The sequence below is a fragment of the Coffea eugenioides genome, chromosome 10, assembly GCF_003713205.1.
Source record: "Coffea eugenioides isolate CCC68of chromosome 10, Ceug_1.0, whole genome shotgun sequence".
NCBI lineage: Eukaryota > Viridiplantae > Streptophyta > Magnoliopsida > Gentianales > Rubiaceae > Coffea > Coffea eugenioides.
Genome location: NC_040044.1, coordinates 18,229,350 through 18,301,438, shown reverse-complemented (window position 1 = coordinate 18,301,438; position 72,089 = coordinate 18,229,350). Strand labels below are relative to the sequence as shown.

Here is a 72,089-nt window from a genome sequence, read left to right as displayed (position 1 = left end):
GTTTACGCTTAATGAGGTACCAGAAGTACAGGTAGTCAAATATACACATCAGATAAGAAAATGAACAAATACTTCAAATAGAAAGGATATAGGTGGCTTTCAAGAGCCGAATTCCCTTTTTCTTCACCAGAGCTTGATCAAATAGTAGTTGACACTCCGTCAACTTTCAAATAAAGAAACCAATCAAGTAGAGCACCACTTTAACGCTAATTCCGTCCACCAAACATACCCCTCACCAGGCCTGAACACCTCAACAGAAACAGAAGTGGTAATACTCGAGTATACCGGAAATCCAGAGTCTTCAATACTTTGAACTTTTCCTAGAAGTGGACTATCGTGGTTCGTTATCTAATCGACCAGGCCCTTGCCGACTCGACTCGAGTAACTAGCCCCCGATTTTGAGTTCAAAGGTCATAGAATGGTCGTTGGACTCAACCCTCCAAATGACATCAACAGATACAGATAACAGATACAGATAATGTGACAACCAACCTTCCCTTAAGGCGAACCAAAGGGTTCGGCGGACCGCCTGCCCAACTCTCGTCGGGGCTCACTACATTTCTCAAATAAATTACATCACTCACATCAAATAACATAGGGTACAACCTCAATGATAAATGAAATAACATTTCCCAAGCTTAGAATGTATACTTTCGAACATTCCAATGTCAAATAGTGGTACAATACCCCGAATAAGACGAAAGTTCTTAGTTCTCAAATAAATTACGATTACATTATCAGTTTCAAATATTACATCTTCCAAAGTTCCATGAATTCACATACCACAAGTGAATCGAGTTCGAATAAGTGAATCGTTCAAAGGTAACTTTGAAAACAGTTTTGGGAATCACTCACCAACCACAACTCATAAACCTCATCCATCGTAGACAGTTTCCTCGATCAAGTCCAAGCCCTACATTTCTACCAAGAGTTAACTCAACTCAAAGGAAATCAAATGCTCTCAAGGATTGGACAGCATTTCCCCTTAATTTTTTTCATTTTCCGTCCTACAATCAATCACCAAATCACATCTCAAATCATAGGCTATTAAATACACTTAGTTAGGGCCACAATACCCTTCAATTACAACCAATTAATAGCTCCAAGACCAATCACAATTAAGCCCCAATTCGAAATCCTAAACTGAAATTAAAGCACCCCAAGCTGGAATTTCTTTAGCAAAATATACTAGCCTATCAACCTTCAATATTTCACATAACAAAACTATCAAAACATGGACAATCCTCAAGCATCACAGGTGAGCAGAATTTTCATCATAAAACTAAAATTCACCATAAACTACTTCAACCCATGAAATATTCTCATAAACCACATATTTTGTAACTCTAAATCACAAATATGCTAGTATTACAAGTAGAGAAGAATTTCTAGCAAAGATTACCTTGAAACCCCAAGAAAATGGTAACTTAGAACTTGTCCCTCCAAAATCACTCCACCAACCTCTTCAACCATCCTTAGTGAGCCCTTGTATGGAGTAGTTTGCAAAACTAACGGTTAAAACTCAAGATTTGGTGAAGGAAATCAAAGGGAAAAAATGGAGTTTCTCTCTTGTTCTTTTCTCTCCAAAACAGCCGGCCAAGAAGAAGCAAAATGAAGACAAATTTTAGCCAAGAAACAAGATAAGTACGTAGGAAATCAGCTGGTCAAAGTTGGCTGCCGAAGTGCCACGTCACAATCTGGCCAAGATCTGGCCGGATTGCTAGCCGGATTCGTGGCAGTGGGTTCCAAAATTTTTCAAAATGCTCTGCCAATCCGGCCAAGAACTGGCTGGATATATGGCCGGATTCTATAAAAACCTTCTGGCCAAATTTTTTTTTTCCCAGGGCATCACAATCTCTCCCCCTTGAAACACTGTCGTCCTCGACATTCCAACTCATACTAATCATGTCAAAATATCCCTCAAAGTCAATCAAGCATTTCTAATCAAGCACTAAGAGTCACTCTAAACTCACTTGTCTGATTTTCATTCCTACAAGGAATCCCTTAACTTTCACAAAAATCACTTAACTTTCAAACTAGGCCCACAGTCCAGCATTCTAAACTTTTAGTCTAAGATACACTACAGAGATCTGAAAGCTAAGTTCTGATACCAACTGTGACAGCCCCACCTTCCCCTAAGGCGAACCAAAGGATTCGGCGGACTGCCTGCCCACCTCTCACCAGGGCTCACTACATTTCTCAAATAAATTACATCACTCACATCAAATAACATAGGGTACAACCTCAATGATAAACGAAATAACATTTCCCAAGCTTAGAACGTATATTTACGAACATTCCAATGTCAAATAGTGGTACAATACCCCGAATAAGATGAAAGTTCTCAGTTCTCAAATAAATTACAATTACAATATCAGTCTCAAATATTACATCTTCCAAAGTTCCATGAATTCACATACCACAAGTGAATCGAGTTCGAATAAGTGAATCGACTTAAAATTATACGTGAGACATTCCCGCCAATCACCAATAAGTACTATAAGTGCTTCCTTTGTCTCGAGCCCTGTGGAGGGGAAAAATATTTTGGGGTGAGCTAGAAACTCAACGAATGTCCAGTAAAAATCAGTAATCAAAATAGTTTCTCAATAGTTCATTTCAATGATGTCATGAATCAGTAATCAAATGTACGTTTATTGCTCTTGTGAGCCAGTGAAATCATTGTACTTAAACATCCAACGCTCAAATAAATCAATTAACAATCAAACAGTAATAGGGAGCCATTTGTGCTCCAAATAAACAGTGGTGGAGACGTTGGTTTTAAGCACAAGATTTTCCAAGAACTCATTGGAGTCAAATCATGTCATGAACTCACATGCAAACACACATGATATGCAATTGAGTAAACAATGCAAGAAATCGTTCAAAGGTAACTTTGGAAACAGTTTTGGGAATCACTTACCAACCACAGCTCATAAACCTCATCCATTGTAGATAGTTTTCTCGATCTAGTCCAAGCCCTTCATTTTTACCAAGAGTTAACTCAACTCAAAGGAAATCAAATGCTCTCAAAGATTGGACAGCATTTCCCCTTAATTTTTTTCATTTTCCGTCCTACAGTCAATCACCAAATCATATCTCAAATCATAGGCTATTAAATACACTTAGTTAGGGCCACAATACCCTTCAATTACAACCAATTAATAGCTCCAAGACCAATCACAATTAAGCCCCAATTCGAAACCCTAAACTGAAATTAAAGCACCCCAAGCTGGAATTTCTTTAGCAAAATATACTAGCCTATCAACCTTCAATATTTCACATAATAAAACTATCAAAACATGGACAATCCTCAAGCATCACAGGTGAGCAGAATTTTCATCATAAAACTAAAAATCACCATAAACTACTTCAACCCATGACATATTCTCATAAACCACATATTTTGCAACTCTAAATCACAAATATGCTAGTATTACAAGTAGAGAAGAATTTCTAGCAAAGATTACCTTGAAACCCCAAGAAAATGGTAGCTTAGAACTTGACCCTCCAAAATTACTTCACCAACCTCTTTAACCATCCTTAGTGAGCCCTTGTATGGAGTAGTTTGCAAAACTAACGGTTAAAACTCAAGATTTGGTGAAGGAAATCAAAGGAAAAAAATGGAGTTTCTCTCTTGTTCTTTTCTCTCCAAAACAGCCGGTCAAGAAGAAGCAAAATAAAGACAAATTTTAGCTAAGAAACAAGATAAGTATGTAGGAAATCAGTTGGTCAAAGTTGATTGCCGAAGTGCCACGTCACAATCCGCCCAAGATCTGGCCGGATTGCTGGCCGGATTCGTGGCAGTGGGTTCCAAAATTTTTTCAAAATGCTCTGCTAATCGGGCCAAGTATCTGGCCAAGAACTGGCCGGATATAAGGCTGGATTCTATAAAAACCTTCCGATAAAATTTTTTTTTTCTCAGGCATCACAGATAACAGATACAGAGAACAAATATAGGCTTATACAGTATACAGGAACCAGAATAAACAAATGAGAGAAACGAGTGTGATAAAGTACACCCTCATTTCATACAGAGTATACTGAAGTCACAGATAGCCCAAATAAGCAATAATTAAAGAAGTGATACACTCACCAGTTCAAACAAACAACTTCATATGTTTCCTCCCGAAGTACCTGGATTAACGGCACGTCCTAAACTACCAAGTTAAAACAATTGAGACTCGATTACGAGTCATATGCCTAATCAAGTAAATTACCCATGCAACACACAAGTATAGTTTTGGAGTGAAAAGATAGTAGTTGGTCCTAAAGATATGAACGATCCAAAAAACCTTCGCTTCTACCCAAAACTATACCTGCAATGATTTACTAACTCCAAACTTAAGGTGAAAAATGAAAATAAAACAATTCGAGGGAAACAGGATTTTTTCAGTTTTGCGCACCACCATTTGAAAAATCATATCTCAAGATTTTTAAGTCCAAAATTGATAAAATTTATTCCGCCGGAAAATAGACTCAAAGAAATACAATTTCTCAGAAGACACATTTATAAGATTCATATCAGAAGTCAGTCAAATTCGAGTCTCAAGTCGCTGCTTCATCCAGTAAAAGACAGAACAGGTATGTAATTTCAATCAAATTTGAAAAATTACCATAAATCACATAGACCGAACCAGGGTCTGAAATTTTGATGGTTCATAGCCCTAGGAATCTAGTTTCAAACACAATAAGTGGAACTTAATTCTGATTTTTCTACATCAAGATACAACAGATTTCCTAAAACTGCTCAAGGGTCCTGCGAAAATTTCAGCAGCACTTCCCTTGTTTTTTTCTTTACTTTCCAACCTAGCATCCACCCAATCTCATCTCAATTCAGCCACAATTTCACATACAAATCATAAACCATTTAACACACTTAATTAGGGTCACAATACCCTTCATGTATAATCAATTAGTAGCTCTAAAACTAACCACAATCAAATCCAAATTGGAAACCCTAAAGCTGAAATCTAGACATCCAAGCTGGAAATTCTTTTAGGCAAAGTAAACTAGCACATAAACACTCAATCTTTCACATATTAAAGTTAGGAAATCATGGACAACCTTTAACTTCATATATGAGCAGAAAATTCTCCACAAAAACTGAAATTCCACCTATTACCACCTCAAGTCATGAAAATTTTCACAATACTACAAATTTAACAATTCTAAACCACTATGATGCAAATTATTAGAAGTAAAGAGAGGTTTTCTTGGAAAGTTACCTTATACTCACAAGAAAGATGGTAGCTTAGGCTTCTTCCTCCCAAATTGACTCCACAAACCCCTTGGAACTACCTTAACTAGCATTTTTATGGAATGGTTTGTGATTTTATCGGTTGAAACTCAAGATTTGAGCAAAAAATGGAAGTGAAAATTGAAGAACTCTCTTGGTTTTTCCTCTTCTTATTTGCGGCCAAGGTAGAGAAGAAAGTGAAGGAATCTTGGTCAAAATTGGAGTTTAGGAAAGTTAAGAAACCTTTGGTCAAAATCCAACTCCAATCGGGTCGCGACACGTGGCACCTTTTAGGTTTTAAACTTATCTTCTTTCTCCCAATGGTTAAGCTATCTAGCTAACCTCTAATTGTCTCCTAGCACATTGTAAAATAATATCACTTAACACAAAACTCAAACTAGTGGTCAAAATTTATCGCTGTTACCGCACTAGCGGGTCCACGTCCCTAATACACTTCAAACTCTTCATGACCTAACTCATACTGAGAAAAATGATTTAAAACTATATTTACTGATAAAAATCTTTGAAAAATTAATATAATAAAGTAAAGTAAGGAAAATACATGCTGAAAAATAAAATAAAAGAATATAAACTAGAAAAATTTTACGGGTCCTCACGCAATGATCACACATCTACTACAACAACTTCATTCAATTCACTACCAGAAAAAATAATAAAAGATTAAAAAATAGATTTGTGTATATAACGGCATGACCTCTACTAAAGTTTCCAAATTCACACGTAAACTAATGACATGACAACAATCATATGTCACAACGTGGGATATAAAAATATAGAAGATGCACTCTCATAAGTACTAAAGATAATACGGATGTTGTAGACGTTTATCCTAGGGGTAGGAACTTGTGATGCCTCACAAATATAGGACGGGCCACTTCTATCTTACAGGTAAATCAAATGACCCACTCTGAAGGGTTTTTTAAAATGTCAGCAACCTTTAGATGTGCATTGATATCCAAAGAGCTCTGTTAGGACAACTTTTAGATTCTTATCAGCATTCGAATGAGGATGTGCACTCTTGGATGGTAAAAATACAGAACCACTCATGTTATTACTCTTTTTTTGACTGAAATAGATCTCAATGCTATCAAAAATATGGAAGTATTGCTGAAAATGGCCTGATGAACTGGAGAAGAATGTGTTGATCGACACGTCGCCCAATTTGCACTTTCTTTTGCCCTTCTTCACTTTCCCTTTCCCTTTCCTAGATATCAGAACCATAACATTTTCATCGGATGAACCAACATCTACAGCATCCTTTCTCCAGATACCTCTTGCAGCATTTTTCATTTTCAACTCCTTTTTCAAGTTGGAGAGTGACATTTCATAGCTAGCGTTGCAGTCCCCAGTAGCCTTCTAATTTATGAACATCTCTTTAAACATATGAAAGATGAGGCATGATCTATTTCCTGTTCACATAACAAAAAATTTAACAAAATCAACATTACGCGTGCACAAAACAAGGAAGACAGCCAATGGAAGAAAGAAATGCTATACATGTTTGTGAGTTACTAGTAGGAAAGCTATCATACAAGTAAAAGTAGGATACAAACTGATTTGTAATCGAATAAATAAGAGTTGGACCGGATTTGAAATAGATCACTCCAGTGGGCATCGTCCATCACGAAGGTATAGTTGTCAGCATTCCAACCCATACTAGCGCCTTTTTTCTTGAATGATATGTATAATTTGACGAGTTTTTGTAAGGCATAATATTTGGCCCTAATAGTCTTGCAGGAATATGAAATATCGTAAAAGTCATTAAGAATCTTAACAATCTTGAGGACAAGATGACTAGAGATGTTATGAAGGGTTATTTCCCCCATTTCTATGCATATTGACAAGATATTGGGTAAATGCAATTTCATGTTCCGTAGAGAAAGCGTTATGTTTCGAATATTTTGCTCACGTGCGACTTTTTTTTTCTTTAGGATAGCAAATCCAAAAAAAAAGAAGGGTAAAGTCCACAAATTATTACATTGCTAGTAATAGAAGAAGATCATAAGAAACTCTTGAAGAAATATAGCATTTTCATAGTAACATACCTTGAAGTAGTTAATGACGCAAAATTGCAAATTGTTTTCTTCCCAAACCGACTTGAAAGTACAAGTGTTGAGTCCACCACCTTTTTGTAAAATTATAAGTATGAGTACAAAACTATTAGCCAACGACGACCCAATATAGCAAAATAATAAATCAACAAATAATAAGCCTGTGGCGGCCCCACTTCTCCCTAAGGCGAACCAGAGGGTTGGCGGGTCGCCTGCCTAGCTCTCGCCAGGACTCACGCAAGCAAACCGACTAATTTTCCACGTATAACTTAAACCAAAACACCATACGTCTCCCGAACAAGCCAAACCTTTACAACCAGAATACTAAGAACACATTAACTTCAGAGATAACATTGCCATTGGACATCTGAACGTTCACTCTTAAACACATCTCCAACCAGCTCAACACATAACTACAAAAAATATATTATAAACCACACGGTGAATTCGTAAAGTTCAAATAAATTTATACAAGCCAAAACTTAGGGTTTGCACTTTTCCAGCTTCAAGTGGCAACCCAAAACAAAAGATACACAGACGATTCGAAACAACATTTACAAAAGCTCAAAGCAGACTTCAAATCTCTCGAATGCCAAAACCTGTTAAGGAAAACAAATATCGTGTGGTGAGCTAAAGCTCAGTGGTGCCCCAAAACATGCAATCATATAACACAAATAGTAAATCATAACTTCAAGCTTAAATTCAGCAAGTAGAAAAGCGTATAACAGCACAGGGTAGGATACAGGGCTCTCAGGAGCCATTTCCCCATTCTTGATCAAAATTAACCGCAGTTGACCCTCCGTCAACTCTCACTATCTAAAGTCCATGTAGATTCATTATTTTTTTTCTTAACACGCTCCAACCAACTTACTCCCACCGGGCCCGTTCTTCTCACGAGAGAGTTTGGTATTACTCGAGTATACCTTTTTGTAAACTAGTCGAGGGATTCTCCCAACGACATCACAATTATAAACTAGTCGAGGGATTCACCCAACGATGTCACAACACGTTTTTACCAAGTCAGGATAAGAGGCCCTCCCACCCTAAGGTGTGGTACATTCCCCTGCCTGGTAGATTAGTTGACGAGTCCACGCTCCAGTCAACAATTGCAAGATATTCGAGAAAACATTTCAAGCAAGTCACCACTCGAAAGGCTAGTGCGATAAAGTACACACTGCCACTTCGATGGTTCAGGAAAACCATTTTCCAATTATCACATAACAAGCCAAGAAAGCACTTTAACACTTTAGTCATAGAACAAGCACGGACACTCACCAAAAGTGAAGCTCAAAAGTCAAGCTGGGAATCGGAGTCCACGTCCTTGCTAAACCCTAGAAACCAAGTTTTAAAAACTATAAGTTTTACTATACAAACTCTTGATTTAAATACAGAAGATTATCTGGTATAAAACTAATTTATTTTCTCGGAATAAATCAATAAATCTCTTAGAACTAAAGCTGGTAAAGTAATAAAATATTTCGTATGATTCCTTTAACGCTACTTTTCTTTCTAGAGGTACAACTAAAACCAATTTAATTCAAGTAAGTTTTCTTGCCGAACAAGTTTTCCATGCCTTTTATTTGAAATTATTCAAATCTAGTGTTTTTAACAATTTTCCTCTAAAACAACTAGCCAGGGATAATTTTATGAAAAACTTAAAGTTTGGAAGTTAATACAATTATTTCTTAAAAATACTAGAACTAGTTTAAGCAAAGAAAAGAATTAACTAGTTAGCAAGGTTTTAAAAAAAATCCCGACATTTAAATTTTAGTTTTATCGTACTATACTCAATTTCTATAACTTGATATTAAGATAAAATATTTCAATAAAGCTTGACCAAAACTACTCGAATTCAAAAGACCAAAACAGACTTCACGATTCCAACTCATCTGCACTTTGAATTCCAAGTCACCAATATAGTAAAATCACAAACCAAACATCAATTTTACTAGGGCTTCATCAATCATTAGCCCTAGGTCTCAATAGATTCAAGTCCAAACAAAATTCAACAAGGGAAGTCCAAGGTATCAAAACAATCCCAAATCACAAACCATGGACCTTCCAAGTACATTTCAGCCAACTACTTGAACAAATTCACCAAAAATTAAACTCTTGCAAAAATTACTCAAATGGCCAAGAGCTTCATCAATCATTAGCTCTTGACAACAAACAATCATTCCTTACAACGATCAACCAGAAATTTAACTCAACATAGAAGATAAGTCACGGCTAGCTTACACACAAATAACTCTAAAAGTTCAGATTTTCTTTTCTTGCTTGAATAGTCAATAAAATTCCAGCAAATTCTTCCGCCAAGACGTCCCCATAAATCTGACATCATCTAAGATATAATCTTGCAACAATTTGACAGTTTAAATGTGAAACTTTCTCCACGAATTCTTCATTTTTCCACTCCAGCTCAACATGCAGAGTGGAGTTATCATGCTACGGTGTATCTTGTGCAACAATATGAAATTTACAGCCAAAGATTCAAAAGGAAAGCTGGATAAAATTCTGTTTCCTTCTCTCAGCCATGCTGAAAATTTTCAGCAGCAATCCATCTTTAAAGCAAGGAATTCCTCCAATAATCTCTCCATTTCACACTTAAATCTAACATGCAAAAGGTGATTAGCAAGCTACAAGCAAATCTTAAACATCCCATACGAAAATCCTAGCTACAAATTCGAAGAAAAACTAATCAAATGTTCAACCCCTTCTCTCTGTCGCAAATTTAAGATTTCATTTTTTTTTCTCTAGCCACGACTCACATCAGCTTCATGCATGATCAAAATAATTAACTATCTATCAGTTTTGATCCAAACCAAGTGCGGGCAACATAAAAAAATTATCATCAAACCGGAAATTCATTCGATCCTTCTCGACTAGCTTGCATGCAAGCAGATTTTGTGTTCCTACAACTTTCTTGCTTAATCAAGGCTAATTAACCTCATGCAGAGCTTGATCATCCAGTTTTTTGTTAGTTAAATACACATTTAAACTCAAATTATCACAAATTGGTCAACTCAAGCCGCAAATTTCCAGCTTACTCATTCGGCAACTCCAATCCCTTCACAATCAGTTTTTCTTGTGACTTAATCTATCATCCAACCACACAACCACCACATGCATGCTTATAATCAACGTCATCTACCCCTAAACAACTAGTCTAGGTCCAAAAATTACCTCAGCTTGGAGCTCAACTCACACGGCTAGCAGCTGCAAATTTTTTTCTTCTCGGACAGTCCAGAAATGCAGCCCGTCAGCTCTCCCTCTCCCTTGCTCAAGCTTGCGACTAGAATGGAGGAAGTTTGGCCTCAGACTCGGCACCAGCTCACGGATGGAAGGAGGAATGAACAGCTAGTCTCATTTTTTTTTATAGCTTGCGGACAGGAAGAAAGGAAAATGAAGAACTCGGCTCCCTCTCTCTCTTACTCCACTCTCGGCTTACGGCAGGAGGAAGGAATAGAATTGAAGTGTTGTTGTAGTGGAATGCAGTTGATATAGTGGAGTGTTTTAAGTGGATTTGAGTCGGCATTAGAGATGGTAGGTGCTGGAATGAAGAGTGGAAAATGGACCCAGCAGAAATTGGAAGTGTTTGGAATTGAAGCTCGTTCAAGATGGTTCCATGGCTGCATGGTGAATTTGAAATGGAGGAAGGCTAATTTGGTCTTTTAACATCTTGTTCGACCTTCCACTTAGGTCCCTCATTTGTAAACTAACTCCAAGATTTCACCCCAAATGAAATTTGATAGCCTACTAGCATACTAGTCTCGCAAAAATTAAATTATCGAGATTCAACGTCCTAAGTGTAATTATAAAGAGTTTTGACCTAAAACGATTTCGTCTTAATTCTAGGTTCCCGTTAACACCTAACATTATTAATACTTAAAATTAGCTATTGAAATTCAAGGAATTAATATTAAAGTAATAAAACACTCTACGTCAAGAAATATTAACTTAATTTGGCAAAAATTCAAATAATCCAATATTTTGCACAATTAACCTATTTGCAACTTTAAACTTATTTTTACATACTTATCTAAGAACCAACAATAATAAAATTTATTAAAAGTCAAAGATGCAAATGCGACAAGTATATATATATTTTTATTTTTATTTATTTATTTATTTTTAGGTTCTCACAAAGCCACACCCTTCGAAACATGCCAAGTAACAGGGCACATGTAGTTGCACTGTCCTTCCACTAAAAATTATCTAAATCGGTAAATTCAATGTCCAATTCTACTACTATTTTAGCTGGCCTAATCCTTCAACACAAGAAATAGATGTCAGGCAGACCACGCCCAATTTGAGGAACAAGAACCATCTCCGAAATGTGAAATAATATGAGAAGTGGGGTAAAACTGTCCCAAGGTAATTACAAAAATTCAAAATTATGGAGGTAAAAGTAATTACGTAGTGAGTATTTTTTCTGTACTTAGATTAAGTTTTGCAAGTGCCAACACTCTATTCCCAAATGATGTGTTGCTGTCTATAGTCAAGAGGTTGTTGTCTATTTCTTTTTGCAATTAGAAATGCATTAATACTTATTCCCACATGAAAACTACAAGCAACGATTACACTTTACCCTATTGTTCTGAGGCCAGTGGCATTAACGGATTGAATTTTTGAAAAATAGGAACCAAAAAAGGCAACTAACAGCCCATGAGCCATTATTTGAAATTGCCAGTAGAAAATTATATAAAAGCATAAGCTAGACCATGAATGCAACTGACATAAAAAATTAACGAAGAATAAAAACAAAAGGAATCGTAGAAGTGAGATAAGAAATTCAACGAAAATCCTAATTTAGACCCTTTCACGTCTAAAGGAATTTTCAGATTAAAAAGGAAACAGGGATTGTTAAGTTGCACTTGGAGTAATGAACAAGGTAGAAAACACGAAAGTGGTGGGGATCTATCCTCGTATGTTGGCCGGATGAAGCAACTGCTGTGGGTTGATTGCTGAAACTAGCTTTGTTGAGTTGAGTGAGCTAAAAAGAATGGAGGATCTGCTTTTGGGAAGTTAAGACTCGAAAATCTAGTGCACCGCAGGAGAAGTGGTCGAGTTAACTTGCCAGATGGAGTTCTTTGATGGCAGGGAATTGCAGGGGTGTTATACTTAGGCCAAAACAGTAAATGGAGAAGAGGAAAGTATGTGGAATTCAGCTGAAAATAATTGGGCGTGAAATGCAGCAAGGTTTATTTTTTCTACTCAAATGATGTTTTTCGTATATAGTAAGCACTGTGATCATATCGTATCAATATATTAATGACTCGTGCCTAGTTTTTTTACTACAAAAACATTATTTCATAAATTGGGGGAGAGGATCCAAACAGAGTATATATTTGCAAGGAATGAGAAATGGCGGTAAAGTATAGTTGAATAAGAAAAACTAGTAAAATGTGAATGATGCAAGTTTGGATGATCATCAAGAATGATTGGCATCAATTTGATGGGGTTGATACTAATATATATCATGTTCACTTTTTTCTTTGACATTGGCCCTGTTTGGAAGGTGAGTTTTTTAGAAGTTTGTTTAAAATTTTATTGTAGTTTACTGTAGAAGTTTTTTAAAAATTTTTTGAAATGTGTAGATTTTTGAATATTTTGAAGTGTATAGTTTAAAATTTTTGAGAAATTTTTTGAGGTTACTGTAGCTAAAATTTTTAAAAAACTTGTAGCAAACAAATTTGGCAAAAAACTTGGGTTCCAAACAAGGCCATTATTAAAGTATTCATGAAATCTTAGATGAAATTGGTCTAATAATATGTTATGATAATTTGATTGTTAAAAAGTTGTTATGTAGTGGTGTACAAGGCTAGATTTTAATAATTAGTTTATTTTTCACTCCTTGACATAACTATCTCATAATATTAAAACCTTTCTAGTAAAAGAAAAAATTATATAATTATTGTGATGTACACTTATGAATAGGGTATAATTGGCTTACAAATTAATGTAGTAAAAAGATTTGAATAAACTAAAGTAGATTCGATTTCGGTCAAAAGTTGAGAAGAGAAAAAATCACATAAAACTAATTTATATGTATGACTGATTAAAAACTGAGTTAAACTTTATGTTAAACTATTCTGATATCTTTGGTGGCTTTGTGGTTTTTTTTTTTAAATAAGTTTTGATTTTATTGCCTCAGAAGAGTTCTTGAGGAGGACATAAGCCTGACCTCAATGATACAACCCAACTACAAGACACATAATTAGTTAACTCGATATCTCCGAATAGATGGGTACGATAGTTTATCCAACCGATATTCGCCTCTAGTTACACCTGGTAGGTCCCTAAAATGTTTATAAAAACATACCGACTCAGCCAAGGCACACCCTACATTGGCTAGCACATCTGCAACCTTATTGGCCTCGCGATAGCAATGCTTGAACTGTATACTCCCCTGCCAGAACCCGCGACACTACTCGACCTCCCAGCTAATCGCCCACGGACATTGGTAAACGGTCCTCAGAATCTGTATTAGCACTAGCGAATCCGACTCAACAACCAACTGCTGTAAAAAATTCCTCTGGGCACACAGTCGCAACCCAAGCACTAACGCTTTGGCCTCGGCCTGCAAGTTAGTACCAACATCAAAGCAACCAGCAAAAGCGAAGATGAACTTCTCTAAGCCATCCCTAAGAATTCCCCTGCCACCACTCAACCCCGGATTTCCCTTGGAGCACCCATCTATATTAAGTTTAAACACTGCCAGCCCTGAAGGCTGCCAATGAACCAGATGAATCTTAAACACATCAGGGGCGCTGCTTCACCAATCCCAAGAATTGGGACCAAGATGCGACCTGTTGTAATTCACCAAACTTCATTCAATAAGCATCCTTCAAGTTTTGAAAAATAGCTCGACACACGAATCGGACATCCTTGATAACTCCATCAAATACTGCTGAATTCCTCGTCGTCCACAAATTCCAACACACAAAAACGGGTAGAAGCCGAAAGACAAATTTGAGCCTCGCGGACTTAGCAGGCTTGTACCACCAATTCGCCAATTGTACGTTTAAATGCTCTTGAACCAAGTTAAGACTAGAGAGAGACCCGGAATACTTTCAAATTGCCTTTGCGACATCACCTGACATGAACATATGTTGTAGCTCTACACAGCAAACGCACTTAGACGGTAAGTGCACCCAAAATCGAGTTAAAATATCATCCAAAGGCAATCGACCCCACAATAATCGCATCATAAAGAAGAAAATTTTTAGAGGGATGTGTGGATGCCAAGCCTGCCTGAACATGAAGGATGAGGGTTTAGCCTCCCGCATCTCATGGAAGGCCGAGGATAATGAGAAACTCCTAGTAGATGACACTGTCCACACCATCCTGTGCACCGAAAAAGTACAGGAGACCGGCATGCCCATCATAGCCTGGACTAAATCAGGTGGAAGGACATGAGACAACAAGCAGATATCCAACGCCCCGCCCACAATAAATTCATGGAAGGACAAATGTTCTTGCACCTCTGCTCGAAGATATAACACACCTGAACCCGTCCAGTTATCATACCAGAAGTGGCAAATGCCACTATAAGATCTACAAAGTATAAATAACTCCGCAAACCCCCTAATGTCCAACATGCGGCGCCATGTTGCTGAACTAGAATGTCTCATGGCAACCTGACAAGGATGAGTGTCATGACAATATTTGACTCGCATGAACATAGCTCACAGTGAGAGATTCTGCCTAAAGGTTCACCACAACTTGCAGGAGAAAGTCCTATAAGTGTCATCAATCGATCGAAACCCAACGCCACCCTCTTCTGGGGGGAAGCATAAGTCTCTTCACCGAACCCAATGAAATCTCTTAGACTCTTCAGTCGTCCCCCACAAGAAATTAGCACATACACGTTCAATCATACGAAAGATACTTTTTGACATTATACTTGCAGCCAAGAGATGAATGGGGATACTCGAAAGCACGTGGTTAATCAAGATGATCTTCCCACCCTATGACAAGAGCGGAGTCTTTCAGGAGAGTACTTTATCAACCATTCGCTGGCATAGATCCGCAAAATAAGATCCCTTGCACCTGCCAGTATACAATGAATGTCCCAAATATTGAATTGGGAAGCCTCTTCTAGCATAAATCCACTCTTACTTGTGTTCACCAATTGACCCGACACACTTTGATATAGTTGTAACACCTGCATAATTTTCTTTAACGAAGAGGCCAACCCATTGGCAAAGATTATAATGTCATCCACAAAGGTCAAGTGAGAGATGGCAGGGCAGTGTCTTGGCACTGTATACCCCACAAAATTTGATTGGGAATATAATAAGTTCAGCTCTCTCGACAAACCCTCAGCTCCAATAATAAATAAGGCCGGCGATAGAGGATCGCCCTGCCGAAGGCCCCGGCTAGATTTGAAGAAGCCATACGAAACTCCATTAACAAGCATCGAGAACCAGATATTTGACAACAATTGTCACACCATATCTATAAATCTTTCCCCAAATCCTAAGCGGCGCAATACCCTAATAAGAAACACTCAGAACATCCTATCATACGCCTTCACCATGTCCAATTTAAGTACTACATTCTGTCCCCTATATTTTTTTTCAATATCGGTAATCAACTCTTGAGTCAGGAGATAGTTATCCGACAAATTCTGACCCTGTACAAACCCACTTTGCTGACGAGAAATAATCCGGGGCAAAATCGGAGTTAATGGGCCAACCAAAACCCGAGAGATGACTTTATTCAAAAAATTACACACACTTATAGGACGAATGTGAGAGAAGGAATGCGAATTTAGGACATTTGGAATGAGAACAATTGAGATAGCTGTGACAAATCGAAAAATTTCAGCTCCACAAAAGAAATTGAGAATCGCTTGATAGACATCAGGACCGACCACCTCCCAAGCAAAGGTAAAGAACTTCTCAGTGAAGCCATCCGGGCCTTGTGAGAACCCAAAAAATTATATTTATATTTATATTAATCTTTGGTTAATCTAATGATTGAATCATGATTTTACTCCTATTCCTCATTCAATTTATTGCATGTTGGTTTTCTTAGGGTGATATACCAATTAGTCCAACTAGCGAGGTAGGTGCGATAAATTTTGTGAACTAGAGGGAGATTTGTGCAAAAGGGGTTATTGTGCTACAAGGTGTTAAGAGTTAATGAGATAAGAGATAGATATTAAGGTGAATTAGTGATAAAGGAATAGACTTAATTTGTAATTGTGCCATTTGTCCATTTGTCAAATAAAGGTTTGACTAAAACTCTTGTGACTAAAAAATATCTTGATCAAGACTCCAAATTTCCTAGCTTTTCCTCTTCTTATAAGACCAAGCAAATTTCACTTTCTTCTCTTCTTATTGGAACTAAGAGAGAGAACCAAAACATTTCTCTTGTTTGTCCCACTTCAACCGAGAGAAAGAGAGGGATAATTGGGTCATAGCATGACCAAGATCTCCCTAGACCAACCTTCAACCGAGAGAAAGAGAAGGATAATTGGCTCATGGCATGACCAGCCACAAATTTTGACCAGTCAAAACAGCTTCAATTCCTTCTTGTTTCCATTCAACTTAATCGAGAGACAATTTCACATTCTTCACTTCATGTTGGAGCCGAGAGAGAGAAGAGAGTTGAGAGCAAGAAAACTTCATCCTCTCCTTCTTATCATCAGCGAAGAATCAAGGCTGATTCAGCCATAGTAATTCCACAAAATCCCCCTATTTCTTCAAGCCTAAATCATGAGTGAGAGAGAGCCAAGAAAGCTATGTTGGGAGAGGAAGAAAATACAGGAAACCTGGTGTATTTCACCCTTGGGAGACTGAAGGAGAAGGAAGTGGACAGCTGCATTTTTTTCCAGCTTGCTTGAACCATGGAAGAATAAGGAAGGTGAGCCAACTTCTAGTTTGATTTGTGGCAGAAAAATAAGGTAATATGGCTAAACAACTTCAGTCGCTCCTTATACTTTAGAGAGATGTGAATACATGTTTGATTTGAAGTTTGATAGAGGTAAAAACCAGTGGAAGGAAACTTGTTTGTGGCTGGAAGGTTTCTAGTTTGAACCAAACCAATGAAGGCAGCAATTTCTTTTAGCTTTGGTTTATATTGCTACAAGTTTGCTAGGGAATACTTGAATAATACCTTACCCTATGTTATAAACATGTTCTTGTGTGATTATGGATGAAACTAAGTAAGAAAGGTGTTGTTTTGATGAGAAACAAATGAAAAGAGCTTGAGGAAAAATTGGAGGAACTTTGCTCCATCCTTGTCACAGCCTGCTGTCTCATCCCTTTGAGGAGTTTCCACTAGGAAGTCATGCTCTAAATGTTATATTTCTTGTTTAGAATAATATATAGCATGTTGGCTTTGAATTTGGTAGCAAATTGTTGGCTTAGATGTGAGTTATTGGCAGCAATAAAATTGGAATAACTCAAGTGAAAGGTTGAATTTCGGGTGACAGTCACGTCTGGGCAGTCTTAGTTAAATGACCATAACTTAATGTAAAAAATTTGGAATTGAGTGCCGTCAATTGTGTTTAAAACTAGACTCATAGATCTTTCCAATAGTATAAAATTGGAGCTGTGGTTAATTTTATATACATGCCAGAAAATCAGCAAAATTGACTGAAAAACCTAACCTGCATAAGAAAAAAACTAGAATGTTATAGTAAATTGAGGCTCAATTTGGACTAACTTATGTACTGAATCTCTTTGAGGTATCTTCTAAGGATTGTTAGTGTTTTGAGTCTAGTTTTCAGCGGGCCAAGTTTTATGATATGTTGACATTTATAACTCAAGTTATGATTTTTTCAAAAGAGTGATGCTTGCTGAGATTTTTCCAACTTGGGCCAAGAGAGAAAGATGATGAGTTTTTCTTTCAACTTTTCTATAACTTCAGTTGTAAAACTACATGAATGATGTTAATCTTCCTTTATAATACAATAATAGTGACATGTATGTGGGCTCTAAGGAGAAACTTGAGTTTGAAGGCTGTGATTCTTGTTAGAATTTCTCTAGCATTGTCGAGAGAGTAAATTGTGTAAGTGCAGCTCTTATTTTCAAATTTTGGTTGAGACATGTATTAGTTCTGTTTGTATGATACTTATGGTATGTTCACCGTTGAATCTAATGGAAACTTGTTAACTTGACTGGAGAGCAACTTGAAAAAAAAAAAAACTGCTGGAAATCTACTTGAATGGACAAGTGAGGAAGGAGGGAACATTTCTAGTTTGTACACGACTTTTGGGGCTGCAAAACTTTTAGGTTATTGTTTAATAACCCTTATAACATATTATTTTCATAGGCATGTTGAGTTACGTGATAAACAAAGAGTTTTATTGAAGAAAAGCTCCCTCAGCAAACTATTTTCTTACTAGAAAATTTTCCAGCATTGATCGTGATTCTGTCCTGTTTTTGGAATGCACTTAAACTGCATATTCGTCCATGATAAAGGCCAAATCAGTTCTTGCTCAAAACATGAAAGTTGTAGGAAATGGAGTTAACTATCTTCCTATAAAATACCAGCTCAATCCAAGCACTGTAACATGTGAAATGATAAAATTACCCCTGACTGCCAAATATACTATTTCGCGGACAGTTTTCTGTTTTCTCTGAGATTACACATTTTGATCTTGAAAATGAACGAATTGGATGTCAATGTCTTCATAAGACTTGTAGTTCTCTATCTTAGCTTTGAAACGGTATAAAGTGTACCCCAAACCGATAAGCGTAGCTTCAGTTGTGACCGAAACGCCAAGAGACGTCAAACCTGTTATTTTGTTATTTATCTCGAACATTAGTTCCGGTCGCATTGTTAGCATTGTTTTGTAATTGAATGACATTGAGCCTAGTGAAAGGCTATTGTGGTAAGATTATTTGTGTTGATTTTGGGGCTGAATTAATAAAAATAATGAAGTCATAAATGGCTGAAAAATAGGTAAATACAAAGGGCGTGCTGCCCAAATTTTCACTCGAGATCTAGGTAGATGTACTCGTGACTTGAGTAAGGATTTGAGGATGAATCTAACTTGAATTATCTAGGGTATTCAAGTCTTTTTTCAAAGAGGTATATGAGTTAGAATTCGACCGAAACTTGTACCCTTGAAAAAATGAAAGTAACGACTAATAGAAATATATATTCCACGTCACTTCGATTCAAATGGAGATTTCAAAGTTTAATCGCTTCAAAGTTTCAAAGTTTTAAGAGCGAACATGAGTTTTATGAATATTCTCCAAATGAGTTTCAATTACTTGATTCTCGTTAAATGAAACGTTTAAGTTTCGAACCTTAGTTGATTTTCAAAGCTCTTAAACGATGTTTTATCGCAGATTTGGACTCCAAACAAGGAGTAATACCTGAACGTGATCCGTAAAGGCACTACATCTTTGGTGAGTGCTTTCAAATACCTGATTAAACTTGACACTTGTGTTTAATACTTGACCAATGTGATTACATGATATATGAGTGGATTGATAGGGCAAGAGTGTAGTTTATCGCACTTGCCCTAATGTGATTTATTCTTGTTCATTGATTTCAAGTGAATTGATATACATGCATATGAGTTGCATCTTGTCTAGAATTCCAAAAATCCTGTGGCTTGTTAATCGAGTCGAGTCGGCAAGGCCTTGGTCGATTCGATAACGAACCCTGAGTCATTAGTTTTGTCGAGTGAAGTGTTATCTCCTCGATTAATTGGTATACTCGAGTATTACCACCAGTGTTTATCTTGGAGTTCGAACCCTGTAAGGGGTTTGGTTGGTGGACGGAAATTGGAGTTAAGTGGTGTACTACTGGACTAGTTACCTTACTTGAAAATTGATGGAATGTCAACTACTATTTGATCAAGCTATGGTGGAGTTGGTTTACAAAGGCAACTGTATCCTTTTACGTGAAATGCTGAATATTTAATGTTTGGCCATATGAAGTGTTATTGCTTATTTTCTTGACTTGTTATACTCGCTATTTTACTATTCGGATGCTTTCACTTTTACTTAATGGTCAATTTGCTATTTGGAACATCACTGAATTTTAGCTCACTCTATTAGTTTTGTTTTCCTTACAGGGGATACGAGCGAGGCGTGAGACTTGTACAGAGTAGTCTAGTTTTAAAATTTTAAATTGTACTTGTGCTAGCACCCGACTAGGGTTGATTGTACTTGGATTGTAAACACGTTAATGTATTTGGGTGTGTATAAGCCTTGTAGTTTTATCTGAGCATCAATATATATATTAAGTTTGAACTTGTTGTGTTACTTATTTTCTATGAATGTAAGTTACTTTCTTGAGTTTTGAGTGAGTGAGTCTTGGCGAGAGTTGGGCATGCGACTCGTTAAAACGTAGGGTGCGCCCTAGAGGGAGGTGGGGTCGTCACAAGCCTGCTGCACTATCCCCATCCATAGAGAATACCACTTTCATAATCTCCTTGAAAGAAGGAGCCTCTTCCAGACAGTTATTATCAATTTTGGAACTCAAGTCAGGAATAACATGGAGCAGTCGAAAATCCGAAGAAGACTCCACCGAAAACAAATCATCAAAGAACTTCACGGCTTCCATTCCGATTGTGTCATCATCAGTAACCCAAGCACCGTAGGAGTCTCGAACCCTGTGAATTGCTGCCCGATATCTCCGCTGCTTCACCGCTGAATGGAAGAATTTCAAATTATTATCCCCACGCCGTAGCCACTTAACCCTGGCTTTTTGTTTCCAGAATTGTTCCTCTACAGTTAGAACCCTCCGCAATTCAGCTTGCACCCGTTGCAACTAAACAAAATTCTCATCCGAGCTATCTGCCTGCAACTGAAGCTCTGCCCGAACCACCACTGCCTACGCCTTCTTTACGCTGAAAAACATCTCCAAACATCTCCTTATTCCATTGCTGAATAACATGAGAGACTCTCTTCAATTTGGTCCATACACGATAAAACGGAGAGCCACTAACATCAGCTTGCCAAGCCACCTTCACCACATCCAGCAGACTAGATGTCCACACATTAAGGAACCTAAAAGTGCGAGACTTATTGTGCAGTCTGGTAGAGAAGGAAAGGAGAAGCGGGGCATGGTCAGAGGGCTCCCGCACCAAGTGGGATACAGTTAACAAGGCCGAATCGTTTAAATAGGTCATGTTAAGTAATAACCGATCTAGACGTTTCCAGATTCTTGCTCGCCTATGTCTATTATTACACCAAGTGAAGTTGGACCCAAAAAATCCTGCATCAAGCACATCAGCCTCTCCCATAAATTGGGAAAGCTCTAAGCCCTGACACGGCTAAAACGGTCGACCACCCTTCTTCTCATTCACAGACAAAATAAGGTTAAAGTTCCCCATAATATACCATGGCCTGTGACATGGCTTGTCATGAAGCAAAGCAAGCCATAGTCTCCTCCTTTTCGCAACAGTACACTTAATATGAACAAAGGACACAATAAAAGGACAGGATCGGTGGGGATGACCAAGTGAGATGGACAAGTGTTAGTCAGACTCCCCAACAACCATAGAAGTAAAAGGAAATCTAAAGAAAACCAATAGGTCCCCTGACGGGTTAGAGATCACATGATCAAAATTCAACCGCACACGAATTGATTCCATGTCTTTTGTCAAAAGTTTAGGCTCACAGATCCCAACCACTGACAACTTGTGTACCAAAATTAATTTTTTCAGCCTTCGTAAATGTGGAGACTTAGAAATCCCTCGAATGTTCCAAAAAAGTGCACTAATCATTAGATAAAGCGTGAGAAGAATTTTGAGGTTTGTGTCATTGACCTGAGCTCTCTGTCCGAAGGAAACTTGGCACGGATGCCACGGCCTTGAGTTGGACGACACCCCTGCTCTAGTGCTGCTAACTAGTCTACATTTAGGTGATCGCTCAAAGACTGCGAGCACTGGGGTACAGCAGCCCGTGGTCTTGGCAACCGAGGAGACAAGCAGCCCGCGCTAATGGGCTCTTCAGACATAGTGTCGTTTACTCATTTCGAGTCGTCATCTCTATTCTCCATCGCTTGAGAGTCTTCCTTCACTACCCGAGCAGCCATGTCATGGATGATACCAGTAGCCGCCGCCTTCAGTGCATCATCAATCATAGAGGGTAGGGAAGCTAAAAATGGAAGGACAACCTCCTAGCTAGCGACCCGTTCAAAAGCAAGAACGGGCGCTGCAGCAGGGACTGATGGCAGCGGCAGCTCTACCTCCTTGCGCAAGAGGATGCCACCTGCAGCTGAGGTAGGAGATGCAGCAGCTCGCGCCTCAGATGTGCCCAACTGAGGATACACCAAGCCCTGCATTGGTTTTAGACCCTCCGCGACAGGCAGCTTCACAACCTCTGAAGCAGTAGCACCTGGCGATTCCTCCAGCAGCTCCTCGTCTTCTCGTATCTGGCCAGCAAGCGCCGTCATCATCATGGGAGACAGCAAGACCACCCCGCACTAATCCTCCAAAGGAGAGGCCAGCACGGGGTCTGCAGAAAGAGGTGCCATCTCCTTAGTAGCAAGAGCAGAACCAGTCCGCTTGTCTATCTCCTTCTATTGTACGCGTGGTTTAGATTTTGATAGCCCCTTGGCCCGGAGCTTTGGTTTCTTAACGTGGCATTCCTCCTCCCCATGCCCTTGGCGATAGCAGTGCGAGCAATACCTCGGCATGTGCCCATGTAACAAAGGTTGCCAAAAACCTAGCCCCTCACCTAGTTGTAACCATATACGGAATGGTAATTCTTTTAGCAAATCAACCTCAACACACACTCTCGCTACGCTAGGGTGAGTGAGATTAGCTGTCGTAGAATCGACGAAGAAAGGTCGCCCCAAAAATGAAACAACTTGAAACAAACATTGTTTATCAAACAGGTGAACTGGAAGCTTGGGTAGATTGAACCAAACTGGAGCGAGTGAAGATTCCCTGTCAACGTGAAAACTTATAGACTATTTGAAGACACGCATTGGGCACCCAATCACATACCAGATACTCCTTGTCCAAACCTGTAAGAAACCAGCCTCATTCTGCAACCTAATCAGGACGTGGCGTGTGTCAAGCAGCCCAATGGAAAACGAGTCATGAAAGTCGAGGGACGTAAAGAATTTGCGCACAACATCCATTGCTGGCCTCTGTCTGGAGAACTTTCCGACCAGCGAGAATCGAAAGGGGGCCGCAATGGACTCCATAGCTTATGCAGAAAAAGTTATAGCTAGCTCTCCACGATGGGTCATAGACGTTGCCTTAACCTGAAGGCTGGGGAAGGGCGCTATAACGGATTAGAATAATTCAGAGAACGATTTCTTTCGAAACCTAGGTGACGTCGAAGGAGGTTGCCCGCCATCCGGAGGTGGCTGGCCAACTGCGACAACCATAGAGGCTGCAGCGGTGGACTAGGGTTTTCTGACTACCTAGGCAGCAACGGCGGCTTTGTGGTTAAACTTCTATGTCAAATATATGTGAATTTACTAAACATAATTAAATATTTACTGAAAATAATGGTTTTAATTTAGTAATTTTGTGATAAGTACCACTTACCAATCACTTTGTAATAAGTATTAAAATTTGATCATTGTATTATTTGTGATCTCTAGTTTAACTACTAGATTTTGTGATACAAATTTAATTTTAGTATTATGCAATTAAAATATCACTTCTGTGGAAGTTTTAATTGCTTTAATTGCAAAAGAGTATGTGCTCTATTAATATTTACTTTTTGATATAGGTTGCTTCACATACTTTTCTATTTTTTTGTTTAACTTTTCTATTTATTTGATACAGAGCTATTACCTATCGGATGGTTGGTCCAATACTATTTTTTGATTTAGCATGATAAATGAATATCATGGATCTGGATTATTACGTACAGACCAAATGTTAGCTTATATCGTGGACTTTGGCCCATTGTTTATATACAAACCAATTCACTGCCTAATCTTTTTAATTATAATTAAGTGTATTTCTTTTATTACAAGGTATGTATTTCATTTATAATTATATAATGTTACTCATACTAAAATTCAAATTGTAAATCAAATAATTTGATGCAACAACTTACTGATTTTATGTTGATATTGAGATTCAAATATAAAACCCTAATAATATGACGAGTTTATATTTATTACTATTTGTTCGGACGAAGTTATTATACTTTAAAAAGATTATATACACTTTTAACCTTGGATATATGCCATTTAATCGTAATTTGAATTTGAATATTATTTTTTGCACATGTTGCATATATCCAAAAGTGATAATACGCTGTCAATGTACACAAGATAAACTCATTTAAAATTATGATAAAAAAAGGAAGGAATATGAACAGTTTCAAATAAGAGTGGAAGCAAGATATGAATTTGAAAAGAGAAAAAGAACAATCAAATAGAGTACAAACTAATTTACATCATAAAATTTAAGCTACAAACTTCAATAATACTCCCTCTGTCCTAATTATTTGGTCCTGCTTCGGAAATCTAACCTTTTAAAAATAGTGATTTGATTGTGATGTTTATATTTTTCTTTCCAATTTTATTCCTAGAAATTCAAAATTTGAATTTGAATGGTAACATGCATATGATTAGAGAGAAGAATTATATTGAAAAGAGAGACTAAAAAGTGTTTTAACTTTCTCAACAAAACAAATATTTTGACACATCTCAAAATGAAAAGTAGAATACTTTCAATGGAATAGAAGAAGTAATATTTATTTGAATAATGAAAAAACTAAGGTTTAAAATATAAGTAAGTAAATTTTAAAGCAACAAAAAAGTTGTCTTCAAAAATGAAGTTTGGCAAATAATCAATGCTTAAAATAGGTCTTGATCTTATTCGTGTCATTCTCCCTCTCTTGATCTTTTGGTTTATTTGGAAGGGCCGTAACAAGGCCCGCTTCGAGGGGATGAGTATGTCGTCAGATCAGGTAATCAACCAGGTGTGCGCATTTGTCGAGCAGTTGGGCAGGGGGGGCCTGCTCAAGTTGGAGTTTTTCAAAGGGGACACAGATTGTGATTGGGTGAAATTCGGTAAGGTCAAGGAAAAATTGGTACAGCTTCGAGCCGTTTCTTGGGCAAAACCTACAGGGCAAGCGGTGAAACTCAACACTGATGCAAGTGTTGTAAGCGGGCGTTCAAGTGGTGGAGGGGTGGTGCGCTCGGCTGAGGGTAATTTAGTGTTTGCTTTTTATAAAGAGTTTGGAGAGCAGGACGTTCTCTCCTCAGAGGCGTTGGCTTTGTTAGAGGGTCTTCGTTATTGCCAGGACAACAATCTCTCTGGAGTCATAGCGGAAGTGGATTCTAGTACTTTAGTGCATCTCGTGTCCTCTAAGATGACGTCTTGCTGGCCGTTATGTAACACAATTAGGCATATTCGGTGCTTGGTGGCAAAATTGGGAGTGTCTTTGGTTCACACGTTCAGAGAAGCAAATGCGGTTGCTGACGCTTTGGCCTCCTCGGACCTACGAGCGGATGCCCACTTCTTGAGTGAAATAACTCTCCCTTATAAAGTTCGGGCACTTTTGCAGTTAGATAGGTTGTCAACTCCGTATGTGAGAGTATGTACGATCTCAGGCTAGGTTAGTCACACGGTCTGTGTAATTTCCCCTTTTCTTTGCCAATAAAGATCATATTTTTGTTAAAAAAAAAATGCTTAAAATAGGTTCATTGGAGTTAGGGAAGATCAATGCTTCATAAAAAATCAAAAGTCAAAACTTTTGGCATTCATTTTTTACTAGTACTTCTATTATTTTAGTTCAAATCAATTTAGTATTGAAAAATTGTATTCGTAGTTAAATTTTCTTCTGCTTGTTTTTATTTTCTTTTATTTGTCTTTTTATTTTTTAATAGTATAATATTTGTTTAATACTATCTTAAATTTCTAATAATCACATCAATGAAGAAATTATTATTTCCTTAGTTGCTATTTAAGAATTATACTAGCTAATGGTTTACTACTATTAAAGTGATATCAATCTTGTACATTAAACAAATGTTTTGAATAATCCTTCTCTGCTGTCTGTGATTTTCTGTATGGGCCACGTTTTTAAAGGGGACATGAAACTCGACATATGTTTATATGCTACATCAACTACGTCATATTTATCCATTAGTAGCATAGAAACACTGCATTGGAATTGAAAATGGAATCCAACAATACACTACAATCATGGGCACTGCCTTTCCAATCAATTTTGACATAGACAAATCTCATGTCATGATCACACGTAACTAGAATATTTGTGAGAAGGTGTCTTTGTTATGAAAGGTATCATGTACCTCTATTGGCACACTAATTGAAGTATGAATTCTATCAATTGTACCAATTCAATCATGTATTATAAGGGATATGCATAATAACGAGTGGTATTTTTGTTAGCAAATATGGCAAGTACCTTAAACGATGGATAAATTTATCTATTCTTAAACATTGTAGGATGAATGGCATCCGTGTCCCTTTGTCGGATTGCAATAGTTGCTAAATGTACTAAGACTTGACAAGCACGGTGCATGTGCCGATGGATGATCTCAATAAAATGCTGAAAATGCTAGCCTAACACCATTTATGTCAAGTTGTTGTGCTACACCGAATGTTAGGAGGTTGTTTGTAAAGAAGATACTGGAGTTTATTTCTTTGGGTTTGATTTAAAACCTTAAATTTGTTTTAAAGGGACTAGAAACCCTAAAGTCTAATAAAAAATCCTAGTTTACTTGTGACTAACCGATTTTCTTAAATCTCTCATTTTTAATCGAAACTCTAATTGTAATCAATGAAATTGTAAAATCCCTCACATTTTGCTTAAAATTCCTTTTATTTGGTATTTATTCCTTTCTAATAGCTTTACTCCTCATTCATACCCTCAATACTTGCAATCAACCATAGAATTAAGGGTTTTCCTTTCGTTTTCGCATTATTGCAATTTAGGATTTTTTTTTGCCTTTTCGTAGTGTGACCATTCGGTACGGAGTGTGTATCAAATTTGGTGATTAAGAGTGAGTTTTAGATGATATTAAGTGTGTGATTAGAAGTGATAATAATAAGTTAGTGAATTATAAGATAAAATCCTAGTATACGTGATTTAAGGAAAATCGGCTCGAACCGACGGGTACCGTTCACTATCGATTGAACACACCATTTGACCAACATTTTATCAAGTTAATCTCATTGTTATTAGAGCCTAAATATCAGCCCTAAATCTGATCATTATAGCCAAAATTTTTGACCATTTAAACCAAAGGAAAAGAAACAAAATTGAGATGGAAATTGGTGGTGACAAGTGGCGGTCATCCATGAATTGTTGACCAACTAATTTTCTCCATATTTATCACCAAAAAAATACTCAAAATGCTCTCCATTTCCTCCATAGCAGCCGTGAGAGAGAGAGGGAAAAACAAGAGAAAGAGAGCTTCAATCCATCTTGGGTTTTGCTTGATTGAGTGAGAAAACAAGAAAATTAAACCGATTAACTTGCAAATTGAGGGATTGGGAAGCTTAGGGAGCTAAATTTCACAAGGAGAGGTGAAGGATAACTCTTCAAGCCCTTTTATTGAGGTATTATGGCTGACCGTCCTTTCCTTTTCCCTTACTCTTGTTTGAGTTATGTAGTAGCTTGAATTCATGCTTGGTGATATCTAATTTAAGTGATTTTGATGATTGTAGTGATGAATTTTGAGTTAGGGTTTCGAATGGTTCACTTGTAATTCTTGTAGTTTGGATGGTATATAGTGCATGTAAGCTTGTATAGGAGGTAGTAGTAGTGGTTTTAAGCTAGAAATGTGAAGTTGCACCTTAAATTCATTGAATTCCAGATTTAAAGTTCTTCATTGTTCTGTTGTGGTCGGTTCTGTTTGACCATGATGGAGGCCGAATTAGGCTTAGGTTAAAACATGAAAGTTGTAGAAAATGATGTTTTATAACTATCTATAAAATTTTAACTCAATCTGAGTACTGTAGCACATGAAAAAACAAAACTACCCCTGACTGCCATAGGTAGAGCTCTGTGGCCAGTTTTGATATTTCACCAATCTGACTGCATCTGTTCATCCTGATCCGTACTGAATTAGCATTTGGCCAAAACATAGAACTTGTAGTGTTATGTCTTATCTTTCCAACGCCCCTGAAAATGTCTCAATCGGAGTTCGGTAGCCTGAATTATTGTCATTTATACATAGTGCGGTTAACTAGCCTGATTGTGAGATTCTGGTTCTGTAATTTGATATTTTGACCTGGATACACTGCGAACTAGACTGAGTGGCCTTCATCAAAGTTGTAGCCCTTTATCTTAGCTTCAAAACGGTATTAATTGTACCCCAATTCGATAAGCATAGTTTCAGTTGTATCCGATACGCTAAGCGATGTCAAATCTGCCTTTTGATTTATGACTTAAACTTTATTTTCGGATATTTTATTAGCTTGATTTTGTACTTGTACGACATTGAGCCTATTGAATGGCTATTGAAATGAGATTATTTTGTGTGTGAGTTTGGGACTGATTTGAGAAAAATATTGAAATCATAAATGACTGGAAAATAGGTAAACACAAAGGGCATGCCGCCAAATTTTCACTAGAGGACTAAACTAGCCTTTGGCGTTCTAGTTTCGTATTTTGTAAATTTGACTTGTATACACTGACAATTGGTTTGAGATGTCTTCATGAAAGTTGTAACTCTTTATTTAAGTTTTGAAACACCACCTAGTACATTTTGATCCGATAACCACAGCTCTAGTTATAGTCAAAATCGTGTAACCCATTTTTGTATCATTTTCATTTCCGCGCACGCGCGCATGCATTCCTTTGCCGTTTTGCCGCTTTGATCGTTTTAGTCCTTATTTCCATTTGTGATGGTCGATTCACTGATAGTTGAATATAATCATCTGTCACAGGCAGTGACTGTGAGAACCCGTAATTTGCATTTTCTAGGTTTTCGCATTTTTCATGGCTTGTTTTCTGCATTTTCGTGATTAGGAAAAAAATTCTAGATATTGTTAAGGAGCAGATATAATTTTAGATGATTTTTCTAGTATCGAATAGGTTTTGAGAAATTAAGAGCGTATACTGGATGTGGGACCCACTAGTGCGAAAAGTTCGGAAAAATTCGACCAACTAGGTTAAGTTTTGAATACTGGAATTAAATTACCGGGTGTTATGAGATATTTAGAGGTTGCCAAGTGGATAGGTGTGAGAGAGACAAAAGTTAGGCAAACCATTAATGCAAGTGACATGTGTCACTTAGAGATTAAATTCTACTTTTGACTTACTATTCATGCTTTTACCATTTTACCAAAATAACTCAAAAATTTGACCCAAAAATTCCCACAAATATCAAGCTCATAGCCGGCCCTCATTAGAGAGAAAAGAAAAGAAAAGCTCTTCCAAAATTTGATCCAAACTTGCTCAATCTTCCACTCCTACCGTTTAATTTTGGTTTTGCTCCACAAAACTCCTCCACTTGGTGATTTTAAAGTGATTGGTGAAGTTGTTTGAAAAGCTAAGGTGACCAATAGCTCTCTCTCTCTTGTTTTAAAGGTAAGTTGTGAAGAACCACCCTCCTCCTTTAATTGATGCTTAAATCATGCTTAGTGGTTGTATGAGATGCAAATTTATGGGTTATTTCTTGATTTGTGGTTGAAATGATGAAGTTTTATTATTTTTGGGGATTTTTCTGTTTTAATATAAGCATGATTGTGTGGCTATCTATGATGATTGGAAATGGTCTATATTGACTCTAGGAGGTGGGAAAAGTGATTAATTGCAACCAATTTCTGTTTTGGAAGAAAATTGAAAAACCTAGGGTTCTTAAGGGAGCATTCTGTCCGAATTTTTAGGTCCTAGATAGAGGCCGAATTGGCCTTAGCTCAAAAAATGAAAGTTGTAGGAAATGACATTTTAAAGGTGCCTACAAAATTTCAGGTCAATCGGAGTAGTTTGGAATGAGAAAAGTCGAAATTACTATTGCTGTTCTGGTTTTACCCGAATGTAAGAATTGCGCCTGTAATTGGTTGTTTTGGTCAGGATTGCTTCCGAATTGGTTGTTCAGGTCTTCTGATGAAATGTAACCCTATTTCTTAGCTTTCATCTGGTTTTGGAATTTATGGATTTGGACTTGGATAGCCTGCTTTATGATGTTTCCGCTAGAATGCGTTTTGTGAATCTGTTTTTCCGGTTCTGGTGTAGTTTCTTGCATGTTTGACCTAGTTACCCTCGAAACTGGACTGAGTGGCCTTCTTCAATATTGTAGCCTCTTATGTCCTGAATATATCTACAAAATTTCCAGTCAAACGGATCTGTGTAGCTCGAGTTATAACCAAAACACTCGCACCTATTTTGAACCCTGAAATTGTGTACGTTTTGAATTTCAGCCTCTGACCGTGCATTTTTCGGTTTTGATCCTGTACGATCTGGGTGTTGACTCCTTCATAATAAATGTAGATCTTAGTTTTACCTTCGAAACGGTATAAAGTGCATCGAATTCTGAGTTCCGTAGCTTCCGTTATGACCAAAACGAGATTGATCGTCAGAACTGCCTTTGATCTGGACAGTTCTGACGGGTACTTTGGCACTCAATTTTCGTTCTGTTCTGACTTGATTCAGGTCTTGACCAAAACATCAAAGTTTTAGCCTTATGTCTCAGCTTTCAAATGCCTTTGGAATTTCCTAATTTCTATTTGTGAGCTGGGAGTTATGGTCCAGCCAACATACCCTGTTCGTTACTCTAAAGTGCGAATTTCTTGAACGATTTTCCATACTTTCGACCTATTTCTGTTCCGATCCGGACTTAGGTGTCTTCATGAAAATAGTAGCCCTTCCTCTTAGCTTCGCAACGGTATCTCATGTACCTTGATCCGACATTCCTAGGCTAACTTTTGATCAAAACGGTTTGAGAAGGCAGATTTGACCATTTCCGTTTGCCGTTCCGCGCGGGCGCGTGCACCCGTTTTGCCGTTTCCGCACTTGCATGTGCCGATTTTGCCGTTTTGCTTGTTTTAAGTATGTTAGTAGCCGTTTGTGATATATTGTGACACAATCTTCAATTTCAGACGTTGGTGAGCTAGGTGGAGCCGGTGGGGCCTACTAGCTACTCCTCGCGGCACGAATTTCGTACTTTTGCTCTTTTGTTCGTTGTGTAAGTATTCAGGCCGCTCTTATGTGTTAGTTGCTTATGTGTTTTGATATGTATGAAAAGGGTACCTAGGCGAGGGTGTACTTTATCGCACTCGACCTAAACCCTAATTTACGCACACATTTGTATATGGCATATGTATATGAATCATTTTGGAACTAAACCCCTTGAGCTTGTGGCTCGGGGTGACTTTTGAATAATTTTGTGAAGTTTGTGAGTTTGGGGTTGATCTTCCGACCGAGATGGACTATTCGAGCCGGTCAGGGCTTGGTCGAAGCCAGTCCAACTTAGTCTGAGGTCACCAAGTTTGTAAATCCGGTTCACCGAGAATGTGGACCAAGTTTGTGACCCGAGCTTGTGACTCAAGCTCAAGTTTGTGATTTCGTTCGCCCGGGCAAGTTTGTGAGGTGACTGGCCAGTGAGGGTGATAAGGTGTTCGGTAGGTGTACAAGTGAAGTTTCTACGGACCTTATTTATGGTCGACGGAGTGTTTACAGGAGATCACGCATGGCAAATGACTTGGCTTTGGAGCCACCTGTATCCTTATTATGTGATGTTACATTTCTGCTTTTGCTTTACTCTTACTGTGCAATTTTTGTTATGTGATATTTACACTTTTGCCCCTGTTTACTTACTAAGTATATAGCTTACCCCTTTCATTTTGTTTTCCTTAACAGGGGCCGACGCGGGGATTTTTGACACATACACTAGTATAGTTAGGTTTGATTGTAACAGTCGGACAGTTAGGATGTTTGTTTTTGTTTTGGTGGTTTGTATAAGAACCCTCCATAGGGTCTACCTTCTGCTGGTTGTTATTCTAATGTATTAGAGTGGTTTGACTCGATACTTTTGAAGATTGGCGTTAGATATCTTGTGAATTGTATGCTTGTAGGTTTATTTAATTTTATTGTTTTAAAAGTTTGAGTCCCGGCGAGAGTTGGGCAGGCGGCCCGCCGAACCCTTTGGTTCGCCTTAGGGGGAGGTGGGGCCGTCACAGTGACGAACCGGACGGAGTCGGTGGACCCGTATAAAGTGCCTTGATTTACAAGCTAACTCTTTTGAGTGAGTAATTGGGTTGTTTATTGATGTGAAATTGTCAAAGTGCTTTGTATATGTTAAATGGGTACTTAGACGAGAGTTTACTTTATCTCACTCGACCTAAGTCCATCATTTGTTTTGATTTCATACGTAAGAATACATGCCTTATGTTGAGTATCACCCTTTTGCTGTGTGCTGATGGGGGTGATTACATGATTTGAGTTGAATCCCTTTTGTTGTGTACTGTTGGGGTAAGTACTTTGTTGAGAGGTATCATCTATTGAGAGATTAGATATCTCAGGGCTTGGTTCCAACCCGATTCCAAGGGTAGACGGACTATTCAAGCCAACCAGAGCTTAGTCGAAATTAGTTCCATGCTAATCTTGGGATTTCGTTCTTTGTTAAAGTTTTGATTAAAGCTAAGTGATTTTGTTTCGCTCGAACTGCTGTGTGCTGTTGATTGACCGGTGGGGGTTGATAAGGTGAACGGGAAAAGTAAGTGGAGTCTACGGACCATGAGTACTTTGATTGACGGAGTGTCAACAAGCGTTCAAGCTCGGGGAATTGAACTGGTTTTGAAACCACCCGTATCCTACCATTGTGATGTTACATTTCTGTCTATTGATGTGAAATATCTTGGTTTACATGTTTATTTGGATGTGATTTTACGTGTTGCCCCCAATTATTCACTAAGCATATAACTTACCCCATTCCATTTATTTTCCTTAGCAGGGGGTACGAGCGAGGCGTGAGACTTGTATAGAGTAGTCTAGTTTTGAATTTTGAATGGCACTCGCGCTAGCACTCGACTAGGGCTGATTGGATTTGGATTGTAAATACGTTAATGTATTTGGGCGTGTATAAGCCTTGTAGTTGGATCTGTGCATCAATGTATGTATTAAGTTTGAACTTGTTGTGTTACTTATTTGCTATGAATGTAAGTTATTTTCTCGAGTTTCGAGTGAGTGAGTCCTGGCGAGAGTTGGGCAGGCAACCCGCCGAACCCTGGGGTACGCCCTAGGCGGAGGTGGGGCCGTCACAGGTGGTATCAGAGCTTAGGCTTCAGATCTCTGTAGTGTATCCTAGGCTATAGTTTAGGATGCCGGACTGTGGGACTGGTTTGAAATTGGTAAGCGTAAGATAGGACTTGGTTGCTTCTAAGCGTACATCAATTGATTCTGGTACTAGCGTACGACCTGAGTTATACAGTTCTTTAGTTTTGGATTCTTGTACTTGAGTACTCGATATTTTTCCTGAGGAAATGCTTATGAATTTGGAAGGAACGTGATCTAGTATATGATGATGTGTGAGTTGAGATAAGTTGTAACGGCACAGGTTAGAGCACAGAGGATTTTGTATTGTACTCGAGACTTAACTGGATGAGGACATTAAAATGATAAATGTTATCTAGAACTTGTCCAATAAGATTTTGGCTATGGTTTTGATAGATTGTGTTGGTGGCCAGAATTATTGAGAAAACTTCTGGTTTTGCATCCTTCTTCTAGTCTTCCTGTTTGATTGAGGTTTGCACCACCCGATTTATAAGTGTTGAGATTTGAAATGTTTGAACTGCCTGAGACCAACTAAGCTAAGCTCATTTGAGACTTGAACTTGTTTTGGCGAGTGTGCTCTTACGTGTACTTAATGGACCTGATGAGACTGAATATATGGTATTTCATTTACGCATAAGTAAGTAGCTTGATTCATATATGACCTGTATCTGGACTTGAATTTTGTGACTACTTGAGAATGTGAATTGCTGGGCATTGACTAGCCGAGTGAGTTCTTATTCGTACTCGTGCACCATGAACCTGAAGTATTTGGTTCTGCTTTTGAACTTATATGTTTGAACCCTGCTTTGACCTTGCTTTTGAACTTATTCGTACTCGTGTGGTTGTAGACCGACTACTACTCCTTTGTAGCGGTTGAACTGAACCTCTCTGGTGAGGCATTGCCTGTTGTGTTTTCAAGCACCACTAGGAATGAAATTTTTGAATTAAGGCTCTCTGGTGAAGTATAGCCGTTGTGCTAGCTTGTTGTGTTATCAAGCACCACCAGGGACAAATTCCTGAAACTCTTTGGTGAAGTATAGCCGTCGTGCTAGTTTGTTGTGTTGTCCAGCACCACCAGAGGTAAAATTTCCGACCTGAGGCTAAGCCATGTGCTGAAGTTTTCGAATATCTAAAACTTTATTTCCAACTCTGAGCTAGTTGATTGAACCGAGCCCTTTTGCATGTTCTCTTTGGTTACTTGTTTAGCTATCTGTTGGCCCGTTACAAAGTGATAAGTGGGATTGGAGTGAATCTGAGTACTTGATTGACTTTTGAGGACTATTTTGATCTGATTAGTACAAGTTGGAATGTCGAGGACGACATTCTTTTAAGGAGGGGAGATTGTGATACACCGAATGTTAGGAGGTTGTTTGTAAATAAGATACTGGAGTTTATTTCTTTGGGTTTGATTTAAAACCTTAAATTTGTTTTAAAGGGACTAGAAACCCTAAAGTCTAATAAAAACCCTAGTTTACTTGTGATTAACCGATTTTTTTAAATCTCTCATTTTTAATCGAAACCCTAATTGTAATCAATGGAATTGTAAAATCCCACATATTTTGCTTAAAATTTCTTTTATTTGGCATTTATTCCTTTCTAATAGCTTTACTCCTCATTCACACCCTCAGTACTTGCAATTAACCATAGAATTAAGGATTTTCCCTTTTTTTTTCGAATTATCGCAAATTAGGTTTTTTTCGCCTTTTCGTAGTGTGACCATAAGGTACGGAGTGTGTATCAAATTTGGTAATTAAGAGTGAGTTTTAGATAATATTAAGTGTGTGATTAGAAGTGATAATAATAAGTTAGTGAATTATAAGATAAAACCCTAGTATACGCGATTTAAGGAAAATCGGCTCGAACCGACGGGTACCGCTTACTACCAATTGAACACACCATTTGACCAACATTTTATCAAGTTAATCTCATTGCTATTAGAGCCTAAATATCAGCCCTAAATCTGATCATTATGGCCGAAATTTTTGACCATTTAAACCAAAGGAAAAGAAACAAAATTGAGATGGAAATTGGTGGTGACAAGTGGCGGTCATCCATGAATTGTTGACCAACTAATTTTCTCCATATTTATCACCAAAAAACTACTCAAAATGCTCTCCATTTCCTCCATAGCAGCCGTGAGAGAGAGGGAAAAACAAAAGAAAGAGAGCATCAATCCATCTTGGATTTTGCTTGATTGAGTGAGAAAACAAGAAAACTAAATCGATTAACTGCAAATTGAGAGCTTGGGAAGTTTAGGGAGCTAAATTTCACAAGGAGAGGTGAAGGATAACTCTTCATGCCCTTTTATTGAGGTATTATGGCTGACCATCCTTTCCTTTTCCCTTACTCTTGTTTGAGTTATGTAGTAGCTTGAATTCATGCTTGGTGATATCTAATTTAAGTGATTTTGATGATTGTAGTGATGAATTTTGAGTTAGGGTTTTGAATGGTTCACTTGTAATTCTTGTTGTTTGGATGGTATATGGTGCATGTAGACTTGTATAGGAGGTAGTAGTAGTGGTTTTAAGTTAGAAATGTGAAGTTGCACCGTAAATTCATTGAATTCCAGATTTGAAGTTCTTCATTGTTCTGTTCTAGCCGGTTCTATTTGACCATGATGGAGGCCGAATTAGATTTAGGTTAAAACATGAAAGTTGTAAGAAATGATGTTTTATAGTTGTCTGTAAAATTTCAACTCAATCCGAGTACTGTAGCACATGAAAAGATAAAACTACCCCTGACTGCCATAGGTAGAGCTCTGTGGCTAGTTTTGACATTTCACCAAACTGACTGCATCTGTTCACCCTGATCCGTACTGAATTAGCATTTGACTAAAACAAAGAAGTTGTAGTACTATGTCTTAGCTTTCCAAGGCCACTAAAAACGTCTTTTTTGGACTTCGGTAGCCTGAGTTATTGTCATTTATGCATAGTGCGGTTAACTAGCCTGATTATGAGATTCTGGTTCTGTAATTTGACATTTTGACCTGGATACACTATGAACTGGACTGAGTAGTCTTCGTCAAAGTTGTAGCCCTTTATCTTAGCTTTGAACCGGTATAAATTGCACCCCAATCTGATAAGCATAGCTTCGGTTGTATCCGATATGCTAAGCAACGTCAAATCTGCCTTTTGTTTTATGACTTAAACTTCATTTCCGGATATTTTCCTAACTTGATTTTGTACTTGTATGACATTGAGCCTATTGAACGGCTATTGAAATGAGATTATTTTGTGTGTGACTTTGGGACTGATTTGACGAAAATATTGAAGCCATAAATGGCTGGAAAATAGGTAAACACAAGGGGCATGCCGCCAAATTTTCACTAGAGGACTAAACTAGCCTTTGGCGTTCTAGTTTCGTATTTTGCAAATTTGACTTGTATACACTGAAAATTGGTTTGAGATGTCTTCATGAAAGTTGTAACTCTTTATCTAAGTTTCGAGACACTACCTAGTACATTTTGATCCGATAACCACAGCTCCAACTATAGTCAAAATCGTGTAACCCATTTTTGTATCATTTTCATTTCCGCGCACGCACGCATGCGTTCCTTTGCCGTTTTGCCGTTTTGATCGTTTTAGTCCTTATTTTCATTTGTGATGGTCGATTCACTGATAGTTGAGTATAATCATCTGTCACAGGCAGTGACGAACCAGACGGAGTCGGTGGACCCGTATAAAGTGCCTTGATTTACAAGCTAACTCTTTTGAGTGAGCAATTGGGTTGTTTATTGATGTGAAATTGTCAAAGTACTTTGTATATGTTAAATGGGTACTTAGGCGAGGGTGTACTTTATCTCATTTGATCTAAGCTCATCCTTTGTTTTGGTTTCATACGTGAGAATACATGCCTTATGTTGAGTATCACCCTTTTGTTGTGTGCTGATGGGGGTGATTATATGATTTGAATTGAACCCCTTTTGCTGCGTGCTGTTAGGGTAAGTACTTTGTTATGTACTATGTTGAGAGATATCGTCTATTGAGAGATTGGATATCTTAGGGCTTGGTTCCAGTCCGATTTCTCGGGTAGACGGACTATTCGAGCCAGCCAAGGTTTGGTCGAAGTTAGTTCCATGCTAACCTTGGGATTTCGTTCTTTGTTAAAGCTATGATTAAAGCTAAGTGATTTTGTTTCACTCGAGCTACTGTGTGCTGTTGACTGGCCAGCAGGGGTTGATAAGGTGAATGGGAAAAGTAAGTGGAGTTTATGAACCATGAGTACTTTGGTTGACGGAGTGTCAACAGACGTTCAAACTCGAGGAATTGAACTGGTTTTGAAGCCACCTGTATCCTACCATTGTGATGTTATATTTCTGTCTATTGATGTGAAATATCTTGGTTTACATGTTTATTTGGATGTGATTTTATGTTTTACCCCCGATTATTCACTAAGCATATAGCTTACCCCATTCCATTTGTTTTCCTTAGCAGGGGGTACGAGCGAGGCGTGAGACTTGTACAGAGTAGTCTAGTTTTGAATTTTGAATGGTACTTGCGCTAGCACTCGACTAGGGTTGATTGGACTTGAATTGTGAACACGTCAATGTATTTGGGCGTGTATAAGTCTTGTAGCTGGATCTGAGCATCAATGTATGTATTAAGTTTGAACTTGTTGTGTTACTTATTTGCTATGCATGTAAGTTATTTTCTCGCGTTTCGAGTGAGTGAGTCCTGGCGAGAGTTGGGCAGGCGACTCGCCGAACCCTGGGGTACGCCCTAGGGAGAGGTGGGACCGTCACAGTTGTGGTTAAAGTTGTATAATTTAATCGCTATTCCTTCCTTCAAGGACACACTATAATAGGGTTCTTCATTGGTCTCATATTAATTCGCAAAGTTGAATAAATGTGAGCACATTCACGTGCATATTCTCCAGCATCCTAGTGCAGTGTCCATCCATCAACTCGTTTACCCATTCTTAACCTTTCAACATACTTGTTTGGACTAACTGCCTCGACCTTGGCAGCTGTTTTCTTCAAAAGTTTCATGCTAGTATCAATATAGCCATAATTGTGTTTTTCGTATCATCCGAGTCATGTAGATTCACTTCCCCCTATGTATTCTTGATATGAACACCTACTCTTGGACCTTCAAAATAGTTGACTAATAAGGATTAAATGAGGCATAAATTATGAAATAAATATGTATGATAAACAAATAAGTTTCATAATCATGTCATTAAGCAGTAGGATGGAATGAAATTCCCTTAATTATGATATGAGCACCTAATTCGAGCCTTTTGAAACAATAGCAATAAAAATACAAAAAGGTAACTTAATATGTCAACCCTTAAAGGCATAAAGTATGAAATTTCATGATAGGATTCATACATAATTTTAACCAACATTGATTATTTTCAACAATAAAGAGGCCCAGGCCCAACAAAGGCCAACACTTAAAATCTGCCGAAACATTTTATGACACAACCAAAGCATTAAAATTTTTCCTAGTACAAAAAACATAGAAGCTAGCATCAAATTAATAAAAGTCTATTACATCAACAGAAAGACATTTGCAAGCCATACAAATTAAGGACAATCCCCTTGCCATGAATGGAATTAGTTATCTAGTTGTCCCCTCCCCCCCTCTGATTCTGAGAGCATACAACTGCTAATGGATTTTAGTCTTCTATTTTCAAAACATTATCCGAAAGTTCTCAGAATCAGCTAAAATAGAGGCTGCTGTGACAGTTACTTTGTCTGACAAGTCTTCTAATTGGTTTCGAGCATCATTTGCCTTCTTCACTAAGCAGAGGTCATCCTCAATATTCATTGGGGAAGGAGAAAGAAGAGGAGGGGGGAAGGGGAGATGGGGCATTTGTAGAATGAGATGTGCTATATCTTGCAGCAAAGATGGCATCCATCCGGGCGATTGCATTGTTGTAAGAACTTCGGCTTAGGCCAAATGGGAGCTCCAGATCATGAGCGGAAGAATTCTAACATATTCTGTTTCCCTTTGCCCTTTAATTGTTTTGTATTGGGTTTTTGTATTGGTTGCACAAGTTGGACCTTATCAGCAAACACATCTAAGTGCTCTGCATTTCTCTCTTATCTGTATTCTTGATTACCTTGTTTTGCCTCATTTTTATCTCCTCATTGACGTCAAGGGAGGGTCAGTTAGAATTTCTTGAATATCTCCCTTATGCATCCATTTTGTCGAAAATCACGGATAATATGTAAAACATTTAGTAGTCATTTTCTTTGAAAGATTTGAATGATGGATTCTCCTACATAGTTCACATCGCAAAGAACACAAGATTTTAAAAGAATTAATTGGGCATAAATTTCTAACGCTAAAAAATTAGAACATAGTAAAAAAAAAACTTGCCTAAATGCAATAAAAAAGTAAACCCGAATCACAGTTTTCTATTCATCTTCATCAATGGTCACTATCATTAGGATGGGATCTCATCCGACACTAATTACCCTAAAACGTTGTATTCATGTATTTGGCTCCGCAAAGAATAATACTTTTCTTTGATTTGTTTGGGATCAAATCTACTTCCCTTTCCAACAAACTTGTCAACTATCGAGAGAAAGATCTTACTCTTAAGGTTTTCCTTGTTAATTTTATTAGCCCACTTAATTTTGATCAAGTACTCCTCAGACTCAAGCTCTCTCTCTATTGGGAATTGGCCTCGTATTAGTTTTGATATATCGAATTGACTTGCTATTGATCTTTTCTTCTTTATATGATACAAGTATAAACATATATTGTTAAATATTCTAATCATGTTATGCCAAACGAACTAGGCAAAAATAGTCACATCCATATGTAGCGGTGATATGCAACTATCTATTTATATTTATGAAAAAGATAAAACGGTTGTATAATGCATTGCAAATGTGTGTTTGACAAGCCCTTAACATCTGATTATAGCCCACAGTTATTTGCAAAGCAAGCCAGTTAGAATGCATATCTTGAACTAATTGGTAATGCAAAGTTATAAGTCATTTTCTCCATGCTCGGATCGGGTGACAACCAAAGGATCAGCAATTATGAGTTTTCAGGCTATCTCAAAAATAAATCAAATTAGGTAATTAATCACTTAAAAGGCTAACATGCATAGCATATAAGTGGTGGCAATCCTAACCTCTTGCAATGGACAATCCCAACCTCTCCTTTTCTTACATGGATTTAGAAAAATAATACCAAACTTTTGAAAAAAAAGGTTTTACTAGTAAGAAAAAGAAATTAGCTGCATAGAAGAATAAGACCCGTCTAAGCACAAAAGCTGCTATGTTTCTATTGATAGTGAAACACTTGGAGATATACAAAGGTGAAAGAGCATTTAGGTTACCATTTCTGCCCTTTTCATTTTCCCCTTTCTTGCTCTCCAACATTGTTTCAGAAGAAGTCTCGTGTTCCCAGGTTTCTGCTCTAATCGATGGTTAAAATGGCAAAGGTGAAGACTAACCAGGTTCGATACCCTGAAGGTTAGGAGTTGATCTCTTAATGACTTACAAGCCAAGATGAGGGAAGCTGAAAACGATCCAAATGATAATAAAAGAAAATGTGAGGCATTATAGCCCATTTTTAAGATAGCCCGCCAGAAGAGTCGCTACATCTTTGACCTTTATTACAGGAGGAAGGAAATTTCCGATGAATTGTATGAGTTTTGCTTGGATCGGAGCTATGCTGACCAGAACTTAATTGCAAAGTGGAAAAAGCCTAGATATGAATGTCTATGCTGTCCACGCTACATGCAATCTCGTGATCATAATTTCCAGCATGCGCTTGCAGAGTACCTAAGCATCTAAGGGAGGAGAAAGTTATAGAGTGTGTACATTGTGGCTGCAGGGGTTGTGCTAATGGAGATTGAGCAAAGCAGATAGTTTGACTTGATCTTGGCCGATATGTCATGAAAGGTGTAATCATCTCTCTTCAACTACCCATTAAGAATAGATGATGTAATTGTATTTGCCTTGTTGGCAATTCCTATACATCAAGGAGATTAGAGACTCTAAAATGTCGAGTTATGGCAGCTCTGTTTTAGTATTTGATTAGCTGTTTGTCAACGTCAAACACTTGAATTTATTAATCGTGCACTTGCTCTTTGTTCAAACATTTGAGTCTTATAGGGCTACATTTAATTGTTGCCCAGTGAAATGTGTGCCATTCTATTTAATAATTTATCCTGTTAGTGGAGGCAATGCTATAGATGGGGGCTTTGGATTACAAGGATCGGCTATTCTGTGGTATTTACCCCATTTTTACCTGAAAAAGTTTGTATTGAACCTTAAAATTATGTCTGTCGGTGATTCTGATCTAGACCCTAACAAGTCAACTATTTATCTGAAGAAGCAAACATCACTCAAGAAGCCAAGAAAGCTTCCTACTGAGTCTTTCAAAGTAGGACTCAATTGGTGATTGAGTACTATAGATAACTATTATCCTCAAGGTGCAGCAGAAGATTGGTATGGTTAAATCAATTAAATAAATAAATTGGAAGGCAATATTGTGAGATGTCATATTGTATTCTCCAGGTTTAAGAAAAACAATGCCTTCACTAGATGTTGGTATTTTGTTCAAGGTCGGAGGCACATTTTGTTATTATTTGCACTTGTATGTGATGTTAAATTAATAAGATTAGAAACTTTCATACTAAAAAAAAAAAAAAAAAAAGGTTACCATTTCTGAGCTCACTAAGTAGAAGAAATAGAAGTGAAACAATGGAACTTTTTCCACTTTGCCAACTCAAAGCAAAACTTTCCAAACAACAAATGCAGTAAGACAACTAACAATTCATATTTTTTTGAAGCGTAATGCACCTATTTCCTAAACAAGACTTTTCAAAATCAAATGCATTGCAGGACATATAACCATTAATGTTGTGGTACTGTAAAAAAGAACCAAGAGCACAAAGTCGGTTATTAATTGAAACGAATTTCCAACTTTGTAGCTTTTCGTAAAAAGTAAAGCATTTTTTCCATTAAGCCCAACTGCAAGCCACTTTTTACTATTGCTTATTAGGAAATTCTCTTTAACTTTTGATGCCTTTCATGGCTCATAGATACACACACATCAGTTTCAAACTAGCATTGGAAGTTTCTCAATGCAACTAGTAAAATAAATAATGCAATAACTATTGTCAATAAGCTAAATTAACAACTACAGATTCACAAAACTTCTATTTCTAAATTAATACATATTTACTAAATCAATGTCAGGTTTTTTGCATTGTATTAATTCACAGTCAATTGTGATCAGCAAGGTAAAAAAGAGATTTCAGAAAAGTTTCCAATGGATAACTCATAGGTAGCTCACAATAGGTTTCTTTTCACACCTTCATCATATAGTGCACATCAAGAGAAATTTACTTCATTTTAGCTATTCAAACAAGCATCCGATACTATGTCCAAATTATTTCATTTTTTATAGGGACAAAAATTTCAAATAATTGCTGTTAAGGAAGATTGACCACAAATGACTTTTTGTCGAAGCAGTCAAATTCAAGCATATAATTCAAATTTTTTAAATAAATAAAGAAGATTAAGAGAAATTATTAATCAAGAAGAATGAGGGTGGCACCTCAAATTTAGCTCGCTTGAACTAGACAGGATAATCTTGTCGAAGCTGCAACAAATTCCATGTAGCAGCTAAATAGGAGTAGGACTTTTAGATTATGCCTGAAGCACTTCATGGTTGAGGCTAAATTTTCAATGAACAAGTAGGAAGACTGTGAATGTTGTGCGAGCTTAGTGAAAACACGAAAAGAGGTGCTGCTGGGGAGGGTCATCAACCGACGACCTGATTGATGATTTCTTACCAAGGACAAGTGCCAGATGATAGGAGGTGCTGTTGGAGACTTCCAATCGACATCAATAGATCGGTCATCACTTCAATTGCTGGGATTAGGGTTAGGGGTTTCTCTAGCTTAGGAATAGCGAAAAATGGAGAGTCAATTTATTATTATGATGATCCCACCTCCTCCTAAGGCATACCTCAGAGGTCAGCGGATAGCCTGCCCAACTCTCGTCAGGACTCACTAGAAATCCAAATTAATAACACTAAAATCGTTCAATACAACATTTACATGCTACAAAACATCCCAATATTCCAACCAAAGTATAAGTCAAAAGAGAAGAGTTTAAGCAACTAGTACCATAATACAGTATTGATCAAATACAAGTTCAATATTTTCTATTACAAACTATTACTATTCGTCTCTCTCATCCCCGCACCCTATTAAGGAAAACAAATAATGGGATGAGTTAAAAGTCCAGTGAGATTCCAAGAAAACATGCAATCAAATTAACAAGATAACAATCACATATATCAACATCTTAAAGCGAAGAAAATAAACAACTACAAGCGAATCATTAATAGTTCACATATTCAAATAAATAATTTAACACAGTAAGAAAAGGATATGGGTACTGATATAGTGGCTCCAGCCAGGTTCTAGGCAGACCCGTTCAGGATTCAAGTATAGATTCAACTGATACGGTGGCTCCTACCAAATTCCAGACGTAGCACTTAGTCCTATTCATTATTTCACTTATAACTAAAAGAATACAGTAGGCTCTTGCAAGCTAGTTCAGCAGCAGTATTTTTTGAATCTATTTGACACTCTGTTAACGTTTGAAATGAAATAATAAACAATGTCCGTAAATCACCGCTTTACGCTAGTCTTCGTCCACCAATCAACCCTCTCACCGAGTCCGAACACCAAAGATAATAGTAGAGGTAATACTCGAGTATACCAGTTCCAAAGGACACATCTAGTGGAATAAATAATAAACACTACCCATGGTTCGTCAATCTTCTCGACCAAGTCTTTGTTGACTCGATTCGACTAATTAGTCAATAGGGTCTGGAATCTCAAACACTCAGTATAGTCAATGAGAAAACATTCCCAACCGACTTTCAAGTCATGCATGTGAGAACCTAGAAATTTTGTCAATTTATCAGTTTAACTACATGACATTTTATTTATTTAGTCATCTATTTGTTTATTTATTGATTTGATAATGATTTTCTTTTAATGCTTTTATTAAACTTTACATGTGGAAGTTAGTGTATGGAGTAAAATGAGATTTTTCCTTTTAGTGGGATATGAAAGGAACTTTTGAAAAAAAAGAGTGTTTAGTGCAATAAGACGGGATATTTTGGAGCTAGAACTCTAGAAGGTGACAAGTGTCACCATAGGAACCAAGTGAGAATTTTGACCAAACCTTTCTTATCATTTATCTTCCATTTCTTGCCTTAGAAATATCAAACAAACAACAAAGGGGAGAAAGAGAGAGAGGGCTGAGAGAGTGAGAGGAGAATAGGGAGTAGAGTTTCACTCCATTTAGCTTCAATATCGCTTGGATTGTGAGGGAAAAGGAAGGAGATAACTTAGGGTTTTCATCCATCTTGACTTAAGCTTGGAGAGGAGAAGATTTGGTGGTTGGAATTTCATCTTGGCTGGAAAGCAAAAGAGATAAAATGCTAGATTAACCTTCTTTCTTTGTCTTATGTTGAAAATAAGGTTGATTTCTGGATAAAGACATGATTTGGTGGTGAATCTCGGTAGTTTTTCAAGTTGATGATGCTTATACTTCATAATTGAGTTCTAGGGTTTGATTATGCATTTGATTATGGTATGATTGTGGTGGCTATATTGTTGTAATTTTGGCTACATATGTGTCTATTGTTGTGTTGGTGATGAAATCCTATGGAATTACTAGATGGTTTGGGTGGAATTTGGGACAATTAGTTGGAGAAATATTGAAAAAAATTGAGAAAAATTTCTGTTTGCTGGACGAATAAAAGGGCTAGAGTTGTGACGATTTGAAAATTAGCTTATATTTTCTTACAATTCCCTCTTATTTTGAAAAAGTTAATTTATAATTCCTTTTACTACTAAATTTACTCCCTCAATAGTTATAATAAATAATAGAATCAAGAGTTTTACTTTTACTTTTATAGTTAGAGTAAATTAGGGTTTTTGTGCGCTTTGGTCGTGTGATCACTTGGTGAGGCATGTGTACTAAATTTGGTGGATAAGAGTGAGTATTAGGTAAGAGGAAGTGTGTGATTAGAAGTGCTAATAATAAGTTAGTGAATCATAGATTAAAACAAAAGTACAAGGGAGTTAAGGAAAATAGGCTTGAATCGACATACGCTGTTTGTTACCGGTTGAGTACGCCACTTGACCAATACTTTCTTACCCTAATCTCCTTGTTTTTATTTCATTTAATCCTCCCTAATTTGACTCTAAAGTCAGCTAAAATATTTGACTGAAAAACTAGAGGAAAAGAAACCAAAAACAAGAGGAAAAATGGTAGAGCGACAAGTGTTGGCCATCAAGCCAACTTTGACCAAAGACCATTCTAGTCTTTATCTTGTAAATTCTCCTCAAAACCTATTTATTTTCTTCCTTCTTTGGCCGACTCTTAGAGAGAAAAAAAAGAGAGGAGAAAGCTTTACAAATCATCTTGATCTTGCCTTGATTTAGTAAGAAATCAACAGGAACCACAAATCTAATCCGAACAAAAGTGCAACAAGGTGACAAGGAAACTTGAGTTGGAGTGATTTTGCATAGGCAGCATTGGTTTTGTATTTTTCCTTCAGGCTTGAAGGTATTAAGCTAAGAAACTCTCTTTCCCTTTCTTATGTTGCATTTTATTGGATAGATGACTTGAATATGAAAGATATCATGAATTTGTGAAGTTGGTAGAATTTTTCCAACTTAGGGTTTCAAAATTTCACCTCGGGTATATTTGTTTATATATCAAGTATATGTTGAATTTGGTTAGTCTTTGCTATCTAGAATATGTACCAATTTCTTCTATAATTTGTGAGCTTGATTTCGGTCTGTTATACTATGAGATTGTAGCCTTGAAAATGGCTGGAAATTAGGAAAAATAAGGGGAAATGCTACTAAAAATTTTTCCGCAGGGGACCTTGAGCAGTCTTGGGAAATCTGTCATATCTTGGTGTAGAAAAATTCAAATTAAGTTCTGGTTATTGAATTTGAAACTAGATTCAGAGTTTTTTCTTTCATGAAAATTTCAAAATTTTTTTCAATTCCTATAAATATCTGTGATTTTTCAAATTTGACTAAATTTCCATTCCTGTTCTGTCTTTCTACTGGATAAAGTAGCCATTTGAGATTGGATTTTGACTAACTTGTGGACAGAATCTTGCAAGGGTGTCTTCTGAAGAATTGTAATTCTTTGAATCTATTTTTCAATGGTATAAAGTTTATAAATTTTGAACCTAAGAAACTTGAGATATGATTTTTCAAATATTATCACGCAAAACTGAAAAAAAATTCTGTTTTCCTAAAACTTTCATTTCCAACTTTAAGTTGGAGTTGCTAAACCATTTTGATCTTGGTTTATGATTGGAATGAGGAAATTCTTGGTTACTCATATCTCTTGGGTCTAAATATTTTCTTTTCACTCCAAAATCATATTTGCACCTTTGTACTAGTAGTTACTCGGATTTTCTTTGGTTCACCTAAACTTTGGATGGTTGAACCATAATATTTTCTCTTGGCTATTCTTAGGTTTTGTCGGTGATCAAGGGCATAATACGGAAGGAAACTTTTGATGTTATTTTGCTTAAACTGGTGAGTGTTCTTTGTATATTGTGCTTCCAATGACCATGTGAATTGTTGTGAATGTTTGCTTGAATGTTAAATATTTTTCAATGACTGTCAAATGAATTTTCGATAGGCGAGTGTGTACTTTATCGCACTCGATATAAGTGAACGTGAAATTTTCAATGATTAAATGATTGAATGCTACTTGTACATGAATGTAAGCCTTTTGGCTGAACTAGGCTCTTGCCCTTTGTTGCCAATCGACTCGAGCCAGAAGCGGATTCGGTCGGGCGGCTGGTGACCCTAGGACAGTGTTTTGGTATACTCGAATATTACCACGAAATCTGGTGGAGAACTGACCAGTGAATTCAATACAAAGAAATCAATGAATGAATGACATGAACGCTGAAGGAGTTTTCACTGTTAAATGTTTTTAACTATCGGAGGAATAAGGGAAAGGGTCGAAGACCGAATGACTAAATGAATGAATGGCTCCAAGTGGGCATGTATCCTTCCAATAATTGAATGTTTATTTCTTGAATGACTCGATATTATTGTGCAAAGTGTTCAAACTACTAAATGCCACATTTCCATGATTTTTCTAACTGATTGCTTGTTTAGGAACCTCACTGGACTTTTAGTTAATTCCTTTAGTTTTTTTTTTCCTTACAGGAATGGAGATCCGAAGCAATTAAGTGTGAACTAGGGTGTATAACTCTCTTGTACTTATACTTTTGGTTGATAGGATATATTTTTGGATATTTGATATTGTATCATACGTTTGGCTTTTGGGTTGTAAATAAATTTACATTTTGATTGAATTGTAGAACTTAAATGTTAATTTTGAGGCTGGAACGGCTATTTCAAGAACGTTAGTGAGTGAGTTCCGGCGAGAGTTGGACAGGCGGTCCGCCAAATCCTTGGGTACATTCTAGGGGGAGGTAGGGTCTTCACAGGAGTTGCAGCCTTGATTTCAAAATTTTTATCATGATTCTAAGCTTGATTTTGCTCAAAATACTTTATACTACTTTAACCTACATGTGTGTGCTGAAATTTGATCAAAATCATGTACTTTAAGTGGCTTAAACTTCACAATTTTGACCAAAACCATGGTTGAAATTTGCTCAAGCTGGCTGAATGAGATAGAGAGAAGTTTACTAGTTTTACACTTTTTTTTGGTGATAAAATTTTCTTATTAAGGTCTAGACACTTGAATATACTTGAACTTAGTATAAATGAGGGATTTGAGAGCAAAATGATTGGTTTTAAAGGGTGAAAAACCTCACTTTTCCAACCTATAAACCAAATGGATTTGGGCAGTTTTGAGCTTCAATTTGTGAATGAAAATGAAAAGACTTTGGCACTACCATTTGCTTAACTACTAACCTAATGTAAATAGGGATAATTCCTCTTGAATTGCACAAGAATCATGTGATTTGAGGGCTAAGATACCTAGTTGGTTTGGAAGTGATTTTCCTTTGAATATTGCAAATTAGAGTAGTGGATCTCATTGCACTTTATATATTTGATTTTAGGACGTGAAAGTAAGGCCGGAAGTGCACGCAAGGCGAATACTTGAGCATATTGCCGTGGTAAGTGTTCTAAGTACATGAAAATGTTAACGTGAAATGTCTCCTTGCTTGAATGACATGCTTGCTTGATTGAAGTACTTGCTCTTGAATTGATGACATTTGGGACAATGATGTACTTTATCATACTCGATCCTATGACCTGAAAGTTAGAACCCCTACCGGTGATCAATGTCTAATTACCAAACACCATTTATAAGAATTGCGAGATTTGTGTTGGAGAGCGTAAATTGTGGGTAGATTTGATAAGTTTGGGCATCAAAAGGTATGACGTTATACTAGGAATGGATTTGTTAGCCTAATTTCATACTCGATTAGATTGTAGGATGAAAGTGGTTGAATTTTGTATATCAGGGGAGGCCACTCTAAGGTTAGATGTAAAGGGTATTGTTGGCTTGTCAAATCAACAAAAATAAAAGCTTCTACTCTAAAATGTGAATTCGAGCATAACGGTGAGTAGGGCCGTATCCATAGGAACTGGGTGATTTATTTCTTTGTGAAGTTAATAAATAAAAAGGGGGATTATGAGAAATTAACTAAATAACTCACTTGAATAAAAATAAAGATAATAGCACAAAATTCAATAAAACTAAATCAAGAAAAAGGAATATTCTAGTCAAAGGTCTAATCTCCACTTTGGTTCATTTAACTGATCATTGATGTGAAGGTAAAATCAATTATTTATGAATAAACTGGTTATGGCTGTGAGAACCCTAACCTACCACAATTTTCTGGGCCTTTTACTTATTTTCTTTTTCCCCTTTTTAGTGAAAATTTGTTAACCCTTTGGTTTAAACAATGGAAGGTTTGTTGTTACGTGGATTGTGTGTGAGATACGTATGCATGTGTATGTGTTAGAATGACGAGTGTGCATGGCAGTCAAACTTGGAAAAGAGGAAAATTTTTGCGAAAGGTTTGCAGGGTCAAATCCGGCCGCAAATCTGGCCAGATCTTGGCCGGATTGTTGGGCCGTTTTGAAAAAAATTTTAGCTCCTCTCTGGCCAGTATCCGGCCATGAATCCGGCCGGATTCTGACGTGGCACAGCCGGTCAGCAGCTTTGACCGGCTGTTTTCTTCCATACTTATCACCTTTTGGCCTCAAAATATCTCATTTCTTCCTTTGTTCAGCCGGCTAGCTTGAGAGGAAAAGAAAGAAAACTCTTCATTCTTCATCTTTGATTTTTGCTTCAATCTTGAAATTTCACCGATAGATTTTTATTCTACTCCGTACAAGTGATAGTTGAGAGGGATTAAAGCTCTTGGTGGAGTGTTTTTGAAGGGAAAAGCTTTAAGGTGCTATCTTTCTTGGGATTAAGGTGAGATGCTAAGGAACTTTCTCTTTGGTCTTAATAATGGTATTATGGTGGTTTCTAGTGGTTAAGCTTGTTATATTGTGGATGATTTCATGGTTGTAGGTCAAGTTGGATCCTTTTCTGTTTTATTGGGGATTTTTCCGATTTTATATATTAGTCATGGATTGGCTTTAATGTGGTAGCTCTAAATGGTTTTAAAAGGGAACTTTTATGTGTTAATTACCATTGTTTGCGGAAAATTTCCGCTTATAGAGTGAATTTCCGATTCTAGGGTTTATTTTGGGGAAATTTCTAGGGTTGGCTTATACGCTTCTAAGTGGCCTTGATTGAAAGGTTTTGTAGCCTAATTGAGTATGTTTTATTGCTTGTTAATTGTGTATGTGATATTGGTTAATTGCTATGAATATGGGTTTTTGGATTGTAGGGTGAAAATGTGAAATTTAAGGGGAAATGCCGTCCGTTTATTTTCTTGTAAATTGCATGAGTTAAAGTGGTTTTGAAAATGTATTTTGTATCAAATTGGACGTATTTCCTTGAAAATGTCATCGGGTTTTTTTTATAAGAGTTCGAGGGCTAAGTTTCTACCCGAACTCGTATATTATCGTTTGGCAAATAAGGTGACCGTTTTACCCTTTTAAAACATGATACCTCTTCCGATTAAAACTTCAAATGTTCCTTATTCCTTTCCAACATATAAAGGTATGAGATAGGGTTTTAACGGCCACAAGTGAATTGCTTTTAAGCAAGGTTTTAAGGGTGGAAGTTAAAGTCTTTTGTTCCCTTTTCACATGATTTTCATCAAGGCTTTGGTCATTTATTGGCCACTTAGATATATATGCTTATGACTTTTGAATCATCTAAACAACTCCGAAAGAATATTGCCTTAGCTTATTCCTTGGAATCTTGACTTGTTTTGGTTAAGTGTTTTCCGTTAAAGATTTTATAACCCTTTTGGTTTGGGTTTGCATTAGGGTTACGAAACCCTAGTTATTTCTGTCCACGGGTCCAAATGTCTTCTTTTCACTTTAAATCCAACTTTCTACGTTTTACTCTTAATTGGTCGGGTTTCTTCGATTTGATTCTAAAGTGTTGCTAGATAAATGGTAATATTTTCTCTTGTTTAATATTAGGTTTCATTGGTGACTGAGAATAATACCCGGTGGGGTATTTTGAACGTTGTTTTGCATAACTAGGTGAGTGTTCCTTGTTGTTATATTTCCTTGACTTATTGGCTTGGCTTGATATTATTGATTGATAATGTGTTAAGTGCTTATAATGATTGTTAAAACGAGTTTTCGAGGCAAGTGTGTACTTTATCGCACTTAGCCTAAATGATTGTGGAATTTGAATGATTGAACGATTGCAATGTTACTTGCGCATGAATGTAAGCCTTTTGGGCTGAACTGGCCACTGCCCCTTGTTACCGGTCGTCTCGAGCCAGAAGCGGACTCGGTCGGGCGATTAGGGACCTGGGTGAACGTTTCGGTATACTCGAGTATTACCTTGTAGGTTGGTGGAGCCTGGCCAACGGCCAGGGACGGGGTGAATGAAATGAATGAATGAACGAGGGTTTTTACTTATCCAAAATGCATTTTCAAATGATTGAAGGTAGGGGATCTAAAGGAGAATGAACGAACGAACGAATGGCTCCTTATGAGCCCGTATCCTTTTAATGAATGTGTTTATCGCTTTATCTTATAATTGTATCTGGAATTATTGGTTGTCTGTAATGAATGCATTGAGCTTCTTGTTTGCCTATGTGTTCGGAACCTCACTGAGCTTTATAGCTCATCCCTTTAGTTTTATTTTCCTTAACAGGGGAAGGCGTGCAAGGACGAGAGCCTGTATAGACTAGCTGGGCCTAGCTCTTGGTTTTCTTTTATTATGGTTCTCGCCCTAGCTTTTGGCAAGGGTCGGATGTATGAAGAATCGAGAACTTTGTACCTTTGATTTTGTAATTCCTTTGAGATAGGAATGTTTATAAGTTCCGCTTTAAGTTTTGGATTCGTGTACTATGTATTCCTGTGGTTGAATTCTGGGTTTGATTGAGGACTGTAATGAATTGGATCCTGGTTTTCTCTTTCTTGAGGTTTTATTTCTGATATGTTTGAGTGAACGACTGAGTCCCGGCGAGAGCTGGGCAGGCAGTCCGCCGAACCTTCTGGTTCGCCTAAGGGGAAGGTGGGGCTGTCACAATGGCGGTCAACAAGTTTTGACAACCTATCTCTTCTTACTGTTTTGATAACCACAACAAGTTCTGTGACTATTTCTCTTGCCAATTAAGCAACCCTAAACAAGCTCTTAGGATTTAACCTATTGACAGCATTAATAATTAGAGAAGCTACTAATTCTAACCAATAAACGCACAAGCTCGGTTCATTTAAACTAGATTATATATTCCCTTAACATATAAGTTTTTTCTACAGTCAAATTATGTCACTAGACACAAATACTAAAATCATCAAATAATTATGGATTTGATATTTTAGATGGCAGTAGATTATTCTGACAATTAAATAGTGGCCAATTATTTAATCATAGAAAATAATCATGATCATTAATGAGCAGAAAATATATAAATACTCATAGATAAATGAAACAAATAAATCAAATTAGATCTTACAGTATTGTTGAACCAAAACTTCAATTATTTTTCAACTAGAAAAAAAGTTTAGCCACCTCTCGTAGTGGATTCGCGGCCACAAGAAATATTAGGATTTATTGGCGAGAAAAAAAGGAAAAAGGAATCCTCCCTCTAAGTGATGGCTCCCCCCTCTTTCTTATACTCCTACGAGATGAGTCTAATGCCACTGGAAGAAGGAAAACGTCTCCTAAAAGGAAAAGACTTCCTTTTCTAGTCTTATTCCTACTTAGACTAATTAACTAATAAAAATTTAGTAGGCTAATTACTTTTCAACTGGAATGCATCACTTCACAATTGATCAAAACTTCCAATTTGTGGCTAATGTAGAAATCAAGGACACGGCAAGTGCAATCCCATGGGTTCCGTCTTTCACTTGGTCATATCGCGTGCCCACGTCTTATAGAGTGTGATTTTCTGAAAATTCAGCTTTAATGCTCGTTTTACTCCCTTTTCATACCACTTTCCTAGAAGCAACACCAAAAATCAAATATCAATAGAATCTAAGAATTAAACTAATATTTTAGCACAATAAAGGGAAAAATATTTATAAATTAAATGCACAATTAGCCTTCTAAGAAATTCCCCCACACCTAAATAATGCTTGCCCTCAAGCACTCACTACTCAAAAATTACAATTAAGATGGCGAACATGCATAGCACAACATACTAGCACACAAGTATTATATCTCCTCAACAATTTTATCGAAATCACGATGCACAAAACTAAACTTTCCTTACACGGATAATAATGTATACACTCAGAACTCAAATGTTTAAGGGGATATTTAACACTCGAATCAATATCATGAAATGACATTACCATAAACTTGCTAATATATCACATTTCTACCACTTAAATGAATTTAATGCAAAAATCAAAGGGTCTTTATAAGGGTTGTAATGGGGTTTGGGTTAAGTGTTGTATAAATAGGAAAATTTTAGATGTAAGTATATCAAAGGAAATACCAATAATACTTTGCATGAATTCACGTGTACAGCTAGCTTATAGGCATGTCAATAACTTTTCCAAACTTAGCAAGTGCAATTCTCAAAAAAAAATCTTTTTCTTTTTCTTTTTTTTTTTCAATTTTTTTCAACATTTTTTTGATTTTTTTTCTTCACAAGATATAACTAATACATTTGCTAACTGTAACCATACTCTTGTAACACACTTGAAATTCTTATGCAATAATATTAAGGTATGCCTTCGATATAAGGTTCAAATAAGAGGGTATAAACAAAAGGTTTACGGTAACAATTATGAATATAAAACAAAGAAAAAGGATTGAGGTTCAAAAATGGTTAACTATTCTAAACATAATTAGGGAAGGCATTTAGAAAGTCAAAAGAGTTAAACCTAATTGCCTGTCATTTTAATACATCAAATTCAAGAGTGGTCTCAACATGTATAACAAAATAAGTTCTAGAATGTCAAATCATGTGTGATATCACTCAACAAAAGAAAATGGAGCGAATTTAATTGAAGTGCTCCTTAGGCTCAAAAACTCACAAATTAGTTAAAATTATGTCAAATCTTGCACATCCATCATTCAAATCAATTGTAAGAAAATAACATACTCATGCTAGTTGCATTACACTATTCATATTTGCATCTTGATTGCTTTTCATAAATACAATAGAAGCTCAAAAATTAGATTTCAAAATTTTTCATGCCAAAATTTTACGAAAAAATTTCACTAATTTTGACTTGAAAGATCCCCTCCCCCACACCTAAAACAAACATTATCCTCAATGGATGAAACTTAAGTGCAAAAAGAAGAAGAAGAAGAGGACTTCCCTAATAATTGAGCTAAACATTCGAGAGGTAATAAGTTGCTTAAAAATCAATGTAGGCAAAACACGTAATGAATTTCAACTCATGATCGCAGTATTGGAGGTTTTGTTGTAAGGCGTGGGCACATTGTATAAGAAATAGCCTTTTCTTCATCAATCTTTAAAAGCACCAATTTGCATTTAACATAAAGTGTGGGCACGTCTTATAACAGGAAGTCTTTTGTCCAACAATTTGCCTCTAATCCAAATAAAAACTTCACAAAACACACCCAGGACCTACAATAAAAATTTTCTGTCCATAGGAAACAAAATAAACTTATCTTTAAACAAAAATATGAAATAAAAACATAGAATGACTAAAAATTGAAACTCTTGGATTGCCTTCCAAGTAGCGCCTTTCTTTAACATTCTTGGCTGTACGATACCATGTCTGATCAATGGGGATAAAATCTTTTCGCTCGTTTCATTACTTTTTCTTCGTGCCAGTAATTCTTAAGCAAACGAGCTGCTTTGTTTCTAGGTTCAAGATGTTTGATCATTGCAACTCCTATCTTATCCAAGCCATCCACCTCAAAAACTTTTAAATCCTCACACTTAGGAGGTAATTTCTGCTACAGTACGGCTGGAGCATTTTCCTTCATACAAATTTTCTCATTGCAATTCAACTTCTCAACTTTGTTAAACATTTTAAGAAATTCTCGCTCCTCCTCCTTTTCATTGGATCTTGTAAATTGATTAGGGAATGAAGGATGTATCACCACAATTGGGGGTTGTTCACTAGACTCTTTCGTTAAAGAAGTTTGAGGTTGGGATCTCATTTCTTCTTTCTCAACTTACTCTTCGACTGAATGCTTGAATCCTACTTTTTGAAACTCTTGCAGTCCTTCATCACTTCTCAGGGTAATTGCGCTCATATTTTGTTTGGAGTTGACAATGGTCTGCAAATGCAATTCTTCTGAAATGTGAGACTCCAATCGGCTCACTGTAGATGCTAGTTGACTCAATTGATTTTCAAGGTTTTGAATACTCATTCTTGTCTCCTGTTGAAATTGTTGTATATTAGTAGCTAGTAATTTAATAATTTCTTCAAGAGATATACTTGACTTAAAAATTGGTTGTTGCTGCTGATATTGCTGTTGAAAATTTGGTGGCCTCGCTGCATAACTGAAGCTAATGGTTTTCCTCCATTTTTGAGTGTACATGTTGGAACACGAATTATACCTCATTTGAGGCGGATTTAGAAATCCTCCAACAGCATAAACTTGGGCATTCAAACCATCTTGTAGTGTGGGACACATGTTACTTGAATGATTCAAGACATAACATACTCCACAAGTTTTTATTTGTTGTACTTGCCCTACAACCAACTTTTCTACAATAAAAGTTAGAAAATGTAAACCTTGATCAATAGAAGAGATACCTAAATTATTAACCCTCCTGTGAATGAAATCCAGTCTATCACCAAACTGTTGAGTATAGTCAGTCAAAAACTAGTACCAGAATAAGGGAAAAATAAAAATAAAAATAATTCAAAGAAAATAAATTAATAAAGCACCAGTCCCCCACAACGGCGCCAAAATTTGTTGGCTTGTCATACCAGCAAAAATAAAAGTTCCGATTCTAAACATATGAATTTGAGCATAGCGGTGAGTAGGATCATATCCACAGGAATTGGGTGATTTATTTCTTTGTGAAGATAATAAATAAAAAGAGGAATTATGAGAAATTAACTAAATAACTCACTTGAATAAAAATAAAGACAATAGCACAAAATTCAATAAAACTACATCAAGAAAAAACAATATTCTAGTCAAAGGTCTAATCTCCACTTTGGTTCGTTTAATTGATCATCGATGCGAAGGTAAAATCAATTATTTATGAATAAATTGTTTATAGTGGTCAACAAGTTCTGACAACCTACCTCTTCTTACTGTTTCGATAACCACAACAAATTCTGTGACTATTTTTCTTACCAATTCAACAACCCTAAACAAGCTCTTAGGATTTAACCTATTGACAACATTAATAATTAGAGAAGCTACCAATTCTAACCAACAAACACACAAACTCGGTTCATTTAAACTAAATTATATATTCCATTGACATATATTTGAAAGTTTCTTCTACAATCAAATTATATCACTCGCCACAAATACTAAAATCATCAAACAATTATGGATTTGATATTTTAGATGGCAATAGATTATTCCGACAATTAAATAGTGATCAATTATTTAATCATAGAAAATAATCATGATCATGAATAAGCAGGAAATATATAAATACTTATAGATAAATGAAACAAATAAATCAAATAAGATCTCACAGTATTGTTGAACCAAAGGTTCAATTATCCTTCAACTAGAGAAAAAAGTTTAGCCACCCATCGCAGTGGATTCGCGGCCACAAGAAATATTAGGATTTATTGGCGAGAAAAAGAGGAAAAAGGAATCCTCCCTCTAAGTGACGGCTCCCCCCTTTTTCTTATACTTCTACGAGATGAGTCTAATGCCACTGGAAGAAGGAAAATGTCTCCTAAAAAGAAAAGACTTCCTTTTCTAGTCTTATTCCTACTTAGACTAATTAACTAATAAAAATTCAGTAGGCTAATTACTTTTCAACTGGAATGTATCACTCCACCATTGATCAGAACTTCCAATTTGTGTCTAATGTAGCAATCAAGGACACGGCAAGTGCAATCCCATGTGTTTTGTCTTTCACTTGGTCATGTCGTGTGCCCACGTCTTACAGAGTGTGGTCTTCTGAAAATTCAGTTTTACTGCCCTTTTTACTCCCCTTTTCATAGCAATTTCCTAGAAATAACACCAAAAATCAAATATCAGTAGAATCTAACAATTAAACCAGTATTTTAGCACAATAAAGGAAAAAATATTTATAAATTAAGTGCGCAATTAGCCTTGTAATAGGTATTTTAGTCTCGTCTGCTCTTATTTGGAAAATTTGGGTTAAAAAACTTTTGAGTAAGGAAACCCAATGATACCTAACTTTTCTCATCAATACCCCATAGGATAAGCTGGAGGTCAAAGATGTATCGGTAGTAGGAGAATATCCAGATGTTTTTTCTAATGAGCTAGTAACATTGCCACCAGAGTGAGGTGGAATTTAAGATCGATTTAGTATCCGAAACAACGCCCATTTCGAAAACTTCCTATTTGATGGCACCTGCTTTGTTGAAGGAATTGAAAGTGCAATTACAAGATTTGTTAGAATGAGAATTTATTTGAGAAAGTGAATCTCCGTGGGGAGCTCTAATCCTGTTTGTTAAGAAAAAATATGAGAGTTTGAGATTATTTATAGACTATCAGGGCTTGAATAATGTTATAATTAAAAATAGGGTTAAAAACATAAAAGCCCCCTGTGGTATAGCTATTACACATAAAAATCCCTTGTGATTTCAAATCATACCTATCGATACCCCATGGTTTGAAAGAAAGTGCATTTTCGACGGAAATCGTTAAAGGAAACGGAGGTCAGTGAAAAGACATAAATGCCCTAACAATATAAGCGAAAAATTGGTGAAGGAATTAGTCATTTTTTCCTTTTCCCTCCTTATCTCTGCTCAAATGAGAAGTTCGCATACGTTTTGGTCCTTTTGCCAATTTCAGCTAGGTGATGATTGGGATTTCTTTCTGTTAAGCAACTTAAATGGAAAAAGTTTGCATTTTTATTTTGCATGTAACTCTTACAGGATTAAAATTTTGAGAAGGAAATGGTTGTCAATTATTTAAAGCCCTAGATAATTTGTTTTGTTTTAATGTGAAAAATCATGGTTGAAGGAAATTCTGATGTTGTTTGGCTCAAGCTCTCGAACCCATTTTTCAAACATTTGCCATGCGGATGAAGATAACAAAACGGGGATTGCCATCATCCTCAATTTTAGGCAAAGAAGGGGGAGGAGTCCTCTGGTATTGACGAGCTGTCATTCCTTTCTTTCCTTTGGCTTCAACAATCAGCAGCCAGAGGTGCTTTTGCCTCTACCCCTTGTGGGGTCTCCTTGTTGAGACCAAAGAGTGCCTTACAAGAGAGTCTTCAACATTTCTTGAACAGTCTAATCAGTGGATTCAGAGACATGGTAGCCTCCATATTGTTCTCAAAACTATTATCTGTCACCCTTTTCTGGAACTGTTGTTGTCTTTCTTCTTCCTGAATGGAAGTGATATGAAGATCTCTAGGTCCGTTTCCCCCATTGCCTGGTTGAGAGCTTGAGGAAGATATCATCGTACGGTTTCTTAATTATTCCCTTCATTATTTATACAAAGAAAAATATAGAGTTCATTATAAGAATTTATTGATATTCCAAATGGTTAAAGGTTTTACCTTTTGAAACTTGCACTTAAGGAGGCACGAGCCTGCAGATTTTCCTCCTCGATCTTAAGGAGGCACGAGCTTGCAAATGGTCAAAGAAGCTGGGTTGCTGCAAAATGCCGAAGAAGCTTATTGGCTTGAAGTTTTAATAAGTTGTCAAGGGCACAAGAGGTATATCAGCTCAAACTTTGAGTTAAAAAACCATTTTCCGAAGCAACCACGCTCTTTTTCAGTGCGTGGTTGATAATTGCGTTTCCTTTAACGATTTCCATCGAAAATGCACTTTCTTTCAAACCATGGGGTATCGATAGGTATGATTTGAAATCACAAGGGGTTTTTATGTATAATAGCTATACCACAGGGGACTTTTATGTTTTTAACCCTTAAAAATAAATACCCTTTATCATACATCGACGAGTTATTCAATTAGTTACAAGGAGCCGAAGTGTTTTCGAAACAAGATCTTAGGCAAGGGTACTACTAATTAAGAATCAAGAAGGAAGACGTGCCTAAAATCGCTTTTAATTCGATATATGGGTATTTTGAATTTGTCGTTACGCCTTTTGGACTGATAAATGCCCCAACTGCCTTCATGGATTTGATGCATCGAGTTTTTGAACCCTATTTGGATCAATTTATCGTAGTGTTCATTGATGATATTTTGGTTTATTCCAAAACTCATGAGGAGTATGAACAACATTTGAGGATAGTTTTACAAACCTTAAGGGAACATCAGTTGTATACGAAACTCAATAAATGTGAATTTTGATTAGAGAAAGTATCATTTCTAGGGCATATAATTTCAAAAGAAGGCATCGCTATAGATCCGTCTAAGGTAGAAGCTGTTGCTAAATGAAAATGACCAGAGAACCCGGCCGAGATCCGTAGTTTCTTGGGTTTAGCTGGATATTACCGCCGATTCATCCAACACTTCTTTAAAATTGCAGGTCTTTGACCAAGTTGACTAAAAAATATAGTAAATTTATTTGGGATGCAAAGTGTGAGACTAGTTTCAAGAGCTAAAGAAGTGATTGACCACTGCACCCATCTTAACTTTGCCAAATGAGAAGAAGGGTTTCGCAGTGTATACAGATGCCTCGAGAGAAAGATTAGGATGTGTATTGATGCAAAACGGGAATGTAATTGCTTATGCCTCTAGGAAGTTAAAATCCAATGAACAGAACTATCCAACTCACGACTTAGAACTAGCTGCTATAGTTTTTGCTTTAAAAAAAATGGCGATATTATTTATATGGGGTAAATTTTGAGATGTATACCAATCATAAGAGTTTTACGTATCTCTTTTCTCAGAAAGAATTGAATTTGATCCAATGTCAGTGGATAGAATTTTTAGAGGATTACGAATGTACCATTAATTAACATCTTGAAAAGACTAATGTCGTGGTAGATACTTTATGTCGAAAAGCTCAAGTTGCCAATTTAATGGTTAAAGAATGGAATTTGTTGGAGAAAGTCATTGAGTGGACCGCTCGCCTTGAAAAATAGAAGATAATTTTTGAAAATATTACGGTGAGATCTATTTTACTGAATCGGATTAAGGAGACGTAACCAAAAGAACCTATGGTACAAAAGTGGGTTAAAAAAGTACAAAAGGGAGAGTTACCAGATTTTAAAATTAGACTCGATGGAATTTAAGGTTCCGAGATCGGCTAGTAATACCAAAAGATGAAGAGTTAAAAAGAAAAATTTTAGAGGAGGCTCACCGTTCCAAATATACCGTACATCCCGGAAGTAGTAAAATATATCAAGAGTTAAAAAAGCTATATTGGTGGGACAACATAAAAAGAGAAATCGCTTAGTTTGTCCAAACCTGTCTCACCTGTCAACAAGTGAAAGTTGAACACCAGAAACCATCTGGATTACTGCAACCCTTGGAGATACTAGAGTGGAAGTGGGAACATGTCACCATGGATTTTGTATCAGGGTTATCACGGACAGAAAAGGAGCATGATGCGATTTGGTTTATTGCGGATCGTTTGACTAATTCGGCCCATTCTTGCCAGTTAATATAAAGTATTTCTTGAAGAAACTTGCTACACTATATTTGGATGAAATTATAAGGTTACATTGGGTACTGGTGGGTCTAGTCTCTGATAGAGATCCTCGATTTGTATTTTGATTCTCATAAAAATTGCAAGAAACTCTAGGGACCAAACTAAACTTTAGTATGACTTATCATTCCTAAACAGATGGGCAATCTGAGAGGACCATCCAAACCCTTGAGGATATACTAAGGGCATGTATTATAGACTTTGGTGGAAGTTGAGGTCAGTACTTGACATTGGTTGAATTTGCATATAACAATAACTGTCATTTATCCATTCAAATGGCTCCGTATGAAACTCTCTATGGAAGGAAATGCCAATCATCGATTTATTTGAATGAAATAGGAGAAAGGAAAATTTTAAATTATTCAACAGTACCATGGGTTGAGGAAGTTTATGAGAAGGTAAAATTGATACGTCAAAGAATTCAAACAGTCCAAAATAGACAGAAAAGTTATATGGATAATCGAAGGAAAAACTTGAAATTTGAAGTTGGGGATAGAGTGTTTCTTAAGATCACCCTACTAAGAAGTGTCACGGCCGAAAAGGGCAAGAAACTGCAACCGAGATATGTGAAACCTTTTGAAATTCTCCAACGAGTGAAAAAAGTTGCTTATTGATTGGAGTTACCCATGAGTTTGTCCAAAATTCATGATGTTTTACATGTCTTATTGTTAAAGAAGTATCATCCAGATCCAACTCATGTACTCCAGCCGAAAGATATTGAAATCGACGAGATCCTAACTTACGAAGAACGACCAGTACAACTTCTAGATCAAAATGTGAAAGACCTAAGAAACAAGAAAATTCCTTTGGTCAAAGTTCTTTGAAAAAATCATAGACTGGAAGAAGCAACCTGAGAAGTAGAGGAAGAAATGCAAAAGAAATACCCTGATCTATTCATAAAGTAAGGTGAGAATTTCGAGGACGAAATTCTTTTAAGGGGAGAGGGTGTGAGAACCTAGAAATTTTGTTAATTTACCTAGTTTAACTACATGATATTTTATTTATTTAGTCATCTATTCATTTATTTATTGATTTGATAATAATTTTGTTTTAATACTTTTATTAAACTTTACATATGAAAGTTAGTATGCGGGGTAAAATGAGATTTTTCCTTTTAGTGGGATGTGAAGGAACTTTTGGAAAAAAAAGGGGTTTAGCGCAATAAGACTTGGGATATTTTGGAGCTAGAACTCTAGAAGGTGATAAGTGTCACCATAGAAACCAAGTAAGACTTTTGACCAAACTTTTCTTACCATTTATCTTCCATTTCTTGCCTTAGAAATATCAAACAAACAATAAAAGAGAGCAAAAGAGAGAGGGCCGAGAGAGTGAGAGGAGAATAAGGAGAAAAGCTTCACTCCATTTAGTTTCAATCTTACTTGGATTTTGAGGGAAAAGGAAGGAGATAATTTGTTGTTTTCATCCATCTTGACTTAAGGTTGGAGAGGAGAAGAATTAGTGGTTGGAAGTTCATCTTGGTTGGAAAGCAAAAGAGGTAAAATGCTAGATTAACCTTCTTTCTTTGTCTTATGTTAAAAATAAGGTTAATTGTTGGATAAAGACATGATTTGGTGGTGAATCTTGGTAGTTTTTCAAGTTGATGATGCTTATACTTCATACTTGAGTTCTAGGGTTTGATTATGCATTTGATTATGGTATGATTATGGTGGCTATCTTGTTGTAGTTTTGGTTACATATGTGTCTATTGTTGTGTTGGTGATGAAACCCTATGGAATTATTAGATGGTTTGTCCTAAATTTGGGACAATTAGTTGGAGGAATGTTGGAAATAATTGGAAAAATTTTCTGTTTGCTGGCCGAATGGAAGGGCTGGAGTTGCAGCTTTGATTTTGAAATTTTTATCATGATTCTAAACTTTATTTTGCTCAAAATACTTCATACTACTTTAACCTACAAGTGTGTGCTGAAATTTGACCAAAATCATGTACTTTAAGTGGCTTAAACTTCACATTTTTTACCAAAACCATGGTTGGAATTTGCTCAAGCTGGCTGAATGAGAGGGAGAGAAGTTTACTAGCTTTACAGTTGTTTTTTTTTTGTGATAAAATTTTCTTGTTAAGGCCTAGACACTTGAATATACTTGAACCTAGTATAAATGAGGGATTTGAGAACAAAATGATTGGTTTTAAGGGGTGAAAAACCTGACTTTTCCAGCCTATAAACCAACTGGATTTGGGCAATTTTGAACTTCATTTGGTAGGTAGTTTTGAACTTCAATTGGTGAATGAAAATGAAAAGAGTTTGGCACTACCATTTGCTTAACTACTAACTTAGTGTAAACAAGGATAATTCCTCTTGAATTGCACTAGAATCATGTGATTTGAGGGCTAAGATAACTAGTTGGTTTGGAGATGATTTTCCTTTGAATATTGCTACTTGGAGTAGTGGATCTCATGGCACTTTATATATTTGATTTTATGACATGGAAGTGAGGCCGAAAGTGCTCGCGAGGCGAACACTTGAGCATGTTGCCATGGTGAGTGTTCTAAGTGCATGAAAATGTTTACGTGAAATGTCTCCTTGCTTGAGTGACATGCTTGCTTGATTGAAGTACTTGCTTTTGAATTGATGACATTTGGAACGATGATGTACTTTATTATACTCGATCCTTCGTGGTTAACCTCTTGATATTGATATAAGGTGAATTACTTTGCTTGTGCTTGACTTGTTGGTCGTTTGGGTGGTTATCCCATTGACTCTCTTGCATGCTTGGGACCCCAACCCCTATTGGCTAATTGGTCGAGTCGAGTCGACAAGGGTTTGGTCGATACGATCAATGAACCAGGGGGTCTTGTCACTTGGACTTGAACATGAACTTGTACTTGAGCTCTTGAACTTGAACTGGTATACTCGAGTATTACTCCTTGATTTTGACGTACGGGCTCGGTAGCGGATTGTACGGTGGATGGAGAAAGACATGAAGTGATGAAATACTTGATAGTATTTTTGAAAAATGTTGACGAAGTGTCAACAGCATCTTGAATCTTGATCAAATTACTTGAACAAGCTCATGAGAGTCCCGTATCCTTTTAAATGAATATGTGAAATCTTAATTGAAGTGTACTTGCTCTTTGTTGTGGCGAATTATGATTTTGTGGTTTGAGTTTGATATCATTGTTTGCATGGTTTTCTTGGAACCTCACGGGGCGAAAGTTTACCCCTTCTAGTTTTATTTTCCTTACAGGGAGCGAGCATCTAGGCGAGTGACTAGGAAAGGCCGAGTTCGGTCGGAATCTTTTATTTTAACATAATTGTACCAACTTTTAGATTTTTTTTATAAATTGGAAACTCATCTGTTGTAAATGGATCTAGTAGTGTATTTTGAAGTTTGTATCATCTATAAACTTATGTTTTGGCCAAGAATTGTTTTATATTGTCATGGGAGATATGGTTCTTGTTTTAAGAGGTCGTTAATAAATTAGTACTCGAGTCCTGATAAGAGATGGGCAGGCGGCCCGCTAACCCCTTTAGTTCGCCTTAAGGGGAGGTGGAGTCGTCACAATGCACATGTATATCAGTTCACTTGTAAATAGGATAACAAAAGGTCAATCAAGTTAAATCGAATGCGATAAAGTATACACTCGCCTATTCATTTGTAGTTCAAGATATATAATAGTATCAATCAACCAGGCGACAAGATAACAAGAGCTCAGTCAAGTTAGATCGAGTGCGATAATGTACACACTCGCCTGCTCATTTGCAGTCAAGATATATAGTAGAATCAATCAACTAGTCACATTTAAGCATCATTAAGCAAACATGAAGTCCTAACATGCACTTAGAACACTCATCAATTGATCGCAATCTTTCCACTTCAAACCCTAGTTCTTCCTCTTGGACACTCTCAAATTATGTGATCATATGGTACATCAAGAGTCTATCAATTTGAAACCTGTAGAAATGTGAAAATTGGAGCTTCAAAGATTCACTTAGAAAACATATCAATTTGCTAGATTGTACTCCTAATATAGCTTCCAAAAGTGCAAAGTTTTATTATTCAAATCAAAGGGCAAAACCACGTGCATGCTAAAACAATGTATCAAGGATCATATGGAGCACAAAGACATCGATTATAATTAAGAAGTTTGGAGAAAACGAGACACGACTCTTAAGGTGCAAAGCTGAAAATTTCGAGTAATAAAGCATTTTGGAGAAAACTCCTTTTCCTTCTCTTGTCCCTTTTTATTTTGTCTCAAAACCAACATACATTAAAAGATCAAAATCGTGGCAAATATCTTGAGCAAAAAGATATCAAAACTAACATACAAATTCTAGCAATAAAACTAACATTCTCTCTCGCGCTCTTAGCTAACCCTAGCAAGTAACATGTACTGTTAGCCAAGAATCCCCATGTGAGCTGTCACAAACCCAAAACTCGAAAGAAAAAGATTGATTTCACCAAAATTCGTTGTTAAAATCTCAAAATCAACATATATATGAAAAGCAAAGTTTTAACCAAGTCTCTTGAGCAAGACTAAGTGCAAAAGTAAAGCAAAAGTACCCTAACATGAAAACGCAAGTCCTCCCTCGCTCAATCAGCCAACCAAGCACAACTTAGCCTCACTTAACCCCAATTCCTCGATCTAAATTCCAAGTTTTAACTTTATCCGCATGGCAAAAACAGAATAAATCATAACTAGCATAGCATGTGTCATATAGTATATATTCTTGGCAAGAAAAACCATCAAAATCACACATATATAACTTGAACCTAGGCTATGCACTTCATGTATCAAAACTGGAAATTGACAATATAAGTTGAAAACAACATGAAACCTTCCATAGAAATCTTTCCTTCTCATCCTAGACCAACATACATCAAGCAAACTCAAAACCTACAGAAAAACCTAGTAGATCAGCAAGTAAACCTAGTAGATCATCATACATCAAGAAAACCTAGTAGCTCTTCAAGTACATCTAGTAGATCATTATGTAAACATCAAGAAAGATAGGTTTCCTAACAAAGTTTACCTCTTTACCTCCAAACCCAAGGATGGCAAGCAAATCGAGAAAGATGCAAGGCTTTCTTCCTCCAAGAACTCCTCCAATAGCTTCCCTTCAAACTTAACTCAAGAATTTATGGAGTGGATTAAGGTTTCTCTCTTGTTTTCTCATTGATTTGGACAAGAATCAAGGCTTGAAATTGAGTGTTTTCTCTCCATCTTTTCTCTCTATATTTTCATCCAAACTAAGCAAGAAAGAAGAAAAATGGTGATAAAATGAAAGCTTAGTTGGATAATTATAAAACTTGTCTTGGCCAAGATGTTGTAGTGGTTTTGACAAGTGGCAAGATAGGGATTAGTCTTGGTCAAAGGACTTGGTCAAGGTTTCATGGATGAGTGATAAGTGGCAAAGCAAGGTTAATGTTTATCTCTTTGTCTCTCTATTGTCTCTAATTACCACAATTTCTAGTGTTTGTCCAATTAACTCTTAACACCTCTTGTCACATAATCTCTTTTGCACAAAACTTCCTCTTATCCTCCGCATTTATTGTACACACCTTACTAGTTGGTCACACAAGTATAATGAACTATGAACTGAACATGCGCCAAACGAAACCTACACCAAGTTAAATAAGGTAATAGGGTAAAAAGTATAATTCAACCAGTAAAGCAACAAAAAATGAAAGGCAAATAAGTTAAACTAACAAAAGCCATAAGAAATGGATTTTCAGGTCCACACAGTTATGTTTGTCCGTAACCCACAAAATTTAAATGGGACTTTAAACAATGTCATTTTGAGCAATAGAAGGTCTTAGTTTTTTTAACAGTACAACTCAAATCTAAAGGATTTTTTTGGGTTTCTTTAGCTCATGTTCTTCAAAAACTTTGTAGAAGAAAATTTTGCAAAAACTTGTTTTCCGAACAGGGATATAGAAACTATGCTAAAATCTAACTCAAACCTTGCGCTTGAAACCAAATTTGCATGAACCATTAATTAATTGACTCCTCTAGTGCCTTCTTTAATGCCTTACTATTTTCATTGTATAGTAGCAATTTATTATTTGCATAAGACCAATACACAATCACTTAGTGTTTGTACAATGCTCAACAATAGCAATTAATTTTACATGCATCTCTGTCACCACTCATATCATATGCCATAGCTTTTTTGGGGATCAATGACTCCATTCCACTTCTATTTGTTGTCTACCCCATAATCAACACTAGTATTTCTTTGCCATCATTCAAAAAAAATAATACACATACTATAATTATTTATTTTCACAATATAAAAATTTTATATGTATTATGCAACTGTTTTCCTTAACAGGACTGGATTCGGAGACGTATTGGAAAAACCCTCCTGATGTACTTTTGTTTAGGGTTTCTATCATATTTTGTCTATGCCCTTGGCTTTGGGTTGTACTTTTGGAATTGGAATGTAGTATTTGGGCATGATGTATATTTGGGATTTAAGTTGTATTTTGAACACCCGATGTACGGGTTGGATAATGGATGACCATGGTTAAACTTGAACGCTTCCGCATCATTTGTATTTATGTTATTGTACTTGTGACGTTTAGATTGGTAATAAGCTTGAATGTTTTGCGTGAGTCCTGACGAGAGTTGGGCAGGCGTCCCGCGGATACCCTTTGGTTCGCCTTAGGGAGAAGTGGGGGCGTCACAGTTGGTATCAGAGCTTAGGCTTCAGATCTCTGTAGTGTGTCCTAGGCTTAAACGTTTAGTATGCCTGACTATGGAATTGGATTGAAAGTTAAGTGACTGCTTGTGAAAATGAAATTTGAACCTAGGTTCGAATTAGTGGATGACAAGGAGTCTTGATATGGTGTGATACATGTGGGATAGTATGAAGTGATCAAATATTGTTTATTTAGTATATTTGGACCTACCTGAGCTTTTACTCTTAAGTGTAAACTATAGAAGGTAATGGTGATATTAAATTGTCTCGGGGGCACCTTCCGATGGTCCACTATCGAGAGAGTGACCTAAGAGTGCATTGGAGAAATGGTCCGATTTGCTAGACTAGGACTTCATGTGAATTTCAAAGGACTTGCTCGAGCCCAAATAGTGGGGTGTTAATAGTGGTCGATCATTGGAAGTGGCTATCCGAGGAAACTAGAGTGATTCGAAGGGATGATCGAGAACTGAGGACAATTGTGGATGCCTAGACTACTAGAATTCCAGAAATGGAAATTGAAATACTTAAGGAGCAAGGGAGACAAAGGCTCCTAGTGAGAAGCTTCAAAAGCTAAGAACCGACTGGTTAGGGTAGTGCCCGAAATTAAAGACAGGATGGATGAGTCGGTGGCTAGGTATGTTACCTTGGTTGAATGAGTAAAGAATGACAAGATATTCGATAAGGGACATGAGATCTAAAACTCCTAGTGCTGGAAATGAAATTGATCCTACGGAGGTAGTGAAGACTTTTGGGTTTCGCCAATCACTAATTTAGTGATTTAAACTATTTTAATAGTTTTTGCCAAAGATAGACAGGATGACGCTCGCTTAAAGGCCGTTGTATTTTGTGTCTTGTTTCAATATGTTTCCTACCTTTTGAGGCAATTGAACATTTCTCATGACATGTTTGACTTTACTGCTTTATGATTTCAAATCCATGATTGGGGTTGTACGTATTTGCGATTATCTCAGCATCTTCCCTTTTATTCTCGTATTTATTTAGCGTGATCAAAGTCTCACTTTTCAAACTTTGTTTATGTGCATTCATTTCATGCCATGTTTATATGACTGTTAAAGTTATGAGTGGCCAAATAAGTAAAAAGGGACCGAGGGCGAAGGGTTATGCCATCCCAAACTCCAGGGGATAATTAGGGAACGATTGCTGGATTGAACCGAAACCCTAGAAATGAAGGAAAACACCTACATAGCTACCACTATTGACCATACGACTGATATCCTAGAACGGTTGGTTGAGTACCAAAGCTCTGGACCAATAAGCCAACCTAAGAACCAGGAGAGGTGTGAAAATGAAATGATTCTTGAAGATCATCTATCTAGGTTTCACGAGGGACCTAACCTTGAAACAGTAAGATTGATGTGAAAGGATGCAATTAGGCACTAATGGGACTACGAGATTTTGATCTCTTTTCGAACAACTTCGTAGACAAGTATCGAAGATTGAAGTAAGACATGAAAACCTTTATATCAAGGAATAGAGTCCCCGTATCTATTTGTAATTGGAATTAATGGTAGTGATTCAATGGAAACTTAAGAACTCACCCATGTTTGGTAGAGAATAGCTAAGATTTATATTTCGGGGTGACCTATAAACAAAAGAATGAAAGAGTAATCTAGCTCGAACTTCCATTATGCATAACTACTCTTTTGATCATTTGATTTGCCTGGCAGGTTAGCATTTGACTTAAGCCAACTGGTAAGATGACAACTTTGGAAGAAATGTGTAAGGAATTGGACCTTCTTCGAAATGAGGTAGAATTTCAAAGGAAATTGGCCGACTACTGGGAAGGACAGTGGAAACAAGAATATGCAGAGAAAATTGAATTACTACGCCAAAATGTAGAATTAGAGAAGAAATACAAAGAAAATTCTCGAACTGGCCAAGCCGCCACTTCTCATGCAAATTGTGGATACTGCAGCAAGGTTAACCACGTTGAGGCCGAGTGTTGGACGAAGCAAGGAAAGTGTCTGGGTTGCGGTAGTACCAAGTATAAGATTTCGGATTGCCCTAGAGATTTTAAAAAGAGGAAGTACTCAAAAATGCCAATTTGAGATATTAAAATCGGTGGATTTGAGTTAGTGAAAGGAAATAATTAATGGATTCAATGTGCCTAATGATTAAGGACTAGATATCGTATTTGGAATGAAGGCTAGAAGCTATGTATTTATAGATTATGGAGTCTGGAGCGATGTGACCATTAAGAACAACTACCCTTTTGTCTTACATGGATAAGAATTTGATAATTTGTAAGGAGCCGTGATCTTATTTAAATTGGATTTAAAGTAGAGATATTACCCATTTGGGAACCCTAGGAACTAATGTGGTTAATACCGCTTTCAAATTAAGACGTGGACACTCTAAAATTTTCGATACACCCTTCGAGTTGACAGATGCACTAGAAGCATTTATAGACCCAAGGTATCGGAGTTAAACCGTATTTGGACAAATCGATGGAGGCATTTATTGATGATATATCGTTATACTCTAGTGTTTGAGAAGGTCATGAAAGACACTTGATGGTAGTTTTACGAACCTCGAGAGAACGCCAACTTTTGTTAAGTTCAATAGCTGTGAGTTCGATTGGAAGAAATAGCCTTTCTAGGTTATACAGTATCTAAGGAAGGAATTATTATTGACTCAGCTAAAATGAAAGATTGTATAAGAGGAAACGACCAGAAAAGCATATTGAAATTTGAAATTCTCGGAGTTAGCCGAATACTACCTTTGGTTTATCAAGGATTTTTGTAAGAGTGCAAGACTTGGCAAACCATTTGAGGTTCTAAATGTAAGGGAAAATCTTGAGATGAAGAATGTTAATCGGTGTACATGTGTAGGAGGTAATTTTGTGATTTACACAGATGATTCAAAGAATGGTTTAGAATGTATATTAATAAAACATGATAAGGTGATTGTATATGCCTCTAGGAAGTTAAAATATTATGAGATGAAGTAGCCAACTCCTGATTGGGAGTAAATAACTACAATATTTGCCTTAAAAAAGTGAAGATATTGCCTATGTGAGGTAGACATGAGGCCGATTAAGTTGCTCTATGACTCGGAAGTTAAAATGCCTATTGAAGAAAAAAATTAAGGTTTGATTGCTAGTCGAATGAATGGAAATTGTCAAGTATAAGTTGGAAAAAACGTAAGTTGGTGATCGATCTGATAGGCTTAATCATGAAGGGAATGATATTTTCTCAGGTGTGAATTTCGAGAACGAAATTCTGTTAAGGAAGGGAGGATGTGAGGACCCGAAAAATTTCTTATTTTTATCGAATATTAATGGTTTAATTAAGTATTTATCCACCTGTTTTCCCCAAATAATTTATTACGACCATTTTAAATCCATTCGTATGGAATAATGTCTTCATTATGCTTTTAAAACGTCCCGTTAACAACTTCAATTTTCGGAGGATTGTTTAGGTGAGAAATAATGAACACGAGTGTTTCAAGGTGATATTATATTCGAGAGTATGATTATCCTGGGGAAATTAAGAACGGACAATAGCAGATTAAGAAAAGTTAATCGAGAATTAAAGGTGAATAAGTTCTAAGTGAGCATATACTACTCACGCGTGGATAGTTTTCCAAAAGACGCATGGATACAAATTTATTGGAGATTTGAGGAGTTAATACTCGACTTATGTGAGGACTTGTAAAACTCCTATTAAAACCCTATTTTGAGCTTATTTAATTATTTACTTGTTCATTTATTCCGAGTATTATATTCTAGACCTATTGAACCTAATTACGTGGAAATATAGCTTCATTATATTTTTAAAGTGTCTCGTTTCAAAAATTATTTTCTTAAAAGCTTGATTAGTGAAAAAGTGAAAACGTGTCTGAAAACTTTAGCCAATTGGGAGTACAATAAGCTCGAAAATTTGGAGATAGGTACAATGGTCCAAAATAGGTAATTTTAGGCCTAAGTACTCTAGCGATAATAGTGGTACGATCGTTATAAGAATTTCTCGAAGGTTTCATTTTATCGCGCCTAAATTGGAAATACGTGTTTTCACGTGCGCGCTTAATTGAGGGACTTTGGACCATTATTTTGGGACAAGTAAGAATGAATAATATTTATATGAATGTAAGTGCCTTAGAGGTTTAGTGCACTAGTGCAACAAACTTAAGAGAAATCGAGCACAAAACGCACGTGTATGCGCACTATTTACGGTAGACTTTTGCGCACCTAAACTATTAGACGTTAAGCTTTCTTTGTACGCCAAAGGGTCAGACCAAACATTTCATTTCTCCAAACTTCCATGGCCGGCTAGCAGACTGCAAAGAAACAACCGAAGCTCTCCAACATTTCACCTCCAAATCTTGCTCAAACCTTCACCAAATTCAACCAAAATTTAACTACGCTTAGCTCAACACTTGGGAAGTCCATCTAGCTGCAAAAGAAAGGAGCTCTCCACGGTTTTCTTCAGGCTTCAAAGGGCCGAAAATTCTGACTTGAACAACCATCAAAGTAGGTAATGATCCAACACTCTAAACTTATCCTATGGAGGTTAAATTACACATATGAGCTTGAATCTTTACATGGGTAACTTGTATTGTTGGAAAATTTTGATGGTGGGCTCTACGAACTCCCACCCTTGGCTTGTTGGCTGATGAAATGATTGATGTTGGATATAATGCTGGTTTAGTGTTAAAATGGTGGATTAATGGTGTATTATT

At 36.8% G+C, this 72,089-nt stretch overlaps 1 pseudogene; it reads left to right on the top strand.

Annotated features, from left to right (window-relative positions):
* The first annotated feature begins 40,847 nt into the window (after positions 1 to 40,847).
* On the top strand, positions 40,848 to 41,273 carry LOC113748711 (annotated as a pseudogene).
* The last annotated feature ends 30,816 nt before the right edge of the window (positions 41,274 to 72,089 follow it).